At 51.2% G+C, this 68,684-nt stretch overlaps 3 protein-coding genes, 3 long non-coding RNA genes and 1 other non-coding gene across 9 annotated transcripts in view; 5 read left to right on the forward strand and 2 right to left on the reverse strand.

Moving 5' to 3' along the window:
• Positions 1 to 6,079: 6,079 nt before the first annotated feature.
• On the reverse strand, positions 6,080 to 6,551 carry LOC120324738. The gene is made up of 2 exons (XR_005566265.1): positions 6,467 to 6,551; positions 6,080 to 6,255 (listed from the first exon to the last, which is right to left on the reverse strand). It is a non-coding gene; the product is annotated as an uncharacterized LOC120324738 (long non-coding RNA).
• Positions 6,552 to 14,532: 7,981 nt separating this feature from the next.
• On the reverse strand, positions 14,533 to 25,314 carry LOC114001394. Its single transcript, XR_005566266.1, has 3 exons — positions 25,281 to 25,314; positions 15,704 to 21,052; positions 14,533 to 14,573 (listed from the first exon to the last, which is right to left on the reverse strand). It is a non-coding gene; the product is annotated as an uncharacterized LOC114001394 (long non-coding RNA).
• Positions 25,315 to 31,458: 6,144 nt separating this feature from the next.
• LOC114001388 (class I histocompatibility antigen, F10 alpha chain-like) lies at positions 31,459 to 36,881 on the forward strand. Of its 3 annotated transcripts, none has more exons than XM_039388764.1 (7): positions 31,459 to 31,555; positions 34,084 to 34,347; positions 34,535 to 34,810; positions 35,013 to 35,285; positions 35,410 to 35,520; positions 35,619 to 35,657; positions 35,998 to 36,096. In XM_039388764.1, exons 2-7 carry the CDS (start codon positions 34,113 to 34,115, stop codon positions 36,009 to 36,011), a joined length of 948 nt encoding a protein of 315 aa, XP_039244698.1. In that variant the 5' UTR covers positions 31,459 to 31,555; positions 34,084 to 34,112; the 3' UTR covers positions 36,012 to 36,096. The 3 variants fall into 3 exon arrangements, with proteins under 3 accessions (XP_039244698.1, XP_027602301.1, XP_039244697.1); XM_027746500.2 differs by lacking the exon at positions 31,459 to 31,555 and adding an exon at positions 32,130 to 32,360; XM_039388763.1 differs by lacking the exons at positions 31,459 to 31,555; positions 35,998 to 36,096 and adding an exon at positions 36,229 to 36,881 and having other exon boundaries at positions 34,029 to 34,347.
• Positions 36,882 to 48,840: 11,959 nt separating this feature from the next.
• LOC114001391 (early activation antigen CD69-like) lies at positions 48,841 to 51,086 on the forward strand. The gene is made up of 6 exons (XM_027746505.2): positions 48,841 to 49,000; positions 49,532 to 49,597; positions 50,029 to 50,124; positions 50,221 to 50,405; positions 50,613 to 50,713; positions 50,879 to 51,086. Exons 1-6 carry the CDS (start codon positions 48,856 to 48,858, stop codon positions 51,000 to 51,002), a joined length of 717 nt encoding a protein of 238 aa, XP_027602306.1. The 5' UTR covers positions 48,841 to 48,855; the 3' UTR covers positions 51,003 to 51,086.
• Positions 51,087 to 52,820: 1,734 nt separating this feature from the next.
• On the forward strand, positions 52,821 to 52,905 carry LOC114001398. Its single transcript, XR_003545543.1, has one exon. It is a non-coding gene; the product is annotated as a small nucleolar RNA SNORD45 (small nucleolar RNA).
• Positions 52,906 to 53,041: 136 nt separating this feature from the next.
• LOC114001395 lies at positions 53,042 to 56,740 on the forward strand. The gene is made up of 2 exons (XR_005566267.1): positions 53,042 to 53,776; positions 55,530 to 56,740. It is a non-coding gene; the product is annotated as an uncharacterized LOC114001395 (long non-coding RNA).
• A 10,293-nt stretch (positions 56,741 to 67,033) lies between these two features.
• LOC114001387 (hydroperoxide isomerase ALOXE3-like) overlaps positions 67,034 to 68,684 on the forward strand; it is a 4,440-nt gene continuing 2,789 nt past the window's right edge. Inside the window, exons 1-6 of the mRNA XM_027746499.2 lie at positions 67,034 to 67,171; positions 67,564 to 67,762; positions 67,837 to 67,918; positions 68,009 to 68,131; positions 68,230 to 68,333; positions 68,428 to 68,684. The exon at positions 68,428 to 68,684 is cut by the window's right edge and continues 66 nt beyond it. Of these exons, the coding sequence (XP_027602300.2) occupies positions 67,034 to 67,171; positions 67,564 to 67,762; positions 67,837 to 67,918; positions 68,009 to 68,131; positions 68,230 to 68,333; positions 68,428 to 68,684 (903 nt within the window). The remainder of the gene's footprint in view (positions 67,172 to 67,563; positions 67,763 to 67,836; positions 67,919 to 68,008; positions 68,132 to 68,229; positions 68,334 to 68,427) is intronic.

The following is a 68,684-nucleotide window of genomic DNA, read 5'->3' on the forward strand; positions in this document are numbered from 1 at the left end:
GCAGCTACCTACCAAGGGGATCCTCATATAGTAGGTGATCAAGCAGTGTTTAATTATGTGTTATCTTTAAATAAGACTCTCACAGTCCTCAGAGGAGCGCTGCAGTGGAATCGACCTTTGCCCCTGGAGAATCCAGTGCATGACATTTCTCCGGGAGATCATGTCTACGTGAGAAACTGGTCGGTGGAGCCGCTGAAAGAAACATGGGACGGTCCTCGCCAGGTGATAATGAAGACCTACACGGCAGTAAAGGTCGAAGGAGTCGACAGCTGGATCCATTATACTCGGGTCAAGAAGGTTCCAGTCTCATGGTCGGTAGAACCTCTCTCACCCACAAGGATGGTATTTCGAGCCAACCATTGAGGATCATAGTGTTCCTGGGGTTGATAAGTTTAGCAGAAACCACCGTGAGAATTGAGACCCCGGATCCTTTTTTATTTGTACCAGAGCATACTGATGTGAATTTAACCTGTTTATTTTCAGATGACCAGGGAGCTGAATTAAGAGATGTCCATGTCAAGTGGAGATGGAGAGATCAAGACCAAATCATGACAGAAGGAGTGACAACAGTTTGGGATGCTACACAACAAAAAGGTTACACCGTTCTGCAGGTACCCAAAGTGTCCAAAGCTATGGAGGAGACATATATGTGTGTAGTTTGGATTTGGGAAAACTTTGATTATGGACATATAAAAATACAGACAATAAACACGACTCAGAAGACGGTGACCAAAGTGCGAGTTTTACCCACTAGGAAACAATCAGACATGTGAGATGGTCCTCCTTTAAAAATCAATTGTACCTTCCAATTTGATGATTGCCGAAAATCAGTTAAAGTAAAGTGGTGGAAATTGAACATGACAAATCAATCTTGGGAATCACAAAGTCAAGGAGTTAGCTGGTGGTCCAATAGTAGGGGAGGCAAAGGGTGGTTGAATATTTCTAATCCCAGAGTAGGAAAGACAGAAGGTACATTTCTTTGTGTAGTCTTATGTGGAGAAGAGAAAGATCACGGGATAAGGACAGCAGTAGCCGTACCACATCAAGGAATAAGAGTTAAGCCAGAACATAGTGTTTATCCGGCCCAGGAAGGAAGAGATCTGATTCTAAGCTGCAAAATTCCAGAAGGACAGTATTTTGAATATGGGTGGTGGTTTAAAGGACAAAACTTGAAAGTTGGGAAGAGACATCAGATTGGAAAGAGAGCAGACGCAATAGTTTTGAAAATCAAAAAAAAAAATTACAAAGAAGAGAAGATGAGGGCCAATATACTTGCTGGATAAGTAAAGATGACTGGTGGGATACTGGAATTACTGTCGTCCACGTAAGGACTGAAAGAATAACCCGACAAGCAAGTAACCTGCAGATTCTAGATAGAGAAGTAGAACAAGAAAACCTAGTTGTAGGCCTAATTCGTGATTTTGGGAGAGTACAGAATGTCACAAAAATTACTGCATGTCTCCCTATGCCTCACGCTGCAGGAGACCCAATCCCATGGGGAATAATTCCAGTACCAGAAATTCCTAAAGTGTTTAAGAATACTACGTGGAATTGCAGATTTGTGACCAAAACATGGAATGAAATGATAGATGCATGTCTACTCAAGAATGAGATGACTAAGAAACAATGTGAACAAGTGCCTGGATTTTTCCGATGGGTAGTAGTTGGAACATGGGTAACAAGCGAAAACATTGATTGCCGTACCACCACAGTTAAGAGCCCAGGAAATTTAGTGTGGGTCATGGGACATGGTCAGTGGACCACCCACATGCCAATAGATGGTCCAGTTGTACCTGTCACACTAGGGATACCTACTCTCTGTCCATTCTGGAAGCAGGACAAGTTAACATCAGTAGAAATACAACCACGAGGGAAAAGAGAAATTAGTAAAGACATTGATAACCTGGGGTTGGGAGATTGGCATGAACCATCAGCAGGAGTTAAATTTGGATGGGCATTAGAGTCTCTGTTTGCACCAATCTCAACATACCGGAACAGAGAAATGTTGTTTAAATTAATGGGACAAACTGAAAGGTTAGCAGCAGTCACCAAGAAAGGATTTAAAGATCTAAATTTACAATTACAAGCCACCTCTAGAATGACCATACAAAACCGCATGGCATTAGACCTAATATTACTTAAGGAACATGGAGTTTGCGGCTACCTGCATGCTAAAAACGAGTATTGTTGTGTGCACATCCCAAATGTCACTCAGGAAGTAGAAAAAGATATTAGTCAATTAGAACATATAGACGAGAATGTTCATGAACTGCAAAAAGAAGCAGAACACAATTGGATAGGACAATTATTCAGCTCCCTAGGTCTTCATGTGTCAGGATGGATATCTTCTGTTATCCAGTATGGAATATTGATTGTAGTGATTATTGTGATAGCTATAATTGTTTACAAGTGTCTTTTAGGAATGATTGTAAAAGAAAGTCAACATACGAGAAGCATCATGAAAAGCTATAACAAGAAAAGAAGTAATCTCATCACAAGATGGACCACCTCCTGCCTGTCAGGAAACTGCAACCTGAAGATTGCTGTATTTGAGCATCCTTGCAAGCAAAGCCTGAAGAATGCTCAAAAGAGGGGACATGTTGCAAAGCAATTTAAATTTTAGTAGTAGAATGGCTAAGGTTTAGTAGGAGAGTAGGCCTAGAAAAGCAACACTCCAAAGAAGTAAGTTAGCAACCTTGTTTGTGTGCTGAAAAAAGTGGAAACCATAATCAAAGGATCTAGTCAAGCATGTATATAATGATTTGTTACCTAGGATATAGTAATTTTTTACCTAAGATGAAGTAAGGGTCTGTTAAACAGTTTCTAGGAGTAAGACAACTTAAGCAGATTTATGATTAGAGTAGATGATTATTAATTGTTATCAGTATGGAGCATGAGCTTGTTTGTAACTGCACCTGGTTTGCTGTGGAAACTGTAACTGGTTTGCCGTGGAAACTGCACATAAACTTGTTTGTGTATAAAAGCTGAACTGAAAATGAGGGTCTTCGGAATCCTGACTTTGGATGCTAGTCCTCAGGTTCCCAGGGCCCCGAATAAAGCACCGCATAAACCGGCACTCTGTTGGTTTGTGTTTCTTTTGGTTACGGGCAACACTCTGTGCCCCCCCTTTTTCACCCTGTTCTGCGGGAGCTTTGGGGGACATCTGCACCCCAACACGGCATCCAATGCATCCCAAAGTGTGCTGGGACCCCCTTAAACCACCCCACAGCCCGCCAAGGAACTCCCAAACCCACCCAGGACCCCACCTAACCCCTTTTCTGGGGTGACATTTATGAGCACTGGTGTTACTGGGAGCCCCTCCCGCTGAAGGTGAGGAGATCTCGGGTGAGAGGGGTCTTGGGAAGAGGGGGATCAGTGAGTTAGAGGGGATAAAAGGGGTGGTGGGACCTCAAACTGAGTGGGAGGAGAGTGGGACCCCCCAAAAGTGGAGGGGGAGGGGGAATGAGGATTGGGGACTGATGGGAAAGGGGAGGGAGAGGTCAGAAGAGTGGGGAAAAGGGGAAGGTGGGACCCCCAAACTGAGCATGAGGGGGCTGGGGATTGGGGGAATGATGTGTAAGGGGTGGGGGAAGGGGGGGAAAAAGGGAAGGTTGGGACCCCAAAAGTGATCCTGGGTAGGCTGGGAATTGAGGAGAACCATGGAAAAACCATTGTCAGAGAGAAAATTTGGTGACCTGAGTCCTGGATGCTTTTAGGAAAGAGGTCTGAACATTTCTTTACTAATGGAGAGGGATGACTTTTTTATTCTTGACCTTTCCAGTTCTCCATTTGGGGGCAGGATGTCCTCTGGGCCAATGTTTTGTTCCCTTTGCAGTGAGTGCAGCCTCAGAGGGCTGAGCCCTCTCTGGCTGGGCTTGGCCTCTCCTGCAGAGACTCAGGCCTGGCTGGGCTGCCCCAGGCAGACGCTGCAGGAAGAAGAGCTCAGGCCGCCTGGCTCTGGTGTCCCTGGGGCTCAGCCTGTGCCCCATTGCTGGGCAGGGGCTGAGCCCCACCTCTGCCTTGGGGCCTTGGCCAAAGGGCTGGCAAGGAAGAGGCCCAGCAGCCTTGGGGCCTGCCCAGCTTTCCTCCTCCCTGGGGGCTCTCAGTCCTCCCCTGACACCGTGTGGGCCCAAGGCCTTGCTGGCTTTGGGCTCACGGCCCGCCGGCAACATCCCAGCGGCCTGACCCCCCTCCTTCCCCTCTCTCCAGCCTCTCCTGCCTTTTCTGGCAAGGGGCCATCCAAGGAAAACCCCAGTTCTCAGCAATGGCACCTGTGGCACGGCTGCAAGGCTCGAGTGGGCCAGGCAAGAGCAGGAGCACCGAGAGCCTGAGGAGCCAGGAGATGCCCTGGCTGGGCATCGTGCTGCTGCGGGACGAGCTGACACCTCTGCACAGTCTCTGCCCGTCCCTGCCAGCCGACTTCTGCCCAGGCTCTGGGCACGGGGACGCAGCACTGACAGTTTTCAGCCACCGCGCTGTTCCACAGAGGCTGTGATGTCACAAGGCCCTTGCCTGGCAGCCAGGAGATGGGCAAGGCAAGGCAAGGACGGAGCCTCGGAGCCACCAGCATGCTGTCCCCAAAGGCTGGCCTGGCACAGAAGCCCAGAGTCCATGAGGTTGGCAGAGACTTGTGAGATCAACTGGCGTCCAGCCTACGCCCCATCCCCAGCATGTCAAGCAGACCACGGCACTCAGTGCCATGGCCAGTCTTTGCTTAAACACCTCCAGGGACGGTGACTCCACCACCTCCCTGGGCAGCCCATTTCAATACCTAATCCCTGTTTCTCTCCAAAAAGTCCTGCTCCTCTCCCTGACAAACAGCCCCTGACAGGCAGGTCCTCGTGTCCTCTTGTCCTAGCGCCTGTTGCCTCGGAGAAGGGGTTGACCCCCACCTGACTCCAGCCTCCTGTCAGGGAGTTGTGGACAGGGAGAAGGTCAGCCCTGAGCCTCCTCTTCTCCAGGTTGGAGAAGCCCAGCTCCCTCAGCTGCTCCTCACAGGACAGGCACTGCAGACCCTTGCCCAGCTCCATTGCCCTGCTCTCCACCCACTGCAGCCCCTCAAGGTTCTCCCTGAACTGAGGGACCCAGAGCTGGACACAGCACTCCAACTGTGACCTCACCAGTGCCCAGTCCAGCAGAAGAATCACTGCCCTGCCCCTGCTGCCACACTCTTTCTGATCCAGGCCAGCCTGCCCTTGGCCTTCTTGCCCACCCGGGCACCCGCTGGCTCAGGTTCAGCCTCTGTCCACCAGCACCCCAGAGCCTCTCCCACGGGGACCCTTTGCAGCTCCTCTGCCCCTGGCCTGGAGCTGCAGGGGGTTCTTGTGGCCAGAGGCCCCAAAGGCACCAAAGGCACTCTTGAACCTTATGCCCACGGGCTCGGCCCAGAGGTCCAGCCTGTCCAGGTCCCTCTGCACAGCCTTCCTCCCCTCCAGCACATCCACACTGCAAGCCAACTTGGGGTCCTCTGCCAATTTGCTCCTGGAAGACTCAATGCCCTCCTGCAGATCCCCACGAAATATATGCAACAGGACTGGGCCTGTTACCCAAAAAGTTCTAGTGCTTGACAAAGAAACCCACCCAGCAGTGGGGAGAAACTGCTGGCAGGAGATTGAATGGGGGCAATAGACAATGGATGATGGACAAGTTCTGGGCCATGGCCATTTGTTAGAAAAACAAAGTAAAAGTTTAAGGCCTGCCATATATCAGTGGTCAGAGAAATCTATTTTTGAGACCTGGACATCAAGAAGGCAGAATTTCTAAACCACAAAGACCCTTAGAGAAACCAGAGACAAAGACAAAACTAACACAGACAGTTACTGTCACTCTCCCTATCTAGGGAAAAGACAAGAAAAGGACAAAAACTGTAGACTAAGTATCATGCAAAGTGAGAAATCAAGAACCAATAGAAGAGAGAAGAATTCCTGCAGAGAACTGCTAAGCCCAGGGACAGGAATTTCTTTGTTTGCTAAAATGTAAAAAGAGTTAAAAGTTTTGAGAACTGATGTACAGGTGTTAGAGAGCAATTCCTGTGTCCCTTCAGTGCTGAATGAAGTAGGGTCACCTCTGGAACCCAACCAACTGCTCAGAGATTTTATTCCCTGGCTTTCGCTGACAGTTTCTGGGGACCCAGATGAGACAAAGCAGCACCGACAGGGCAGAGCAGAGGAATCGTTGGCCCTGCAGCGTGTACCAAAGGAGTTTTGGGGAGATCTTCCAATTCCTTGGCCTGGAGAGTTCACCACGCCTTCTTTTCTGGGAAAAAAACAGACCATGAATTTTGGGTCCTTGATTTTAAGGTCTCTTGCCTGCACATAAGGCACAGCAATGGGAAAGACGCAGTGTGAGGCTGAGAGGTTTCTGTTATGGTTTGTGGGCTTGGGTGAGATTGGGTCATAATTACAGGACTCCTGTAAAATCTGGGCTTTGGGAAAGGTTGGGGAAGGTGTTCAAAGGGTGGTTTTACCTGAGGTGTTAAACATGGGAGCGGGTCTATCTTCCCAATTCTCAAGAGAAGAGATCCCAGAAAGATCCCCTGCAGTTTGTATTTTAGGGAACAGGAGAAGAGACCGAGGGTAAGGGGTTTCTTTCCTGGAGGGAAGGGCTGTCGTTCACTTGCAGGAGCCCTGCGCTGAAATTGCCAGTCCCAATCCCAAAATTGAATACGGACAAAGATTCCTGCCAGACAAAAGGTGCCAGGACAGAAAACTCTTGCTGCTCATGGAGTGCCCAGGGTGGCCCCCCAACTTCATCTGAAACCTGAAGGTTCCAGGCTTTCTTTCCTGGGGGAAAAGCTTTGACATTAAAAAGAGTCCCATGGCAGACAGGTGGGGTTGCACTGTGGGGGTGTGAGGTGTTGGTTCTTTGGTTTCCAGGGGCTATTCCAGAATGGAGAGGACAGGCTGTGACATCACAAATGGGCCCATGGCACAAAGGTGGGGCTGCATTCTGACCTTGTGGGGTGTTGGTTCTTTGGTTGCCAGGGCCCGTTCTGGAATGGAGAGGATAGGCTGTGACACCACAAAGGAGCCCTTGGCACACGGATGGGGTTGAACTGTCACATGGTGGGGGCTTGGTTCTATGGTTTCCAGAGGCCATTCCAGAATGGAGAGCATAGACCAGAATGGATAGGACAACAAAAGGGCCCAAAGCACATGGGTTGGTCTGCACTATGGTGTGGGGTGTTGGTTCTTTGGTTGCCAGGGCCTATTCTGAAATGGAGAGGACAGGCTGTGACAAGAAGTGCCTGTCAGAACTGCAAAGACGGACGCACAAGAATCTTATGTGGGCATATTCTCTGCTCTGCCCTGCACACCTTTGTGCTGGGGTCAAAACTCAGCCTGTCTGCTTCCTCTCCTAAGGGACTTGTTCTTAGACATCCCTTTCCCCTACACTCCTTTCAAAAGCCCTCCTGGCAATTCCCAAGCCTGTACCTGGCTCTCATCCCCTCTCTGGCTCATGGTCCTCGACTTATCTTTCAGAGAGCTCGGCCTGTCAATCCATCGTCCCTTTGGTTGGTTCAGAGGTTGCTGCAGTCGCTGGGTTATTCTCTTCGTCAGCTCCCAGAAAGAAAACCAAAATCAATGCAGGACTTTAGCAGCACATCGGCCAAACCCCAACCATTCCACCACTCACCATCTCCTAAGTGTTCTGAGGTCCTCCAGTCCCTGGCTCTGGTCAGAGTCGCAGCCTGCAACTCTCACTGCATGGCACGCCTGGAAGAGGGAAAGAAAACATTCTGTGGCATTTCTGAAAGTTCCCTGGGCCCCTGCTCCTCCTCGTTAACTCCCCGACTCACCTGCAACACTCATCTCTTTCCAAAGGCTACCAGGACGGCACGTCCAAAGAGAAGAGGGAAATGCTTCATTGCTGAGCCCTGCAATACCCTGCCCTTGCCCACCAGGCCAGCACAAGAGCACCTGACCTTGTTGCTCGGCTCCTGGGCCTGTGGCTCTGCTCCCCTGGCAATACGCATGGCCACTGCAAAGAAATCACCCAGGGAAGGCACACACTGACGGATCCCCTCAGAGGGCAACATTCTCACCAAAGCTCCCCTCTCAGCTTCCTTTACACTGACCTCTTACTGCAGGGACCTCCTTCCCGTTCTGTTGATGCTTCTCAGGTTGCGAACCACCCAGAAAAAAAAACAAATGCCAAGGAATGTGCTTAGATTCACCAAAGATACAGCCCACCAAAATTAACATCTGATTCAGACTGGCAGGAAAATGCTCACCTTGCTCGTCATTCCTCCGGTGCCAAAGGCCCACCCCACCACTTGCATCCCACCTGGAAAGAACAAGAAGACGCTCACAGAACGACCTTTGAAGAGAAGTGTCTGTCAGAACTGCAAGGAGAGATGCACAACAATCTCACGTGGGGGATATTCTCTGCTCTGCCCTGCAGACCCTTTTGCTGGGGTCAAAACACAGCCTCTCTGCTTCCCTCTCCTGAGGGACTTGTTCTTCGACATCCCTTTCCCCTCCCGGCAATTCCCAAGCCTGTACCCGGCTCTCATCCCCTCTCTGGTTCAGAGCCCTCAACTTCTCTTGCAGAGAGCTGGGTCTGTCAACCCACCTGCCAAAAGCACGGCCCTTCAGCTGCCTCGGATATTCCTGCAGTCGCCCCAGGCCCTGCCCAAGGCCCTCCCATCAGGGGCTGGGCCCTGGGGGCCGGGGGAGAACCCACCCGCGGCTTGGCCCTTCTTGCCCAGCCCTGCTCTGGCCCAGCCTCCTCCCCCTGCACACTCCCCACTGCCACAGCCTGCGCTGGGGCAGCATTTCCTTCCTGGGCCCTTTCCAGCTGCCCCCATGGGGACACTTCCATTTTCTGGGCCAGGCCCCAGAGGCAATCCCAGCCAGTTCTGCCCCTCGTCCCCAGCCCGGCTCACTGACTCCTGGTGGCCCCTGGAAGCCAAGAGCCAAAGGCCGACCCCCCCAGAGTGCAGCCCCCCCATCTGCACTGGGGCCCCAGGGCTTCCCTTTCCCAAGCAGCCCCTGCAAAGCCTTGTCAGAAAGAAAACTGGGTGACCCAATGCTTAAACTGGATGCTTTTAGTAAAGAGCTCTAAACATTTCCTGACTAATGGAGGGGGTGACTTTTTTATTCTTGACATTTCCAGTTCTCCATTTGGGGCAGGGGTACCATGGGGGTCCCTGGGTGTCCCTGGAGCCCTGGAGCAGTTCCCTGGGGCTCTGGGGGGGGTCGAATCCACAGTGGGGGGATCCTCAACTGCAGAGGTGAGCGTGGGGTAGAGCGGGTCCCCTCAGGTCCTGCCCCAGGAATGACCCTGGAACCTCTCAAACCCTCCCTGGGAATTACACCAGACCCCTCAGCCCTCCCTGTTCCTGACCTCGTGGCCTTTTGCCCCCTCCCAGTCCATCCCAGTCCATCTTAGTCTCTCCCAGTGCTCCCCCCACATCTCCACCCCGCTGGTGCCACCAAGCTCCCACCTGGGAGGGCTGAGAGGGGCTTGGGGAGCCATTGAGGCAACTGGGAGGGAGTTTGGGCGAGCCTGGGTGGGAGGGGAGGGAGGCTGGGGGGGCTTGGGATGAGCGGGAGGGGGTTGGAAAGTCGTGGGGAGGCTGGGAAGGAACTGGGAGAGGTTCAGGGGAGTTCTGGGGGTGATGAGAAGGGGGTTGGAGGGTCCTAAAGGGGTCTGGAGGGGCTTGGTGGGATTCCTTAAGGGGCTGGGAAGGGACTGGCAGGAGGTTTCAGGGACACCTGGGTGGGCTGGGAGAGACTAGGATGGGGTTTGTGGGGTCCTGGGTGGTCTCTAGGAGGTTCTGGGGGTGCTGACCCCTCCGGCTCCCCCCAGAGATGCCACCGGACACCGTCCGCAGCAAGATCCTGGTGGGGGTCGGGGGCTTCGTCTTGGGCTTGGTCTTCCTGGCACTGGGGCTCGGCTTCTACCTGCGGGAGAAGGTAAAGGGGGGTCCCCGAGGCTCGTGTCCCTCCCTTGCCCACAGCGTCTGTCTCCCCCCTGTTCCCTCACCATGCTCTCACCCCCTTTTCTCTCCCCACAGAGCTCCTGAGCCGCCGGCGGCCGCAGCCCCTCCCCGTGGCCTCGGGCCCAGCCGGGACCCCCCAGTCCAGCCCCACACTGAGTTTGGGGGGTCGTTTGTCCCCCCTATCCCTGCTTTTATTCTGACCCCAGCCAGTTGCTCCCAGTGTTCCCAGGAAAGCTTCCCAGTTCTCCCCAGTCCCTGTTATTGGGGGCAGTGAGGGCAGGGGGGAGGGGATCCCTGTCATAGCTTTACTTGTTCTGAAAAACCAAGCAGGAATTTTTCCTTCCCCTGCCCCACTGGAAAAGAAAGATGTTGAATGGGGGAGGGGGCTTTGCCTTGGGTGACTCACACCCACAAAAGAACTGGCCCAGCCCACATTGCAGGTTGGGAGCCCTCAGAAGGCTCTGGGGGGGTGGAGTTTTTTGCTTTCTCCTGGGCAAAGGGCAAGGTCCTTCCCTTTGGCCTTAACTCAGGCAAGGGGTGTGTTGGAGAGGCTCCGAGGTCCTTTTGTTCTCGGCCTGCTCATCTGGCTGTTTGCTGGTTCCTGTTTGCCTTCGTTTCCTGCGCCCTGTTCTGCCCCCAGCCCGGACCTGCTCGGACTTCATGGGACAGGTTTGACCCCCCCTAGAGAGGAACCTTTTGGGGAGGAGGTCGCCCTTTCCCTCCTCCGCTCCTGTGTTGGCAGTGACGTGTGTTCATCGGCCAAAAGGGGGAATTCCTGGCCACAGCCAGCCACAGCCGGTGGGAGTTTCGTGGGAAGAACCCCCTTTCCCTCCCTTTCCTCTTTTCCCACTTTTCCCCTTCCCCCCTTTTTCTTTTTCCCTCTTTCTCGTTTTCCCCTTTTTCCCCTTTTCCTCTTTTCCCATTTTTCCCTTTTCCCCCTTTTCCCCCTTTTTCCTTTTTCCCCTTTCCCCCTTTTCCTCTTTCCCTTTTTCCCCTTTCCTCTTTTCCCCCCTTTCGCCTTTTCCCTTTCCCCTTTCCCCCTATTCCTCCTTTTCTCTTTTTCCCCTTTTCCCTTTTCCCTCCTCGCTTTGGGGGAATCTCCAGGTCCTGACCAACAGCGCCCCCTGCTGGACAACACCCACCACGGCAGCCTCTAACACACACAGACACACACAGACACACACAGACACAGATACACACAGACACACACACACACACACACAGATACACACACGCACACAGACACAGACACACACACACACACACACACACAAGTGGAAGTAACTGGGTATGACTGCATAAACTGCTTCCAGGTGTTTCAGGTGACACACTGCAAACCCTTGAATTGAGAGGTGTAGTGTGGGCCTTGAACTTCTGGAAGGAAGAACCTGTTAATGTAGTTTCAGATTCACTTTATGTAGTAGGTACAGTACAGCGAATCGAACGGGCAATGGTCAAAACCCTGAAAAATAAGATCTTAGCAGCACTCATGACACAGTTGCTGCATTTGCTAGATCAGCGCACACAGCCCTATTTTATCACTCACATTAGAAGCCATCAGAAGTTAGATGGTGGTTTAGCAATTGGAAATGATAGAGCAGATAAATTAGTAACACCTGCATGGACTGGTCCTGCAGTAAATAAGTTTCAGCAAGCAGTTCTGTCTCATGAATTTTTTCACCAGTCTGCAGATGTATTAGCCAGGCAGTTTGGGCTCACTTCCTCAGATGCACGAGGGATTGTACAGGCCTGTTCAGCCTGTCACAAGAACGGGCTGGGCATTGGCTTGGGAGTCAATCCTCGGGGGCTACAAGCATTGCAGCTTTGGCAAATGGATGTCACTCATGTTGCTGAGTTCGGGAGGTTGAAATATGTGCATGTATGCATTGATACCTTTTCTCATGCCATGTGGGCCTCTGCCCAGGCTGGGGAAGGTGCCAAATGTGTCATTCATCATATGCATGCATGCATAGCAGCCCTTGGGATCCCCACAGAACTTAAAACTGATAATGGATCTGGTTATACCTCACAACGTTTCCGAAGGTTCTGTATGAATTGGGGTATTTCTCATGTTACTGGTATAGCTCACTCTCCTACAGGTCAAGCTATTATTGAACGAGCTCACGGAGTTCTGAAAACACTTTTGCAAAAACAGAAGGGGGGAGAAGAGCTAGCCAGTCCACATGACCGACTTGCAAAAGTGTTATATGTGCTGAATTTCTTGCGGTTGACGGGTAATAGAACAGACCCTCCCATTGTTATTCATAACACTTCCTTGCAGTCGGGTCTGGTAAGTCAACAAGCAATAATCAAGGTGCAATAGAAGGATCCACAGACAGGGGAATGGAAAGGGCCTGCAGAAGCGAAGATGACTGGAAGAGGCTATGCTTGTCTCTTAACAGATACAGGTGTTCGCTGGCTACCTGCACGATGGGTAAAACCTTGGAAAGAAGCTGGTTCTTCAGAACAGGGTTAATGCTCTTCCTGTAGGTAACAGTAGCACTATCAGAAGCTGTTGTATATAATAGTTTTTCAGTATTACAAGAGCAAAATTTTTGGTATTATGAGCACAATTTTTTATATATTTTTAAGGCACATAAGTTTAAAAAGCACATAATTATAGAGGTTAAGAATTTAAGAGAGTGTTTTGTATGAATTTTGAATTATTCACTGGGTGTTGGTGAAGGAAAGTTTATAAGAAGCTTTAACATTATAAGGTATTAGAGAATTATGGCTTTTTATCCTATAGAACATGGTGAAATGGAACTCAAAAGTATGTTTGTGTGAATGTGTGTTTAATTGGTGGCCACCGAATGAAAGTGAATGGATGAAAATGTATGCATGTATGTGTGTGATATTGAATGGAGCTCCATTTGTAGAAGTGTTCTATATTGAATAAAAGGTTTTAAGAATAAGTTTTATATTTAGAAGCACTGTTAAGTAAAATTTAAGAGCACAAACCTTGAAGTTATTAAGTTGTTAAGTTTGTTAATGTACTATTATTGTTATATGTAATCTTGTTTATTGATATGTTATTGGTACAATAAAGAGTGACACAGAAATGCAAAATAAACTGCTCAAAAACCAAAAAGGGGATTTGTCGTAGGTCAGAAATTGTGTGAACAGTTTCTGTTGCATTTCTGTGATTTCTCCCCTGGCATGGCTGGGTGCAGATAGTAAAAATTACTGCGCCACTAAGATGGCTACTCGAGCTAAAGTTAGAACAAAGGTGGATTCATGTCAGATGCCAAGGAGGAGTTTTTGGCAGGTGAATAAAGTTTTCTCATCTCCTATGACCACCTGTTGTGGTCCAATTAGCAGTGGACAGCAGAGCATATTTTCCTTATGTAACCAATGTAGTGTGAACAAGAAGCTGAGCGTCATTACCACTATATAATCTGTCTTTTTCCTAATAAACCCGACATTTTGCCTGATCACATTGGTCTAAGAGCAGTCTGTCCATACCCTTCCATCAAGAGGAGACCATCCTGACCTTCATGTTATCCGGGAACTGGAGTCTTCTCTTTCTCATCAGATGTGCCAGTCCTTATTCTTCTTCCAGGTTTGAACTCTATTCCAGCACCAGGTCTCTGCTAAACACGGGTCACCAGGAATGTTGGTCACCAGGTCTGTGCCCAACGGGGGTCCCTGTGGATCATCCAACGCGGGTCCTCCGATGGTTGATGGAGTTGGAGCAGTGGCCGAAGCTCTTCCTGCAGTCGGGGCACTCGGGGCCTCCATTACTGGTGGGTCCGTGGGTGGGAGGTCAAGACAGAGCTGTGGGTGAAGCTCTTCCCACACTCTCCAAACTTGTGGGGCCTCTCCCTGGTGTGGATGCGACGGTGGGTGCAGAGAGCAGACCTGCTCCTGAAGCTCTTCCCACATTCCCTACACGTGTAGGGCCGTTCTCCAGTGTGGATGTGCTGGTGGGTGAGGAGAGTGGAGCTGTCCCTGAAGCTCTTCCCACATTCCAAGCATTCGTAGGGCCGTTCTCCAGTGTGGATCATCTGGTGGCGGTGCAGGGTGGAGCGGTCCCTGAAGCTCTTCCCACATTCCCCACACGTGTAGGGCCGTTCCCCACTGTGGATGTGCTGGTGCTTGAGGAGGTTGGTGCTCGTCCTGAAGCTCTTCCCACATTCCAAGCAGCTGAAGGGTTTTTCCCTGCTGGGAGGCTGCTCAGGGACCACCAGCTCGCAGCTCCACATCAAGCTCCGGCCGCCTTCGTGGCACACGCTGGCTCTTTCCTCCTCACAGCCCCCTGGGCTGGCTTTGGAGCCCCTCCTGCGGGGGCATCTCCGGCCCTTTTCCTCCCCGCTGCCTTCCTGCGCCGGGGAGCCCTTCAAAACGGCCTCTCCCACCAGGCTCTGCTGCCGGGATTTGTCCTCCGCGCTCTCCGGCCTCACCTCGGGGCCTGGGGCAGGAAGCAACAAGGACACACAGGGGATTTGCCTCCGGCCCACAGGGAAGCCCAAGGACATCCCCCCAACTCCGGCCCCGGCAGGACGGCCACAAAAGACCGACCCAAAGGGGCACTGACTTCCTCCTCACCTGCCTGGGGGGCCCACGGCATCTTCCTCTTCCTCGTAGCCTCCTCCTCCATCCGCCCAAGCTTTGGGAAGCAGAAATCCTGTTGGGGGGGAAAAAACAAGGGGTGAGCACGTTGCCTTGGGGGTTCCTCCTGCCCAGGTCCAGCTCTAGAACTCACTGGGCATCTTGTGTCCATAAAAACGTCCCAAACACCAACATTCAGCCCAAAAACCCCTCCCAGGAGTTCCCCCTCTCTGCTCTCTGGGGTTAGGGGGGTCCCCCCTGTAATAAATAAGTAGTAGTAGTAAAGTAATTTACTCATTCAATGGTATTGCATGTTATATTTCTATATATATATGTTATTGTAATCAATGTTCTGTTAAGGCTGGAGAACTGCAAGCTGCAGAATGGTTAATTAATCTGTCAGTACTACAGGCTGATAGTTCTGCAGCTGCAGTTCTTAAGCTGACAAGACAAATTATTGTGCCTTACTGAATAAGTATTTTGTATCTTGTTTTTCTAAAAGTATATTGTCTAAAAGTGTACGCCTAAGGTAACGAAGGGAAGGACAAGGATCAAAGGGTCAAGTACGAGGACGATAAAGAGGATCCAAGATGGACATCTGGAGGGACCCACACACTAGGCCTCAAGGATGGAGGATTATGGATAGGGAAGCACCTGGCAATTGAAGCGGGCCTGCAAAAGAACCAACCAGAACCAGACCTGTGAACTCGGATCCAATAGAGGGATAACAAGTGACTATGGGAGGGAATTGACAGGGGTTTAAAGGTTACTGTTTTTGCCAACTGTGCTTGCGGGCCGCGAGTGGAGCAGGGGTCTCCCCTGGTCGTCCAGCGCGCTGTTTTGCTTATTTGCATTTTATATAAATCTTGAATAAATTTTTGCTGCTATATTTCAGCCTAAATTTCATTTACCTATAACAATTTTTGGTGCCGTACTGACTCGGATCAGAGTTTCTGGGCGGTAGGACTCCCCTCTGGGGCGGGCGCCCCGTCCCTTTCTTTGGATGGTCCTGCAGGGAGTCCTGCAGCACAGACTCTGAGATTCCGACCGAAAAGATTTAGAAAAAGCAAATAAGCAAATAAACCACTGCCGTTCCCCATAATCTCCGTGCACGGGTCCAGATAAAGACTTACTCAGGAGTAGTGAGTAAGTGGGGTTGCTTGTCTGGTCGGGGACCATTCAGTAAGGAACTGAACGAAGACTTACCTGAGGAGGGTAAGTATTTGCGGCCCCTTTCGGTTGGGAGGGGATCCCGGAGTGTGAATGGCTGAGACATCCAGTGGGACGAAGCGATTGTGGGCCTCCTAGTAGTGCAGTTCTTGTATTCCTGCGAGGGAGCGAGTCACAAAAGGAGGGAAGCAAGTGGTGTGGGTGTGTGTGAAGGCATTCCGGAAGATGGGATAGAAGAAAAGTGAATCTTCTGCTCCCATGGGTGGCTGTAAAACAGTTCAGGACAGTCTTAAGACTGAAGAGAAACCTAGGGAGGGAGTTGGAATAGGAGATCCTAAAGAAAAGCTACAGGATACCCCGCAGGATAGGAGAAAGTTTGAAAATGAGCTAGTGGCAAGGCTACCGAGCATACCTCCAGATAGTCCTTTGGGAGTTATGATTAGGTATTGGAATGAATATCCCTCCACAGAAGGAAAGTCGAGAGAAAAGATGGTGCATTATTGTATGGAGGTATGGGGGGGGCAGCAAATAAGACAGGATCATTTGTATTGGCCAGTATATGGTTCATTTGAAGACTGGATATGTCGGGCTTTAAATCTGTGTGTAAATAACAAAGAGCCGTTTTGTGCAGAAGAAAGCGAGTATGCTAGATTACGGATCAAATCAGATACTAGAAATTATTTGTTTCCTTTAAAGGAAACAAAAAAGCAGAAAAAGAATAACTGGGATCTGGAGGATTTCCAAAGATACCCTCCACCATATATCCCACCCCCTCCACCACCTGCACCCATTCCAGAACCAATGTTTCAGCCCTCTGCCCCAACAGAATCAGTACCCCCTTCATTAGAGAACCTCTCACCCCCCTCACCGGCTGATAGCAGGAGAGTAATGAGAAGCCAAACCAGGGAAAAACAAAAGATGGAAGGTCAGTTATATCCTTTAAGGGAGATTGCAATGGGAGGACAAGATGCTGGGCTAGGGTTTGTGTCTGTTCCTTTAAGTTCAGAGGATGTGAGGGAGTTTAAAAAGGAGATGGGGAAATTGTTAGAAGACCCTATAGGAGTATCTGAAAGATTTGACCAGTGTCTAGGGCCAAATATATATACCTGGGATGAGATGCAAGCGATTTTAGGAATCTTATTTACAGTAGAAGAACGAGGAATGATTAGAACAGCAGGAATGAGGCACTGGGACCAGACACACCGGCAGGGTCCAGCTGCCGATACTAAATGGCCTCTTCAGAGACCTAACTGGGATAACCAGACAGCGGCTGATAGAGCTCACATGGCTGATTTAAGGACCATCATAGTCCAGGGTATAAGGGAAGCAGTCCCTAGAGGACAGAATATAGATAAAGCCTTTAAAGAATATCAGAAAAAAGATGAATCACCTACGGATTGGCTGGAAAGATTAAGAAAAAGCTTTCAGCTTTATTCTGGCTTGGATCCAATGGATGATGTGATGGGGGGAGCTATGCTTAAGATGCGGTTTGTGCAGGGATCGTGGGAGGATATTCGGAGGAAGTTAGAAAAGAGTGACGATTGGCAGGTTAAGGGTTTGGATGAGTTGCTAAGGGAAGCTCAGAGAGTGTACGTACGTAGAGATGAAGAAAAGGAGGAAGAAAGACAAAGGAAAGAAGAAGAGATGCAGAAAAGACAGGAGGAGAGACAGGAGGAATTACAGAAAAGACAGGAAGAAATGCAAAGGAGGCAGGTGGAAATGCAAAGGAGGCAGACAAAGATTTTGGCGGCGGCTATATGAGAAGGACAGAGGGGAAACAGAGACCAGAGACGAAGGATCCCTCGTGGATCTGATAGATGTGAATTGTCAAAAGGACATGATAGACCAAACCTAAGTGAATTAGAGTCTTACTATTGTGGGCAAAAAGGACATATAAAAAGAAACTGCAGAAAAAGACTGCAGGATGAGCAGATTTTTAAAGAAGACTGAAGGTGTCAGGGGCTCTATCTGCTGGGGACACAAAAGAACACCGAGCCCTTGATAAAACTTAAAATAGGTCCCCAGCAACAAGAACTCGAGTTCCTAGTGGACTCGGGGGCAGAAAGATCTACTGTCCGAAAACTACCTTGGGGTTGTATGACCTCCTCTGACACAGTCCAAGTGGTAGGAGCTAAAGGAGAACCTTTTAAAATACCCCTAATTAAAGATGTGGAAATAGAAGCCCAAAATAAATATGCATTAGGAACATTTTTGCTGGCCCCTGAGGCTGAATATAATTTATTAGGGAGAGATTTGATAATAGAGTTGGGAATAAATTTAGAAGTGAAAGAGCAGAAAATACAAGTTAAAATATATTCCCTTACAGCGGAAGATGAAAAAAGAATAAATCCTGAAGTGTGGTATACCCCTGATTCTGTGGGAAAATTAGATATAAAACCATTTGAAGTCTCTATTCGAAATCCAGGGGAGCCAATAAGGGTAAAGCAATATCCTATCCCTCATGAAGGAAGAGTTGGACTTAAGCCCACTATAGAACGGCTCCTAATGCAGGGATTGCTGGAACCATGGATGTCACCACATAATACACCCATCTTGCCAGTAAAGAAACCTGATGGGTCTTATCGATTGGTGCAAGATCCAAGAGAAGTAAACAAACGGACGATTACTCGGTTCCCAGTAGTGGCCAATCCCTATACTTTATTAAATCAGCTATCCCCTGAACACAAATGGTATAGCGCAATTGATTTGAAGGATGCTTTTTGGGTCTGCCCTCTTAAAGAGGACAGATTATTTTGCTTTTGAATGGGAAGACCCTGACTCTCATAGAAAGCAGCAGCTTAGGTGGACCATCCTGCCTCAGGGATTTACAGAGTCCCCTAACTTATTTGGACAAGCTTTAGAGCAGTTGCTAGAATCTTTTGAACCCCACCACGGTACTGTTCTAATCCAATACATAGATGACTTGTTAGTGACTGGAGAAAAGTCAGAAGCTGTCAGAGACGAAAGCATTCGACTCCTGAATTTTCTAAGTTTAAAAGGCTTGAAAGTGTCAAAGTCTAAGCTGCAATTTACAGAGGAGGAAGTTAAGCATTTAGGACACTGGCTAAGTAGAGGACACAAGAGATTAGACCCCGATCGAGTAAATGGAATTTTGTCATTACCTATGCCCAAAACTAAAAGACAAATTAGGCAACTCTTGGGCTTATTCGGGTAGTGCTGACAATGGATTGAAAATTATAGTAGTAAAGTTAAATTTTTATATGAAAAATTGACAAAAGATGGGTTGGTAAAGTGGAGTGACAAAGACGAGGAACAATTAGAAAAGTTAAAGGAGGATTTGGTGAATGCACCTGTGTGCTGAGTTTGCCAGATAATCAGAAACCTTTCTATCTATTTGTAAATACTGAGAATGGCACGGCCTATGGAGTCTTAACTCAGACGTGGGTCGGACAGAGGAAACCAGTTGGATATTATTCTAAATTATTAGACCCAGTAAGTAGGGGATGGCCAACCTGTCTGCAAGCTATGGCTTTGTTAGTTGAGGAAGCTATAAAAGTAACCTTTGGAGGAGAATTAAAAGTTTTCACCCCTCACAACATAAGGGGAGTGCTGCAGCAGAGAGCTGAGAAATGGCTAACAGATAGTCGGTTGCTAAAGTACGAAAGCATCTTGTTACACTCACCCAAACTGGAGCTAGAAGTGACAAATCTACAAAACCCAGCCCACTGCTTATATGGAGAGCCCAAGGGAGATCTGGTACATGATTGTCTACAAGTAATAAATCTTCAGACAAAAATTAGGGAAGATTTATAGGAAGAGGAGTTGAGTGAAGGAGAGAAATTATACATCGATGGTTTGTTTAGAGTGGTTAATGGAAATCGAAAGTCAGGATACGCAGTAATAGACGGAGTGACTTTTCAAGTCCAGGAGTCCGGACCCTTAGACAAGGCGTGGTCAGCTCAGGCTTGTGAATTATATGCGCTGTTGAGAGCATTACAGCTATTAGACGGAAAGGCAGGCACTATATTTACAGATTCTAAGTATGCATTTGGGATAGTTCATACTTTCGGCAAGATATGGGAGGAAAGAGGACTGATTAATACACAAGGTAAGGGACTTATTCATGAAACTCTAATTCGGGAAATTTTAAAAGCCCTGAGAAAACCAAAGCAGATTGCAATTGTGTATCTTAAGGGACACCAAAAGGGACTGAAAGTTACTGTCAGAGGAAATAATTTAGCAGATGAGGAAGCAAAGAGGGCAGCTTTATTAGTGATGGCCAGTTCAGAACAGGAGGACATAGATGTCCCAAAAAGTTTCAGTGAACAGGAGAAAGAGAAACTGTGACAATCTGGAGCAAAAGAAGAAAACAATAAATGGTTATTACCAGACGGTCGTGAAGTACTTCTGAATGGTCTTGCTCAGAAAATAATGAGGAAACTGCATGAGCAGACACACTGAGGAACACAGGCTTTAGTAGATCAATTTGAGAACAAATTTGCCTGTGTGGGAGCTTATGGAATAGCAAAAAGAATTCTTGAAGGATGTTTAACTTGTCAAAAAGTAAATAAAAGACAATTGAGGGAAAAAGTTCAAGGAGGACGAGAACTAGCTAAAAGACCTTTTGAAAAGATACAGGCAGACTTTACTGAATTACCAAAGGTAGGGAGATATCAATATTTATTAGTTTTAGTCGATCATCTTACTCATTTTGTTGAAGCTTTTCCTGTTGCATGGTGTACGGCTAAAACAGTAATCAAAATTTTACTGGAAGAAATTATCCCAAGATATGGTATTGTGGCAGTAGTGGACTCGGACAGGGGAACACACTTTACCTCCAAAATAATTAAAGAAGTAACAGAACTTTTTGGAACCAAGTGGGAATATCATACCCCCTGGCATCCACAAAGTTCTGGTAGAGTAGAAAAAATGAACGGAGAAATAAAGAAGCATTTGATCAAATTAATGATAGAGACAAGAATGAATTGGGTAAAGTGTTTACCCTTAGCCTTGTTACATATTCGAACCCAGCCACGAACAGATACAGGAATTTCTCCTTTTGAAATGATGTATGGAATGCCTTATGATTTTGGGACTCCAATAGAAAATCCAAAACCAGAAGAAGTCCTTTTAAGAGAATACATTGTTGAATTAATGAAAAGGAGAAAAGAATTGAGAAAGAAGGGGATGGTAGCACAGAGACCCCCTTTAGATATGACAATACATAAGTTTCAGCCTGGTGATTGGGTATTAATTAAAACATGGAAAGAATCCTCATTAACCCCTCGCTGGGAGGGACCTTTTATCATTCTCTTAACCACAGACACAGCAGTCCGGACGGCCGAAAGAGGGTGGACTCACGCCTCACGAGTCAAGGGACCAGTGAATGCTCCTGAGTGGACTGTGACCTCCGCACCCGGAGATCTGCGAATGACAATAAAAAGAATAAGGCCAGTAAAGGAATGATTATGAGAATGATATAAAATCCAGTCTGTATCAATTCTTCCAGATACCCCCTGAACAGAAGTTAAGAAGAACACATTATCCGCCGTGGGGAGACAAGAGGATTCCTAATCAAAGTGGAGGATCTGGGTTGTATAAGATAATTGGGACACCTATTGTATTACCTTTTTGTTGTGAACTAGAAATTGATTTCCCAGAACCTCCTAATCCCCTCGGAATACCTTGTGTTAAACATCCCTATTTCGGGCATTATAGTTGGTTGATTTGTGAATGTATAAAGTGTAATAGACAGTGGCGTTGTGTTTCACTTAAGGGAAATCCACATTGCCCATGTTGTAGAAGGAATAAGACTGAAGACATCGATTGGGGTGGATCTAGCAGAGAACTGTTAGCTAAAGCAGAAGTCCGCAAAATATTTTGTGGGTGGGAATTACTAGTATCTGAGACTTGGGAAATATATGAAGCTGACTGGGAGGCAATATTAGAAAAGCGTCGTTCGAGGTTTTCCTGGAAACTAGGAAAACCAAGCAGGAAGAGATATTTAGAGCTGCAAGGGGTGCTTGACGAGTTTAATAATCATAAGATCTCGTCCTAAATATAAGCAGAGTAAAAATTTAAAAACGAAAGATTAAACACATGGGCAATGTATGCATAAAAATATGGAATAGACTAAGAGACAGTCTGAGACAGTGGAATAGAATAAGAAAAGTGTTAAACATTGAAGTACAATTCACTGACATACTGGAAGTTGCTCAATTAAACGATATTGGTGGAAGCTTAGCCCGATTAGACTTAGAAGCACAAGTTCAGAGACAAGAATTGCTTGATGTAATAGAATATCACATAAGAGAGTTTATAAAGGAGTTAGAGGGGAAAAGTAAAGAGTTAGGATATGACCCTTTAGTAGTAGAAGATTTCCTCAAGTGGACCCCGGTCTGGGAACACGATTCGTGGGAAGGCTGGTATATTACTGATGCCCGAATGGTAAAGTTTGTCCCCACATTTAGCTTCTACCAGACAAGCACTAATTCTCCTAACTCGCACACCAATGCACAGAACCCTTACCCCCAGTTGGACTGGGTTTAGCGAGTAAATAGCATTCTGAATTCCAATCAGTGGTGAAGAAAAAGAATTAAAAACTACATACACACTCCTGAAGAACATCTCTGCTGCCAAGAGGAAGTGATACCCCGTTGCTCCCTGCAAAGGAGTAGACGAAGGGAAGGCAGAGAGGTACTACGGTGGAGTTATTTGCCTATAGCTGATACCACTGATGTGACCACAATTGTGACCTGGTAAAGGCAGTGGATTTTGCTTGTAAAACAAGACAACCTGGAGGGCCTTATAACTTCTGGATCTTACCTTATATTGCTTCCTACTGGTGTCCCAAGTCCAATCCAAGGAAACCCGAGTGCAATTATCCTGGGTATAACTATTGTGGGTACTGGGGCTGTGAAACAATGGCAACAGCATGGAAACCTAAAGTACCTGATGAATATATCACTGTCCAGTGGGGACTCGAAGGTTGTAAAAAGCCTCCCTATGGTTGGGACCTTGAGAATTCAGGAATCTGAATTCCAACTAATTGCAAACACCTGTTGTTAAGCATTAAAAGGCCTGAAGATTCAGGATGGATAACAGGGAGAACCTGGGGAGTAAGATTCTATATAACTGGTAAAGATCCAGGAAGTGAAATAAAAATAATAAAACAATCAATAGCTGTGGCCACTGAATCCCAGAAAATAGGACCCAATATGGAGATGAAAGGAAAATTGAATAAAGGACAATCCTCAATTTCTGCTAAGCCCATAGATCCCAAAAAGCATAATAAGAAAAAGATGTTGTACGAAAAGGAGGACTCCTTATTGCACTTAGCAGAAGCATCCTATAGGGCCCTTAATCAGACAGAACTGAACATGACTGATTCATGCTGGTTATGTTATGATGTACAGCCCCCTTTTTATGAGGGAATAGGATTAAACGCTACCTTTAAATTAAGCAAGGAAAACCTTCCTGCACAATGTAAATGGCATGAAAAAGAAATTGGGCTAACCATGTCCCAGGTAAGTGGACATGGGACATGTATTGGAAATGTACCCCCAGACCAATCTGACATATGCAGCTTCACAATAACAAATTCACATCAATTGAGCCATAAGTGGAGTGTACCAAGTACAGGAGGATGGTGGGCTTGTTCGAAAACTGGGCTAAAGCATTGTGTAGAAATATCAGTGATGAATGAGAATGACGAATTTTGTGTACAAATAACAGTGGTACCTCGAATGTTTTACCATCCTAGACAGTCCTTCCTTGAACACTGGGAAACAGATAAACATAAAATCAAGAAGCGGGAGCCAATTACTCTAACCATAGCTATGCTTTTAGGCTTGGGAGCAACAGGGGCAGCTACAGGAATTACATCTCCGGTAAAGCATGATAAAGGTTTAACAGATCTAAGAGCTGCAGTAGATGAAGATTAAGCAAGAATTGAAAAATCCATCTCATATCTTGAGAAATCCCTTAATTCCCTCTCTGAAGTAGTTTTACAAAACAGGAGGGGATTGGATTTGTTGTATTTACAACAAGGAGGACTCTGTGTGGCATTAGGGGAAGAGTGTTGTTTTTATGCCAATCATTCAGGAATCATTCGAGATTCTATGGCTGAATTACATAATGGACTTGAGCAAAGGAAAAAAGAAAGGGAAATACAACAAAGTTGGTTTGAATCTTGGTATAATCAATTCCCTTGGCTAACAACTTTACTGACTACCCCGGCAGGGACCTTAATAACGCTACTAGCCGCTACTTTGGCCCATGTATTCTTAATAAAGTAACAAAATTCGTCAGAGACAGAGTTGAAAACATACAGCTCATGACTATGAAACAAAATTATGAGAACATTAGTGGCAATACAGAAAAGGAAGGGCAGGTTGATTATGAAAATATGAGCTGTGGCATAAAGGGAGAGAGCAGCCAAAGAAGCTGTAAAGAGATTTGATGAGCAAATTTATGAATAAATAAAAAAGGGGGGGAATTGTATAAATAAATAGTAGTAGTAAAGTAATTTACTCATCAAATTAGTAGTAGTAAAGTAATTTACTCATTCAATGGTATTGCATGTTATATTTCCATATATATGTTATTGTAATCAATGTTCTGTTAAGGCTGGAGAACTGTAAGCTGCAGAATGGTTAATCAATCTGTCAGTACTACAGGCTGATAGTTCTGCAGCTGCAGTTCTTAAGCTGACAAGACAAATTATTGTGCCTTACTGAATAAGTATTTTGTATCTTGTTTTTCTAAAAGTATTTTGTCTAAAAGTGTACGCCTAAGGTAACGAAGGGAAGGACAAGGATCAAAGGGTCAAGTACGAGGATGATAAAGAGGATCCAAGATGGACATCTGGAGGGACCCACACACTAGGCCTCAAGGATGGAGGATTATGGATAGGGAAGTACCTGGCAATTAAAGCGGGCCTGCAAAAGAACCAACCAGAACCAGACCTGTGAACTCGGATCCAATAGAGGGATAACAAGTGACTATGGGAGGGAATTGACAGGGGTATAAAGGTTACTGTTTTTGCCAACTGTGCTTGCGGGCCGCGAGTGGAGCAGGGGTCTCCCCTGGTCGTCCAGCGCGCTGTTTTGCTTATTTGCATTTTATATAAATCTTGAATAAACTTTTGCTGCTATATTTCAGCCTAAATTTCATTTACCTATAACACCCCTGTCTGGCCTGATGGCACTTCTGCCTGCATTTGGGGTCCCCCTTGTCCGGGCTGCCGGGGGTCCCGCGGCTCCGGGGGGTTCCCACTCGCCGGGGTCCCCTTGAGTGTTGCCAGGGGGGTCCCAGGGCTCACTTCTCCCCACTCTGCCTCCCGGGGCCGGCCGGCCCTCCTCTCTCGCCCCCCACCCTCGCAAACCTCTTGGCGCTCTCGGCTCCCACCCCGCCTCAAGGCCCCCCCTCCTCTCCACACTCCAAGGCCTTCCCCCTCTCCGGGACCCCCGCTTAAGGGGCCCGGCGCTCCCTCTCTGCTCCCCCCCCTCCAGCATTCCGGGGGTCCCCCAGCTCCGGGATCGCCCCTCTCCGCTCTCCCCACTCCGCGGCTACCGGGGTTCCCCCCCGGCTCTCACGGGGGGCCCCCAAACCGCTCTCGCCCCCCCCGCCATTGCCGAGCCACCCCCAGGACCTTTGGGCTGCTCTTCTTTGTGCTCCCGCTCGGCTCCTCCCTCGGCTGGGCCGCCGCTTTTGGCGGGTTTCCTCCTCCGGGATCCGCCCCCTGCAGCCCTTCCCCCCCTGGCCCAGCCCCCTTGGGCCCCCCTTGGGCCCCCCTCGGGCCCCCCTCGGGCCCCCCTTGCCCCCCCCTTGCCCCCAAAGCCATGGCCTCCCGCGGCAGGAGCAGGGCTGGAGCTGGGGCAGGTCGGGATGGGGCAGCGCTGGGCTCTTGGCCGCTCCCGCCCGCACTCGGCCCCCGCCGCAGCCGCCACGGCCGGGACAGCGCGGGGGGGCCCGGCCTGGGCGCCCCCCCCTCCCCCCTGCCCAAATTGCCGTCCCGGGGGGCGCTGGGGGCGAGGGGGGGGCGCCGGTGGGCTCGAGGTGGGGAGCGCTGGGCGCTGCGGCTCTGCCTGCACACGGAGGAGTTGCCCCCGCAGCCGGGGGGGCTCCCGGCACCCCCAGTGCCCAGAAAGGTCTCCCCATAGTTGGGCTTTGGGGGCTCTGGGCGGGGTCTGAGCGGGTTGGGGGGTCCTTGTGGGTCTGTGGGGCGGTGTCGGGGGGTCCCGGCCCCTTTTGGGGAGCGCTGGGTGCCGTGTTGGGGTGCAGGTGCCCCCCCAGAGCCCCCGCAGAAGGGGGTGACGCGGGGGAACTCCAGGTGGTCCCCATTCCTGATCCATCCTGGAGCAACCACACTGGGGGCAACTGGGATCATGCTGGGAGTGACCAGGACCACACTGGGACTGACTGGGAGCATAATTGGTGTGACTGGGAGCATGTTGAGATCGACTGGGAGAGACTGGGAGAGACTGGCAGTGACAGGGATCATACTGGGAGGGACTGGAACTGTAGTGGGGTGACTGGGAGCAACTGGGACCATGCAGGGGGTAACTTAGATTCTCCTAGGATAGAGTGGTATTGTACTGGGAATGACTGGGATCATACTGGGAGTTACTGGAACCATAGTAGGGGTGAATGGGAGCAACTGGAACCACACTGGGGGCAACTGGGATCATAGTGGGAGCAGCTGGGCCCGGGCTGGGTTCATACTGGGATCATCCTGGGAGTGACTGCAATAATACTGAGAGTATGTGAGAGGGACTGCAACTATACTGGGAATGACTGGGATCCAACTGGATTCACTGAATCCACTGGAAGTGTCTGGAAGTTCCTGGGATCATACTGGAGGTGACTGGACTCATAGTGGGATCATACTGGGAGCAACTGGGACCATGCAGGGGCAAATGGCATCGTCCAGGCAGTGACTGAAAGTGCCTGGGGCCATACTGGACTCAGAGTGGGAGTCCCTGAGAGGGAAAGGAACCATCCGGGGGGGGCTGGGAGCAACTGGGACCACCTTACGGACAACTGGGATCCAGTTGGGAGTGACTGGGAGTGACTGGGATCACTGTGGGAGTGACTAGGACCATACTGGAACCATCCTGGGAGTGACTGTCAGTGCCCAGGATCATACTGGGAGTGACTGGAACTATTCAGGGGGGAACTGGGAGCCAATGGGGCCATGCTGGAAGTATGGTGGAACTGGGAGTAACTGGGAGTGACAGGGTGCATGCTGAAGGAGACTGGCATAGACTGGGAGTGAGTGGGATCGTCCTGATGGGAACTGGAAGCATCCTGGGGCAAGTGGAAGTAACTGGGTATGACTACGAGCATGCTGAGGGTAACTGGGATATACTGGGAGAGTCTGCAACCATTCTGGAGGTGACTGGGACCACACTGGGAGTGACTTTGACACTGCGGGGAGCAACTGGGAGTGATTGGATGTACAAGGGGGCAACTGGGATTGACTGAGACCATGCTGGGGGAAGACTGGGACCATACTTGGTTTGACTGGATCTGTGCTGGAGGCAACTGGGATCATCTGGGACCATGCTGGGCCCACAGTGAGGGTGGCTGGGGTCATACTGGGAGTGACTGGGAGCATTCTGACGGCAGTTGGGACCATGTTGGCGCAACTGGGATATACTGGGAGCAAGTGGGATCACGCTGGAGGTGACTGGGATCATAGTGGGAGCCACTGGGACCACACTGGGAGTAACTGGGAGTGGCCATGAGCAAGTGGGATCATGCTGGAAGCATGGAAAAGAGATTTCTTCCTTAAAAGACTCCTTTTGGCCCAAGAATCCTCGGTGTTTGAGCATTCCCATCGCAGATGTTTCCTGTGGTGTTTGAGCATTCCCAGGAGCACAAATCCACAGGGATCTGCTGCAAAGTCGCCTCTAGAAAGGCCAAACCAGCCAAGGGGGAGTTTTGTAGCCAAACCCAACCAGGTCTGTGTTTCCTGGTTCACCAGCTCTGCTCTTCTCCCCCCTCTGAGGTGGGATGGGAGCAGCGCTGAGACCCAAAAAGCTGCCAGAAACACCCCAAAAAAGTTGCCGGAACCCCCCCAAAATTAACGAGCCCCCTACAAATTCCAGGCAGATCCCATCCTTCCATCCTTGTGCTTTGCTGCTGGTTAAAAGCAGGTTGGAAATACAATCATATCTATTATTATTGTTACACAAAATACTGATCTAATATGATAATGTTAATTAAACTTTAACATATGTGTGTGGGTGACTCCTTTCAGGGGGTTTGTGCAGGAGGAGGCTCTGGGGTGGCTCCTCCAGCCTCAGCCACTTCCCCCAGGGCAGTGATGGTGAGGAGCAGCCCCGTGACGAGCCCGGTGACCCCCAGGGGCACCTTTTTGTCCTTGACGGGCCTGAGGCTGAAATGTGGGGACAAAACCCATGGAAGGGGCACAAAGAGCACCCCACAGCCCCAGCTCTTGTACCCCCCGGGTCCCTTCCCCACCTCCCAGCACAGCCCCAGGCCCGTGGGGGGCTCCAGGTTCAGTTTGGGGGGGATCCCAGTGCTGTCAGCGGCACCCAAGGATTTTTGGGGCTGCATCCCCCCTGTGCCCCCTTCCAGCACGGGATGGGCACCCCCCCAGCCCCACAGCTTGCCAAGCCCTTTGGCCTTCCTTCCCTGCTCCTCCCCGGCAGGAACTGGCCTGTTGGAGGGGACTTGCAGCCTTTGGGCTGGGCCAGGCTGTGCAAAGGAGCTGCTGCCAGGCCATGGAGGGTCGGGCTGAGGGGAGGAGGCCGGAGCCCCCAGGCTGTGGCACTGGGGAGGCCCTGGGGCGCCTCTCTGGGCTCTGGGGCCTGGAGATTTCTCTGCCCTGGGCCAGGCCATGGCAGAGGCCCCTGGGGGGTGCCCACACCCAGCACTGCCCCGACAAGGCCTCTGAGCAGGGCTGCCCTCCAAGCACCCCCTGCCCAGGCCCCAAAGACTTGGCACAAACCAGCCCCTCCGGGCCCTGCCAAAGTGGCCCCAAACACACCCAGGGGAGGCCCCAGGAAGGGACAGAAACCCCCCCCAGCTTGTTCTGCGGGGTCTCCTCTTCCCCACCACTCCCCGACGCAGCAGGACCCTGGGGACAACAACCAGGCTGGGCAGAGCCCTCGGAGGGGCGACTGCAACTTCTATTCTTTTCTCTCTCTTGCTCTCTTTTCCCTCCTACATTGCCTTGGGGGGCTGGATCACAACCCAAAGGGCTCCACACCTGGTTTCCTTTGCAACCCAACTGCTCTAAAATAAATGCTCTCTCTCTCTGCAAACACTGATCATCCAGGATTGGTTCACTTTAATTCACTCCAAGGGATACAATAATCAAACAAAAGTTCCTCCGGCCTGGCAGGGTGGGCTGTAACACTCCCTTGTGCCTGTTTGAACTGATTTTAGTGCCCACATACACTAAACTCAAGCACAACTTTGAAACAACCTCCCCAAAAGAGGAGCTGGTTTTCCTGGTGCCTTCCTCCACTCTCTGCTGCAGCAGCTCCATCACAGCAGCCCAGTCTGTGCAAACCAAGTGAGTTCCTGCTCAGGTCAGGAATTGGGCAGTGCAAATGCCTGGTTTGGGGCACTTTCCTGCCAGGAACATCAAGCCCCCTTTTCCCTTCAGCGGCTTGAGGTGATTTGAGCCTTCAAAGAACCAGGGCTGGCTTGGTTTTCCCAACTCAACCTTGGCTCCTGCCAGCTCTGTGTGCCCTGGGAAGGTGTTGTCTCAAGAACTTGCACAGCTCCGGGGGGTTTTCAGTCCTAGCCCCCCAGGTCACCCCCAAGGTGCTGGACGGCCCTTCAGACCCACCTGAGCCCACCCCCCATGTGCCCACCCTGTGCAGGGCAGCTCGGGGAGCCCCCGGGACAGGGGATGGTGCCTCTGGACCTGCCTCCCGAGGGGCTTCTACCACCCCTGGGGGGCACAGAGTGGACAGGGGCACCCTCAGCTCCTCCTGCCATGAGCTGAGCTGGGACAACAGCCCGAGCTCCGAGGCCTGGGCAGGTCCTTCTCCGTCCTGGGGCTTTCCCAGGATGCCTCATGGGCCAAATATAAACCCACAAAGAGCTGATAATCCCCCAAACTCCCCCCCCAGGCAGTCACAGCCTTTTTCTAACCCTCTTCCTTTCCCCAGGGCTGGTTTTTGTTCACTCTTTCCTATCCTAGCCTTTGCTTGCTCCTCTTGTCACTGCTCCAACCTCCCATGTCGGGAACATTTTACCATCTGGTTCATGGTTTTTCCTGAATTCTTTCCCTCCTCAGCCTTTCCCTGGCCATGCACTATTCCCCAAGGCAAAGTTCAAAATTCACAGGTTCACCAAAGCAAAACTGACCCCAGCAGAGCCATTTGTGGAATATTTGGAAGGAAAGAACCCAAAGAAACAGGACAAGCATCCACTGGCACAGAATGTGGATGCTGCTGGGGGGGCACTGGCAACTGCAAAGAATTTTCATATTTATTGAAACTTCCCATAGACCCTGACATCAACAAATTCCAATTATTACCAGGAAATGCACCTGGCATTTCCTCCATAGGTAAATATTCTCCAGGTAAGAACCCTCTGCCTGTGTCTGCAAAGAAAGAACTGAAAGGATCATTTTTGCCACCCAAAGACTTCATTTTTCAATAAGCTTTCATTGATGAAGCGTTTTTTTACTGTTCCTAACCCCCAAACTCCTCCTGCCCCAGGCTGCAGTTTAGGGCATTTTGGAGCAAAAAACAGGCGAGGGAGGAAGAGGAGGAGAAAACAGACCTAGGAGGAACAACAGAGGAACTTAGCATGGAAAATACTCCCAAAGACACTGGGTTTGGGGAAATCAGGGATTTTTGTGTCCCAAAGAGCAGTTCAAAACTATTGCAGGCCAATATACTTGTGGCCTTTTTTTTTGCTGCTGCCCAGGGAAGGGCAATGAGTCCCCAAGTGGCCGTGGAAGTGATTCAAAGGGGCTTTTCTGTAGTGACCAAAGGAGAGGGAATCCAATCAGTTGGCAGCAATTTCCACTTTTTGTCTGCAAATCCAAGAGTAATTCAGCCCTGACCTGAGGGGTCCCTGCAAGGAGACACCTGGGGGTCACGGGGACCCCAAAGTGGGACCTCCAGGCTGGGCTGGGCTGGAGGGGGAGGCCCAGGGGAGATGGAGCAGGACAGGCAGGAGAAAGCTGCTTCTTCTTGCTCCTCTTAGTCTCACATCCTCCTTCCCCCTCCCAAATTCCCTCTGGATCTGGCACAGCAATCTTGGGAAGAGAGAACTGAGCTCAAATGCAAACTTGCTTCATCCTGGGCCAGCCCAGCCCCCACAGTACCGATCTGGCTCAACACCCCCATCCCGGTCCATCCCACATCCCCATCCCAGTATATTCCCAGCCCGGTCCATCCCAGTCCGCGTCTTTCAGTCCCAGCCCGGCTCGGCTTGGCAGGGACTCCAAGCCCCTCCCGTGCCAGCCCTGCCCCAGCAGGGCCATGTGGCAGCAGCCGAGGCGGCTGCAAGGCCGGTCCCCCCCGGGCGGGAGCAGTGGCGGGCCCGGGGCAGCCAAAGGGGTCGGAGCGAGAGGAGCCGGGACGAGGCAGCGCTGCTGCGGCAGCGGCTCCTTCCGAGCCCGCCGGGGCTGGGCGGGAAGGAGGAGCCCCGGGCAGCCGCTCCCTGCGCGGGCCCTGGGGAGGGGACGGGGCGGGACGAACCCGTCGGACCCCCCTCCCGGCCCCTCCAACCGCGCCGGGGCCGCGCCCGAGCTCCGCCACCGCCTCCTCGAGTGCCCGCCCGGCTTGGCCCAGAATCCCAGCTCCCTGTGCTGAACCGGCCGCGGTTTACGGGAAACAGCCCTGGCGATGTGCCCGGAGCCGCTGCTTTAGGAGTCCCAGCCCTGGCGATGTGCTCAGGCTGTCGGCAGTCTGTCCCAGTCTGCCTCAGGTTATCCCAGACTGTCCCCGCCTATCCCAGTCCATCCCAGTCCATCCCGGTCCCTTCCCAGCAGCCGCCGCCGTTTCCCGGGTCCTGCCCCCCCGCCCCCCCAGAGCTGCCCCCGGACGCCGCCCCCCCAAGATGCTGACGGGGGTCGGGGCTCCGTCTTTGGCTTCGTCTCCCTGGGCTGGGGCTCGGCCTCCGCCTGCGGGAGGAGCTGAGGGGGGTCCCCGAGGGTCGTGTGTCCCCCCCGGAGCGTGTGAGCCCCCCCGGGACCCCCATCCCGCTGTCCCCCCCTTTTCTCTCCCCACGGAACTCCTGCCCCAGCTCCCGCTCCCCCCTGGCAGGGGCTTTGGGAGCCCCCCTTTGCCTTGACCCCGGGACCCCTGCGGGGGGCAGTGGGGACTGCCCAGGGCGGGCACTGGCCCAGGGAGATCGCCCCCCGCCCCCGCGGCATCCGCTGATCGCGGCGCTTCCCCCGCTTTGGCCCCAAAGCGGCGCCTTTAAGGCCGAGTTTAAGCGCAGGGCCCGCGAGTTCAGCTCGGCCCGGCCCGGGGGTCCCGCCGCTCAGGCCCGTCCAGGGGGCCCGGGGGTGGCGGGGGGACCCGGGGCGGTGCCGGGAGGGGTCCCGAAGGGGATCCCGGGGCATTCCCGGCAATTCCCCCGGGCCCGCCCCCCGCGCTCCCTCGGCCACTTTCGCTTCCGCGTCTCCCGAACTGCGCCCAGCGGGGCCAGCGGAGCAGTGCGATGGCTCCAGCGCTGGGGCTGGGGGCGCTCCTGGCGCTCCTGGGGGTCTCGGGGGGGCAGCCCGAGGGTAAGTGGGACCCCCGGAACGGGCACCTCCTGAACCTTTATTCCCGGGCACCGGCACTTCCCCGAACCTCCATTTCCGGGCACCGGGACCCCCCTGCACCCTCTCCCTCCGCACCGGGACCCCCTGAATCCCGATTGCTGAGCACGGGAACCCTCTGAGCCCCCATTCCCGGAAGGAGACGTCCCTGAACACCTATTCCTGGGCACCGGGACCCTGCTAAACCTCCATTTCCGAGTACTGGGACCCCCTTGCACCCTTTTCCTCTGCACCGGGACCCCTTTAAACCTCCTTATTCGGCACTGGGACCTCCCAGTTTCCAGTTCTGGGCACCGAGATCCCCCTGAATCCCCATTTCCGGGCACGGGAATCCCCCCCACCTCCATTCCCAGACACTTGGACCCACCAGCACCCCCTCCCAGAGCGCTGGGACCCCCTAAACTCCCTTATCTGGTACCGGGACCCCCCCTGAACCCCCATTGTGGGCACAGAGACCCCCCCTGAATCCCCATTCCTGGGAATGGGAAACCCTCTGAACCCCCATTGCAGGCACAGTGATCCTCCTGCACCCCCTTATCTGTCACAGGGACACCCTGGAACCCCCATTCCTGGGCACTGGGACCCCCCCTTGTCCTGCACCAGGACCCCCTGAACCCCCATCCCCAGCTCCAGGACCGCTCTGAACCCCCTTATCCTCAACAAATACCCCCCTGTATCCCTTTGCCTGCCAATCCCGCCTCTCCCAGCCCCCTGATCCTCCCTTTTCCTTGACCCTGGGACCCCCTGGACCCCCATTCCTGCCTTTCCCAGCCCCCAGACCCCACTTTCCTCAGTACCGGGGACCACTGGACCCCCCCTTTCCTGGGCACAGGGACCCCCTGGATCCCCTATCCTGCCTCTCCCAGTCCCAGCCCCCCCTTTCCTTGAACCTTGGGCCCTTCCCAGCTCTCCCAGCTCTCCCAGTTCTGCTTCCTTGACCCTTGGACCTCCCAAACTCTTCAATCTCTGTGACCCCCCCAGTTCTCCACTCCCTGTGCTTCCTGCAGGGGGGTCCCAGGCACTGGGAACGCCCTCGACAGCAATTCCTGGGCACCGGGACCCCCCTGAACTTCCATTCCTGGGCACCGGGACCCTCCTGAACCCCCTTATCCTGCACCAGCATCTTCCTGCACCCCCTTTCCTGGCCATCCTGCCTCTCCCAGACCCCCCTTTTCCCTCACCCTGAGACCCCCTGGACCCCCTTTCCTGCCTTAACCAACCCCTAGACCCCACTTTCCTCAACACTGGGAACTCCTGCCCCCCCCTTTCCTGGGCACAGGGACCCCCTAGACTCCCCATCTCACCTCTCCCAGACCCTGCATCCCCTTTCCTTTACCCTGGGACCCCCTCCATTCCTGGGCATGGGGACCTTTCTGGTCCCCCCTTTATCCAGCACCCAGACTCTCCTGACCCCCCTCTCTGGTTCTGGGACCCCCCTACAACCTCATTCCCGGCAATTCTGGGTCTCCTCACCCCATGACCCCTCTTCCCCCAACACTGGGGCCCTCCCAGGCCCCCCTTTCCTGGGCACAGGGACCCCTGGATGCCCTATCCCACCTCTCCCAGTCCCTACACCCTCCTTTCCTTGGCCCTGGGATCCCCAAACCCCCTTCTCGGCTCTCCCAGCTTTCCCAGTTCCCCCTTCCCATGACCCCCCTGGACCCCCTAAATCTCCGTGTCCCCCCAGTTCTCCACTCCCTGCGTTACGTGGATGTGATGGTGACGGAGCCCAGCCCAGGGATCCCTCAATACCTGTCCGTGGGATATGTGGACGGGATCCCCTTTGAGCGCTACGACAGCGAGCGGGGCCAGACAGAGCCGCAGACGCCGTGGATGGCGGCCGGAGCTGAGCCAGAATATTGGGATAGAGAGACCAAGATCAATGAGAGGAACCAGCTCATTGCTACCACCGACCTGGAGACAGCGCGGGGCCTGTACAACTGGAGTGGGAGTGAGTGGGGGGAGCCGGGGAATGAGGGGATCTGTGGGGCTGGGATGTGGATCCAAGGCGCTCCAAGGGGCTGGGATGAGGCTCTGTGTGTCTCCATCGGACTCTGGGGCTCCATAGGGCTGGAATAGGGCTCCGTGGGGCTGGGACACAATTCCAGGGTCTCCATGGGTCTGATCCCACCCCCCAGGTCTCCACACAGTGCAGCGAGTTTGTGGCTGTGACCTCCTGTCCGATGGGAGCGTCCGTGGATCCTTTCGGCAAGGCTACGACGGGCAGGATTTCATCTCCTTCGAGCTGGGATCCGGGAGCTTCGTGGCGGCCGATGGAGCTGCCCAGATCACCAAGAGGAAATGGGAACACGATGGGATCGTGGCAGAGAGACAGACACATTACCTGAAGAACATCTGTCCAGAATGGCTCAGGAAATATGTTGGATATGGGCGGGAGGCGCTGGAGCGCAAAGGTGAGGGAGACAGAATTCCCATGGGAATGTGGCATTTGGGAATGTGGGATTTGGGAGGATGGAACTGAGGAACACAGGAGCTCCCATGGGAATTCTGTGGATGAATCTGAGTCATCCACATGGGAATTCTGTGAATGGATCTCACTCGAATCCCATTCCCATGGGAATTCCATGGATGGATCTCACTGTTATCCCATTCCAGAGCCCCCCGATGTCCATGTGTCCGGGAAAGAGGAACACGGGATCCTGACGTTGTCCTGCCACACGTACGGATTCTACCCCGGGATGATCGGGATCAACTGGCTGAAGGGGGATGAACTGCGGGATCAGGAGACGGAGTGGGGTGGGATCGTTCCCAACAGCGACGGCACCTTCCACAGCTGGGCCAGGATCGAGGCGCTGCCGGGGGAGCGGGAGCAGTACCGGTGCCGGGTGGAGCACACCGGAATGCCGGAGCCCGGGATCTTCGCCTGGGGTGAGGCTGGGAACGGGCAATGTGGGAACCGGGCATTTGGGAAGGAGGAATTTGGGAGTGTGGGACAGCGGGATGGGGGTAACCCTCCTCCTGTTCCCCCTCCTGCCCCTCCTGCCCTTCCCAGAACCGGAATCCGTCTGGAATTCCAGCCCGGTGTTGGTGGCTGTGTCCGTCATCGCTGCCATCATCATCATCATCGGCCTCCTGGGAGTCGGTGTCTGGAAGCTCCGATCCGGTAACTCCCGGGATGGGGGTCGGGAAGGGGCACGGATCCGCCCGGCAGCATTACGGGGATCCTGTGCCACGGGTGCTGATCCCGCTTTCTTTCCATAGGGAAGAGGGAGGGAAATGGATACGACCCCGCGCCCACCAGTGAGTCCCAGCAGTGTGTGTGGATCCAGATCCTCTATGCAGGGATCCCAGGATGGATGCCGGGATTCCAGAGGGGAATCGGGGCCTAATGGCTGGAGCTGGGTTGGAAGGGGATTCCAACTCAGGGCAGGATTCCAGAGTGGGATCAGGTGGAATTGTGGACTGGGATCAGGGCTGGATTCTGGAGTGGGATTGTGGTGGGATTGGGGTGGGATGGACAGAGCAGGATCAGGAGGGAATCCAGAGCAGTTCCTACTCTCCATGGGCTCCACAACCAGCTCCATCCCCTGGGATGGGAACAGGGACATGGTGACTCCTTTCCCTGCTCTCATCCCGGCAGGAATCATGGCCTGAACAGTCTTGGAGCTGGATCCACCCCTTCCCTCTCCCTGCAGAAAGGCAGGAGCTGCTGGCAGAGCTCATCCCACTGCTCCCACCCACCCCGACCCCCCTGCAGCTCTTCCCGATGGATCAACTTCCTGCTTTTTTCCTGTGTGAAACTGTCAGAGACTAAAACGGTCAATGATTTCTGCATTCTGGGATTGCCAGGAGATTTTGCCGGCTTTTGCAGGACTTTGACATTATCCCTCTGATGGGCAGCTGGGCCCATCTTCCCCTCCAGTGCTGCTGAAGGTGTCAAGCCCTGAAAAGGAGAGAAGAGCCGAGTTTTCCAGGCCCCTCACAGGAACTCTGCGCTGGGCTGTCCGAGGTGTTGGGGGTTCATGGCATGGCCCATCAAAGCCCATCCTCCCCTGCCAATCTTGGAAGGTGGGAAAAAGCCTTTTCCCTGCCCCTCACGGGAACTCTGGACAGGCCTGGGAGACGTTGGGGGTTCGTGGCATGGCCCGGGACACTGTCCATGGATATAATAACTCATAACTTCCCTGAGTGTGGGGGCTTCCCTCCCTCACCCCCAACGGATCAAGGCCACCACTTCAACTGACAGACATGGGAGCTGCAACTACCAAGTTCCATCGCTGGACCCCATGGGCAGTGACTATAGACATCTTTCCACTCTCAGCTCTTCTTTCCCTTCCTCTCCCTTACCCTTCTCCTGTCTTTCCTTTCTCTCCCTTATGCATTTTCCCCAAAGGTTATCTTTATGCCATATTGCTGTAGATGAGAGATACAGATGATAACACCCAAAATGGCAATGTACCTGTTTACCTTTGAAACAAAATTGTTCTAAAATAAACCCTACATATGTAAGTTTTTAAACACTGATTATTCAGTGTCTTCTCTGTTTAATCCACCCCAAGGGATTTATTAATAAGAACCTGGGTTACCCTCCCCCTTTTCTGGGGTGGGTCGTAATATTTTTGGTGTCAGGGACAAGGACCCTTTGGATGTGGTGGAGTAATCGGTGTAGTCCAAAACTGACACCAAGGGTGAGTCAAATGGTGACCGTCCCCATGTTGTGAAATTATAGTGAGAATTTTTCTCCTCTTGATGTGACCCAGGCACATCAGACCTGTTGAAAGGCTTTCTGGTGTAGCCTGGACCTATTGAAAGGTTTTCCAGGAGAGAGTCAAGCCAACCCTCAGAGGGTTAAGGGGGAGAAAGACATTAACCTGAGCTGGGTTAATGACTGAGTCAAAAGGAATGACACCCCAGGGTGAGTTAGGTGGGGATTATTCTCTCTTGATGTCTGTCCTTGGATTAGGACTACTTCTTGTAGGTGCTGCTTTAGGTGCTGTCCTTAGAACAATTCAAAAAGAGAGATGGGCTATTCAGAAATCTCAAGTGAAGTGATAAGATTTTTACAAGAGTCAAGGAAGGCTCAGGATCAACTAGAAAAAGAATGCTTGCAGTTAACTACTGAGGAGGGGAAAGGGAAATTAATCTGTTGCTTTGATCAGCCCTCCAAGATGAGGAGGAGCAAAATGAAAGGCTTAAAAAGGCACTAGAAATGAAAAATTGTGAACTACGGGACATCAATTTAAAATACCCCAGACCAGTGGATGTTAAGAAATCCCTGTACCCCTCTGGGGAATTGGAAGAGCTTAAGCAAAGTTATCCAGAGGATGAAGTAATACATCTGCATCCCCTCATTAAAACTGAAACCACTGGCCAAGGGGCAGCTCAGTAAACTACCACACGGACACCCCATACACGGGGGGAGCCCTGGCCAAACCTCAGGAGAAATACAGCTGTGAGGGTAATGAATCGGAGACTGAACATGTGTGGAGGGTGTCCCTGACCGGGGGAGATCAAATGTTGTTGAGTGAGGATGAGGCCCGAGGATTTTGGGGCCCAGGGATCTTCCTGACCACAAATGATAACTGAGCACTGAGGTCTCTGACCCAGAGAGCTGCTTATTGGGCAGTGTGAGAAAAATCTCATTTATTAAATTTAGAAAAAAGGCAAAAGTTTGCAAAACAAAAGGAATAAAACGAAAAGGAAAAATTACAACACGTGTTGGGTGTCCTAGGCATGTAGGGTTCCCAGGAACACCCCTTCCAATTCAAAAGTCCCGCTTTTTAAACATTCTTAAGGTTCAACCCTGTTTAGGTCATAGAAGAGGCGTTCCCCTCTCCCTGATTGGGTGTGTCGTGCTGGGAGGTGGAGTGTCCAGCAGCATGGAGGCTCCCAGGGCCAGCCATGTGGTCATAAGGGTTTCCTTACCAATATTCATTTTACAGTTCCCTATTCCTGTCCACATGTTTCCCTGACACCGGTTCCAGGCTGAATCTGGCGTCTTAAACTCCGCGATACGCCTTATATTTGCTTGTAATAAAACCGATTCTTTATTTCTCACAGCAGGAGAGAAATATAGAAAGGGGAGACCCTCACACAATTAAAACCCTCACAATTGGCCACATTGGTAAAAGTGTACAAAAAAACCCGCATATCTCCAATTAATGCACACGAAATTATTGGAACCACAATGAAATTCCCCCATGGAACTCGAGGCGGATCCACAGAGATTTCCTGTCTTGATCTGAGGCCTACCTGAGGCACTAAAAGTTTGTGCTAAACACTTACAAGAGTGCACAAAGGCAACCCCTAGGCCTAGAAGAAGAGGTGCCCCACCAGGAATAACCTGGTTGGAGGTAGCCCAAGAATTAATAGCTACCAGTCAGCAGTTTGGAGCTCTCTGATACAAGTGACCAGAGAACACACAGCAGGAGAGCAGGGAAGGTCCAAAAACCTGCCTCACCAGGTATTTGTCAACAAAATGTGTTATTTAGTGGGCGAAAGGGTACAGTTTATGGGTGGAGAGTGCTGCTAAAGGAATTCCTCAAGAAGTAATGGACACATTACCTACCACTAATCTGGAATGCTTGATTAAGCACTGGGACAAGATCAAAGAACACGAGGCACATCCTAGGAGCAACCCCCCTCAAGTAAAATCCAATCAAATCCAAGGAAAGTAAAATTAAGCTAATTAAATTCCTCAGTAGCTTGCAGGAAAACCAGACTCACCCCTTCCGGGTGGGATTGGAGCCACTGCTGCGATCCAGATCAGAGCTCCTGCCACGAGATAAAACAGAGGTCAAATATCGGGTCAAAAACAGCAGCAAAAGCCTTTTCAAGTACCTCCCAGCTCATATTTTGGAGAAGAAACACCAAATATCACCTCTCTCCTGCTCACCTGCCTGCGATCATGCAGCTCCAGCCCCTGACATGCTTCAACCTCACTCAAGAACCTCAATTAAAGGCTTTTTGAATTAATTTAATGAATTTCTATCTGTTTTCCTTCTGTTTGGCCCAACCATTGATCAGGGAAATCATTTATGCTGATCTAAGGCATTTTGGGAATGGGCTTTCTCCTTCTAGTAGTGTCCTGGTGAGTGTATTTTGGGGGAAAAGCATTTATTTCAGGTTCTGGGAAGACCTTTGGGTCTGTTACCTTTGGGGTCTGTTTGCTTCTCCATCCCCATGTTGAGGTTTCCAAGGTCATGGAGAACATTGGGTGGATTTGGTGGCCTCTAATGTGGGATCTGGCCTTGAAAAGAGCAGGGAAGGGACAGGGGAGGCTGAGAAACCTCCGGAATTGGAACAGTTTTGCCTCAGAGATCCTTCCCTTGGTGGCTAAAGTGGAGCCTAAGAAGCTCCAGGGGAGCCATCACATCTGGGAGGGGAGGGGAAGGAAGGGAAAGGCCTGAGCCCTGCTGGGACCCTGGAGGAACAAAGGACTGGAGGCACCCACAGCCGCCAACTCCCAGTCCTGCCAAGGGCTGGAAACTGAGCCCATCTGGGGAGGTTCCAGGTCTTCCAGTCCAGGAGGTCACTGACCTCTCCACAGGCTGTTGCTCCCAGTTTTTCAGAGCTCTCCACAGCTGAACAATCCCAACAATGAGATTGTTCCTGAGGGCAGGAACCAACTGGAGCAATGCATCTTCCCATCCCTGGTGTGGTACTTCTGCAAGCCCCAGGGGCAGAGACCCCCAGGTGACCCCCTTCCAACCTGGTTCTGCTGGGAGAGGCTCAGGTGGGACCTTGGGGGCTTCTCCTGCAAGTAGACCCTGGGGGCTGCGATGGTACCAAGGGTTCTTTGGCCAAAAGGAGCATTTTAAGGAAGAATTCTCGAGTCCCACCTCCCTGGAGGAGCAGAGTCAAGCCAAGGGAGGATGTTCTTCACCACCCTTCCTCTACCTCAACCACCCACTGTGCCCTTGCAGCCACCCAACCTCATCGTCCTCTCCCTCCTCCTTCTTCTTCTCCTCTCTTTTTCCTCCTCCTCCATGGTGAAGGAGCAAGAGAAACCACAATGGTGGGACAAACTCAGAGACTTGACTCCTCGGTGCCCTTTATCTGGGGACTGGGGAAGACCTTGACCACCCTTTGGGGTGTCTCATGGCTTTTTCTGTGCTGCTGGATGCAAGCTGTGTCCCCAGGACTGGCAGCTCCATGGGGAGAGATGATACTGGCTCTCCAAGGAATCGGGAAACTGGGCAAGGAAATCTGTGAAGATCAGGACTCCGAGCTGGTGGTGCTCCAGGACAAGAAAGAAAAGGTCAATAGAGAGTAGAAGGCTTGAAAAGGACCCAAAAGTCCTGGGCTTTTAGGTGGGCAGGGGAGCAAAAGGCACCCAGCAGCAGGAGGGTTTGGGGGGGTGTTCAGGGCACAGGGACACTTGTGTCCTGTGGATTTGGGAGTCAGGTTTGGTCTGTAGCTTTGCACCCCATGAAACTTTCCAGAGAGAGAATTTTGAGGCAACTGGTGTTACACTCCAGATTTTAAGCCATAAACTGTCCAGAGCAGTTACATTTTATTTAAGACTTTTTAAAAGCCTTTTGGTTCATTATAACCTTAAATTTGCATCCAGAGAAAGAATCACACACTCTTCTCTAAGAGAAACTCTTTTAATTTAGTGAGAAAAATAAGATGTTTTGGCAAAAGGTTTTACAGGTGTAAAATACAACCAAGAAAAAGCATTTCACTAAAACACTCAGCACAAAGACCCATTCCACAGAATTAATATACCAGCTTTAGTAAAACACAGTTCATTGGTTTTAAGTTACCCACAAGAGAAGGAAAAGAGTAAAAGAAGAAAACAGTTTAAAAGGGTAAAGAAAGAGAGAAGAAACAGAGAAGGAGAAAGAGGAAAGGAAAAATGGTTACTGACAAGATGCGATGATTCACATGGTGCAGGCACCAAGAAAAGAGAGAGAGAGATCACATGGAGTCTCATGTATTTATAGAGTTCAGTTCTCTCTCCCAGGCAGGATATTGGGTCGGTATCTTCCAGGCAAGAGTGAGTTGTGCTGTAGCCAGTCACAGGCTCCAGGGGTGTTGTGTGGGCAGCTCTGCCTTGACTGACAGCCCAGCTACATGGCGTTGAGCTCTGCCCAGTTCTGCATCAGCTCAGCCACGTTGGCTGCAGACCTTCCTGCTCTGCCGCATGCTCTCAGGGACCTGACTTCTCAGATGCAACCATGTGCTCTCAGCAGGCCTTTTGTGAGAAGGCAGGTGTCGCCATGTACCTGCAGGTCTAGGCCCAGCCCTTCCCCCCTCACACACACACACACACACACTCACAGTGAGTTGGTTCCGACCCATATCAATAATTCTGTGAGATTCAGATCCCATATCTCTCAACTGGTCAACTCCATTTCTGAGAGAGCACCAAGTCTGTTACAGGCAGGAGTTGGCAGTCGATGTGGATTGGATTGAGGTCACAGCAGGAGTGGAGATAGGTGAACAACACACCCTACACACCCCACGTGTGAGTATCCAAGGTCTGTTGAGGTAAAAAGCAGTTTTGCTCCATTTCAGACCCATTTTGTGCTCTGATCCCTCTCCCTGAGTTTTGTGGGGTCTGTGCAACAGTCTCGTGTTCCTCTGGCAATGCTCTGCAGACCAAGAGTTGGGGTCATGGGGCATCTTGGGGTTGGTTATGGGGCACGTCGTGTTGGTTATGGAGCTCATTGGGGTCACAGGGTACAGTGGGATAATAATTAATCAACAATCTAATAGTCATTAATTTAATAATTAATTTAATTAACAATAGATTTAGGAAGTGTTTGCTAACTAAAATAATTCTAGATTTAATTAATAACAATAAAAAACCAGTAACAAGATTAAAATATAATTAAATAATTAGAATTAAACTCTTTACAATATTTTAATGTTTGACATGATTTAATATTATATCAATATTTTAAATAATTATGAAAATAATATATAATATATATATCCATAATACCTATATTAGTCCATGGCAGTGGCAGCGAGGACAAGAAGGAGGAGGAGGAAGAGGAGGTGGGCGATGTCCCTTAAGGAGCTCTTTTAAGCACCTCCCTCTCTCGCCTTAGCCACTTCACACCTCCTCAGAGCAGCTTTGCCATGGGAATTGGCTCTTTGTGACTCCCATGACCTCGGTCACACATCCACAGCTACTCAAATCCCGGAGGGACATGAGCCCACCCTCCCTGCTGGGCTCTGCTCCTGCTCCAGAGGGAACAAACCCCCCTTTATCCGGGATCCCAATGTCCCAGGGGCAGGGACAGGCCGAGGCACCAACCACCATCTGTGCCAGCCCCCCTCTGTCCCAGAGAGGCCCCGGGGAGTGACATCCCTCAGCCTCTCTGTCCCAGCCCAGGGGGGCTCTGCTTTGGGCGGAATGGGCTTTGGAGGGGCCAATGTCCCTGATGGGGTTGGATCCCTTCCCTGTGGGAAACCATGAGAGAGGAAGGACCTTCTGTGCGTTTTCCTGAGTTACTGGTGGCCAAAATCCAACTTTGCTCTTGAGCATCTTCACTGTCCGTCCCTAGCTGGGGGCAGAATGTTGGCATGAGAAGGTTTTGTTCTTATCACCCCATTTTCTTGTGAAGAATGCAAAATAGAACCAGTCCCCACAGACACCATGTAGGGATTCACCTACTTGGCTCTTTGCAGCTCAGTGGGGCTGAGGAGCCCTGCAGCCACCTCTCCCCTCACTCCAAACATTCCCAGGGCTTTGCTTGGGGCCTTCCCGTGCCCAGGATACCTCTGGGTGCAGCTCAGGGGAGGAGAGGGAGGAACTGAGTTCCAAGGCTCTGCAGGTTTGCTGGGACAAGTGAACAAAGACGCACTTGAGCAGAGTGATGTGGGGGTACCTGCAGCTGAGGCAGAGCATTAAAAGTAGGACAGAGAGCACAGAAGAGCTGCTTCCTCCCTTGCTTCCAGGACAGTCATGTTGCAGGTCCTTGATGGTGCTGGGCTTGGCTAGGAGCTGAAGGGGTCGGGACCCTGGTCCTGGTGGGTGTCATGAGATGGCTGCTGCAGGGACAAGGTGAGTCATCCAAAATGGGGAAATCCCCCCTGAATCCATCACAGCTCAGCTCCAGGCAGGAGCTGGAGCAGATTCCTCCTGTATTTCTAGCAGAGAGCAACTCCTGGACAGTGTCAATACCTGATGGGCAGGAGGAGAAAGCTACCAGCAGGGGCTGATTGATGTGATTTTGGAGTCTGATCTGCTGCAGGTCCCTCTCTTCACCCTGATGGTTGCAAAGACTCCACTGGTCCCCTCATAGATGTTCCCAGGGAGCCCCTCACTCCATCCCTGAGTGCTGACCCAATATGGCAGAGCAACAACTTCAGGTGAAACCTACCCTCATTTCAGGAATAAAGGGTGAAAATCCACCTGTGTTCCAGGAGGAAAGGATCAAACCCGCTCTCATTTTAGGTGGAGACAGCCCCATGCTGAGCCAGGACATGGAGCATGTGCTCCTGGGGAACCTGCCTGACCAACTCCAGCTGACAGAACATTCTGGAGTTCAGCTGCTCCCTGGATTGCTTCCAGCAGTGACTGAGGAAGCAGCTGTGTGAGGAAGGGAGTCACCATTTACCAGGTGCCACAGTCCAGCATCACCCTCATTTTTGGGGCTGTGGATGGACACCCCACCTCATTAGGGATGTTGCAGTGTTGTTGTCTCTTTTTGTGCTGGTTTAAGAGTTAACCAGCAGGGGAAATGAACTCAATTCAAAGGAGAGACTACAAAGTCAGAATAACAATTTATTAAAATAATACAATAAGTACAATTATACAAACAAACAATTGGTTTTAACCCACAAAACCCAAACGTATAACCCAGCACCCTGGGGCATGAACAAAGTGGTGTTCCCTGGGCCCCCCCTTGAGTCCACAGCAAAGGGAGAGGGGAAAAACCTGCTGGTGGGAGAGCTGTTGCAGTCTGGTCAAAAGTGGTGATTGCAGTCCAGTTGAAGATGGTGGTCTCAGGCTGGTTGAGAGCGGTGAGCTGCAGTCCTCCTCTGGATCCCACGAGTGGTGGAAACGTTCTGAAACTCCAGGTTTATATATTCTCCAGTTCAGGCAGGAATGGTCAGTCGTTCCCTCAGAGCGGGGAATTCCATAAAAGGATGCTCAGTTCGTTCCCTCAGAGCAGGGAATTCCATAAAAGGGTATGAGGATGCTCAGAGCGGGGAATTCCATAAAAGGGTATGAGGATGCTCAGAGCGGGGAATTCCATAAAAGGGTATGAGGACAGGAACACCCCCCCCACCTTGCAGCCCCCCCCACCCCCCCCCCAACAACAGTTTCTGGGAAAATGGCATGGAGGGCCATAGAATACACAGTTTTGGGCTACACCCATCCAGTGATGAATCAGTCCCAGCTGTTCTAACTAGGACACTTTTCCACATAGAAGAGAGACAAGTCCAGGAACATTTTGGAAAGCACCCTGAGCTCCCCTTGTGGTCCCAGTTGTTATCCCCATGCCCTGCATGTGACCATAATAAACTCAGTATCAAAAATCTCCTCCCAGTCTCCATAAGCACATATTTAAGCAGCACCAGGAAGCTGATCCCAGTCTCCGTGAGCTCCACTGTGAGGGTGAGTACTGAAAAGCACCTTCTGGGCTGTAAAACTCCGGAGTGATGGAGTCGGCACCGGTCGGAGCGATGCCAGGGCTGGGACAGGGCTGAGCACCCAGGTCATGGTCTTGTCTTTGGGGGGGCTGAAGTAACCACATGATTAATTAAATGTGGCACATTGAAGGGAAGGAGGAATAAAACCCCAAAATCATGACTTTACAGCTGGTTTTAGTGAGGCTTTTGCCACCACAGGGTTGGTTTGAGTGTCTGGAGGTGGGGTTTTGATGGTTTGTAATTTGTTTTGCCTTGCAAGCACTTTTCAGTGATTTTGTTGGGTTTTTTTCAGCCCCATGTAGCTGATGGGTTTGTTCACCATGAAAGGAATTGAGGAAATCATGATGAAAAGAGGCAAATAACGATAAAATAAAAAGGAATTAGATTTATTTCAGTGCAGTGGAATTAGTGATTTGGGGGAGCTAGAGCAAACCAGCTGGAAACCACAGTAGGCTTCGGAGGGATTAAACTTGGGCAGGAGCTCGGGCTGCCCCAAGTGGGCTCTTACAACGTGAACCTTCGTGCAGTCTTTTCAAGGGATTTTTTTGCATTTTTACATTCATCGCTATGAAGCAGAGACGAATGTGGGACTGAAATTTTGACTTGAAATGAGGCAACTGAACATGTGCACTGGGACTTCTTTAGTCTCAAGCATGATGCTTTAGTTTTGAAAATATTAAAGCCTTCTCCCTCTCCCAGCCCACTGGTTTCTGGCTCAGATCCAGCTCAGAGTTTGGACAGTTCTGGGCTTTGTCCTGTTGAACTTTGGGACCTTCCCAGGATGAGGAAGCAATCCTCTTCCCAGCCCATCCTGTTTTTGTTTTCTCTATTGTAAAGTTCAACAACGGAAATGCTGTATGCAAGCATGTCCTCCATATTGCCTCCTGTAAGTTCCCTGAGGGAACTTCCTTGCGATTATTCCACGTCTATTTGTGGACAAAGGAACTGTCCACCTATGTGGCTTTTAGACCTTATTAGTGTAATGAAATATCATTGCAATTATGCATTATGCAATAATACATAATCATACTAGTAATAATACAATGCACAATGTGTTGCATTATGCAATGAAATATCATTGTTTTATCAGAGAATGTTTGGTAAGTTTTTATTAGTGTGTTTTATGCTGCTAAATTACACAAGACCCAGGAGGGAACAAAAGCTGCTGCCCCTGTTGGTTCGGGGTACAGGGAACTAAATTGTGCTCATGGGTAGTTGGGCACTGGAGGAACCAGATCAGGGATTCCTGTGGGCAAAACAAACTTGCAATGAGCTACAAATGGGAAGCTTCAACTGAACAGTTATTCCATACTCAGCTGCTTTCCCTCCTGCAGGTTTTTGGAAAAGGGGCTCAAAGCACAAACCCTGCTTTGATCCATCAGTGTGTTTCCTCCCTCTCAGCAGCAGCAGCTCCTGACTCCTTACCAGGATCCTGTCCCCTCTCAAACCTTTCAACTCCCTTTGTTGTTGCCTAAAATCAGCACTTAAAAGAAACTTCTAAGATATATTTTTTGAGTTTTAGCAGGCAGACATTTATCACAATGCGCTGGAATGATTCCAGCGCTCCGTGTGCCCTGAGAATCAGTTCCCAAAGTACACACAAAAGTATCTCCACTGCAGCTTCTCTGTCAGCATTACGTTGTCATGACGAGGGAAGAAAGAGACCTCAATATAAGAATCAGCAAACTTTGTTTATTGATCATTGCTAACAGCTTAATATATGCTTTATAATTAGCTCATACATATTGCAAAAGTTAAGCTCATTCTTGGCTCTGGCTTAAATGTTGATTCCGCCTCTTACTCCCTTCTTTTGTTGACACAGGTGGCTCTCAGTTGCTTTTGTCTTGCTAATCACAATGACCTATTTACCAGCCAACTAGCACCTACAAAGACACTGTAGCCTTGCTATCTCAGATTTTCCCACTGGCTTAGGCAAACCGTGTTTCTATATTCTAACAGCTTGTCCATAGCTTTAGCTATATCCATATGCCCTTGTCCTGCTAGCTAATTCTCCACATTACGTGATTATTCATTTTTCGTTCCCGCATTCCTGTTACATATTCATGACATTTCCCAACACTTGTTAGCATATATGCATATCCTTATAAGGGCTCTGAGGGGCTTCATTGGGAGTCTCTGGTGGTCACCTGTGTCTGGAGCCCCCAAAGTTCTGAGTCACTGCCTTATGAATTCGTTTAAGACAATACCTCTGGTTATTCATCAACCTGGCATTGCCTGCTCAGCTATTTTCAGTTCCCTTCTTCGCTGTTTCCTCACTTTACTTGACTGGTTTCTTTAAATTGAGGGACAGTAATTTTCTATGGTACATTCTGCTGCAAAAACCATTAGTTCTTGTTACATCTCTGAACCCCAGCATCACTGTGAGCAGTCAAACACATGTGTATTTATTTAATATTTAAACTCTCTTTAAGCTTGTCTTATTCTGTTTTCTCCTTTGTTTTGGTCTTTTCCCCTGTCTTTATCTTTTTTAATCTTTCTCCTTCCCCTCTCTTTCCCTCCCATCTCTTTTCATGTCCCCTCCCTCTGTCCTGTCTGCTGCCTCCTCCCCCGTTATACCTCTTTAGCTCAGAACAAACCGTGCCCTGTCAGGGCTTCCCATAGTGCCTCTTGCCCCTGACACCTCAGGGGGTTGCAGAGGCCAAAATAGCTCTGGATGGGTAGATGGGATTTGGCAAACATGGTGAGAGTTCAGGGGGATTTGAGCACAATTCAGGGGTATCTGGGGATAATCCAGAATTATTTGGGGAAAGTTCAGAGGTATTTGAGGAGTGTTCAGGGTATTAGAGAATAAGTCATAGTATTTGGGGAGACTTAATGTATTTTCAGAGGATTCAGAGATGTTTGTGGAGAGTTCAGGGTATCTGGGGAGAATTCAGAAGGGTTTGGGAGCGTTCAAATGTATTTGGGGAGAGTTTGGGGGTATTTTAGAATAATTCAGAAGTATTTGGGAAAATTCAGGTATTTTGGAGGATTCAGAGGTATTTGGGGGGGAATCAAAGGTATTGTGGAGGAAGCAAAAGTGTTTGAGGAAGTTCCAGTTATTTTGGGAGAATTCAGAGATCTTAGAGGAAGGATCAGAGTTACTTTGGGAGGAATTCAGGCATATTTTGGGCTAATTGAGCTATTTTGGGATAGTCAGGCACACATGGGTCTCTGTCTACCCTTCCCTCCCAGCTCAGATCTGCCCCATGGGACCCCAACCCTTCTGTTCTACCCCAAACATGCCACCAGCATTTCCCCTGCCCATCCCTCGGAGCAGCTCTTTTAATGACATGGTGCAGTTCCATAAACCCCTACTGGCCCCGGCTGCGGCTCTTTGGGTGACATGGGGTGGCAGAGACCCCCTTGTGTGGGTCTTTCAGTCATAGCGCAGCTGCCAAGGAGGGTCTGGATACTCCCTTATCCTGGGGGCCATGGGATCAGAGGCCCAGGCAAAGCATCTTACAGGGCTTTAGCAGAAAGGCTGCAGCCGGGGGAAGGATGGAGTAAGGCACAGCAGGGAGGACCTGATACACACCATTCATTTATTTGTTTTTGCCACTTGTTTGACACCTCCTTGTCCCTTTCAGCCCCATCGGTCAAGAGACATCCAGCACCTCAGCACCTACTCTGCACTCACCCCCCAAAGCCCGGGGGGGGACACAGCCCCATTCTGGGGGGGCAGAGCTGCTGCTGGGGCACCGGGGGGAGGGGCCGGGGGATCCTTTATCCCCCTCGTTCAGCTCCAAGCGCCCGAAGCCAAAGTTCTGGTTTCTGGGGCTGTCCCCCCAGTTGGTTTGAGGCCTGCGGGGCCTCGCCCGATCCTGGCGGGGACATGGCCTTGAGGGAACGTCCGCGGTAACCAGGAACCCCCGCCCGGCACATGCGCTTCCCCGGTCGGTCACTGTGCAGCGCTGCAGATCCCACGGCTGGACTTCGGCTCAGTTCCCGGGATGAAGAGTCGGCCGAGGTGGCACCGCACGGACACGGGGTCTGCGTTCCACTCCCATCGGTTGATTTCCCCCTTGGTCAGAGCGGTGTGGGCGAACACCTCAGCTGCTATAAAAGTGGTGGAGGCGACCAGAGCCTCTTTGCGGCTGCGGTGCTGAGAAGGGTCCGGCGGGCTTGTCCTGCCCCATCTCCCCTCCCCAGGGGCCACTGAGGGAGCGGCTGCCCATGGTCGTCTTCTTCCCAATGACCCCTCAGCATGCTCGGAAGGAGCTGATGCCGCAGCAGCACTGGCTCGTCCCGGTTCTTCTCGGTTAGACTGATTTGGCTGCCCCATCACCAACAGCGTTACTGGCCAGGTGGGACCAGACCTGGAGTGACCTGGGCTGGTGGGAGGTTTATCTGCCTGGAGCAGGGGTGGAACGGCATGAGCTTCCAAGTCCCATTCAACCCGAACTATTCTGGGACTGAAAAACAGACACAGTCAGTGGAGACAGGAAGAGTTGCCAGGGCATTCCTGGGAATCATGCAACCCCATTTCCACATTTCTCCAACAAAACCAAGGAATTCACTCTGTGTCCCTGGTCTCCCAACTGCCTTTCCCTTCTTAGACGCCACTTCTAACTCTGCGGCGAGTCAAAATATGGAGAATGGAAACAATGCGAGAGGAGGTCTGGGTGAGTATGGAGAGGTGGGGAGGTCTGTAGGGAGGGGAAGTGTCACCCCAGCAGGACGGGGCTGGTAAGTGTGAGGATCCTCCAGGTGTCTGGAAGAGGCCTTGTGCTCTGCTTGGCCCCGTCAATGGCCAGTACCAACACCCCCAGCTGCCCCCAGCTCTGGGTAGTTCTGTTGCCACAGGCTGTGCCCTCACCTGTGTCCCTGCTGTCCCCTCACATGTCCTGTGTCCCTGGCTGTGTTCCTGACTGTCCACTCACCTGTGTCCCCTCACCTGTGTCCCTGGTCCTTGGCTCTCTCATTGCCAGGTGAGTGAGGGGCACACGGGCTGGGGGTCCCTCCCACTCCCATGGGTGTTGGGTGCGGGCATGTGAGGGCTGGGACTGCTCAGGACAGCCCTGTCCTCATGGCCAGTAGCTTTTTCCTGCTCCAGGTAATAGGTTCGTATCCCATCCAAGGCTCACCCATGAAAAGGTTCTGTTCCTGCTCCTGACCCTGCCTTTGGCAGTGGCCGTGGTTGTGCTGGGAGGTAAGGGAGGAGCCTCAGCCCAGCCCTTCTGCACAGCGTGGAGTCCCTGCTCCCTGTGGAGGGGAATCCTCAGACCTTCTCCCTTTCTCTCTCCAGTAAGATGCAGTGGAGAGGTTCCAGTTGTGCCTGCAGCTTCACAGTTGCTGTCCTGTCCCTGGGATTGGGTCGGGTACCGCGGGGTCTGCTCCTGCCTGTCGACAGATATGGGGACCTGGGAGCAGGGCCAGGATTGGTGCTCCAAGCTCGGGGCCTCCCTGGCCGTGCTCAAGAATGAGGAAATGGTGAGTGAGGGGCTGTGAGGGGTGCGGGGCAACGGAGGGGAGGCTAGGGGGGTTCCTGAGTCGGGTAGAGCCCCGCAGCCCCCGGGGTCGGTGCTTGCAGGGCCAGGGGTGCAGTCCCGCTCTGGGGCCTTGCAGGGAAGAAGCCCCGGGAGGGTGCGCTCAAGGGGCTGGGGCAGCTCCCACTGCCGGCTCCACTCTTCCGTCCAGGGCCTCCTCTTCCTCCTCAGGGGTGACGTCAATTACTGGCTCGGGCTGCGGAGACGGGGTGAGCAGCTGCAGTGGGGGGACGGCAGCAGCTACAACTCCTCGTGAGTCCCGGGGAGCCAGGCAGGGGCTGGGGGGATGGGCAGGCCCTGGGGGGACAAGGCTACTGGTACAGTCCCTCATGGGCAGTGCTTGTCTCCTGCTGCTGCTGCAGGGGACAGTGGGGACAACCTGTCCTGTGCCAGCTCTATCTCTGCTCCTTGTTGCAGGGTCCCTGTCCTTGGCAATGGAGAGTGTGTGTACCTAGGTGATGGTAAACTCAGGAGTGGGAACTGCTCAAATCAGCAGCCATATCTCTGCAGCAAACCCCAAACTCACCTGGCACAGAGGTGATGGAGAAAGAACCTTCTCCATGCTGGGCACTCACAGCTTTTCTTCTTCCCCCAATGAAGAGGAAAATAACGTTTATTCTCCACTTCCCATCAGCAGTGATGTCCGGCCACATCCTGGGAAGCAGGGCTTCAGCAGTGTATAATGGTTTCTTAGCAAGCAGCCATTGGAAACAACAAATGCCCCTCTTCCTGTTCCTTTCCTTACCTTTTATATCGGAGCTGATGTCATATAATCTAGAATATCCTTTTGGTCAGTTTGGGTCAGCTGGCCTGGTTGTGTCCCCTCCCAGAATCTTGCTCTCGACTGACAAAGGAATGTTACAGTGCTGATGCTGTGCCAGCCCTGCTCATCAGTAGCCAAAACACTGCTGTATTATTAACACCGTTCTAGCTACCATGCAAAGCAAAACACTGTGAGGGCTGCTATGGTGAAGCGAACAAGGCCTGAGCCAGGGTTGACCTTTAGATGAACCTTCCAACCTAATGTTATATTTAGCCATGTATCTCCTTATTAGCCAAAATTATGTATAATCATTAATAAAATACGTACTATGATAAGAGTACACCTGTGTAAACATGTATGGTTGTTAGTACAATATATTTCTATCTGCTTATTAGTGAACATTTGTATCTGTCCATTAATGAAATATGAATGTATTTATCTTTCTGTATTTAGAGACCGGTCAAGGCCTTGGAAGTAGATATCTGGCCTTGTTTGGCAGTAGAGGGTCAAAACTAACTACCTTGATTTTCCTCTGAGTCCTGGCCAGGCTTTGGGTGAAACCCAAGGAGATAAGTAAGCCAGATGTTTTTCTGCACTAAGTAGTGATGTAAGCTTGTTTGTTTAACAATATAAAAGCTGGACCCTTTCACAGCAAAGACAGAGACCTCACCTACGAGTGGACACACTGAGTAGGTTTTCCCAGTTCCTGGGAGTGGTTCTCCAGCCCTTTGCTGGGATCGGGGCCTCCCCAGCTGACATTACAGGTAATGTATTAAAGGGGCAACTAATGATGTATCTCTCTCTTAATCACTACAGAATTTCTTTGTAGTAATGATTAGATTACTGAGCTTATCCTTTTGTAATTCCTTGCTTCTTTTGTAATTCTTTGTTGTTTTGCATAATAGTAAATTTGCACACTTGTTCTTTAAAGTTGATGTCTGTCTGCCTTGTGCTGACACTGTTCCCTGGCAAAACAAATTGGCATCATTGGCTCGGATCTGAACAAAATGTTGCTTTTTAAATTTAAATGTGAGGGATCAGTCCCATCCCACATTTTCCTCTGGGATGATATTCCCTATAGTTTGTTGGCTCTTGAGTGGGCTAAGGGTCTCAGCCTCCTTCACAACTGTCCCAGGCAGGGCTTGGGGAAGGGCCCGTGTCCCGTGGGTGCTGGAGGAGGTGGTGGGTGGCGGGACCCCTGGGCACAGACCCCCCTGGTCAGAGAGCCCCTCCGCCACCACCACACCCACTCTTGGGCCAGGGTTGTTGGAAGGTGATGCTGCACAAGGACGCGATGACAAAGCTTCTGCCCCAAGCCCTGGCACTGCTGGGGAACTGTGTGGCCCCGAATTGTGGGTCTGGGCCCGGGAAAGGCAACGGCTGAGGACCATCAACCCCATCCCAGCCCAGTTGAGCTGTTCCTGCAGAACAGCCCTCATGGCCCTGTGGCAGCTCCGAGTCAGTTTTCTCTTCCCAGCAGTGTAGATGGCTCCAACCCCATGCCAAGGGCTGTTCTCCAGGCTCACAGTTCAAGGCAGAAGGTGCTGCTTTGGGGACAGAGTGTGTTGGCTGGGCAGGCTGGAGGAGGCAGGAGGAGGCTGGGCATGATTGCTCGCATATATTAGCTGAGTTTGAGCTGATGTCTGTCACCACGTTAGCTCTAGAATTACTCTGAAGCCCAGGAAGACTCAGGTCCCTTGGGAAGTGAGCATGGAACTTTTCCACACTGTTGGATCAAGTTCCCGTCCCAAACTCCGAACCAGCGTGAGGTGGAGGGGGGCACAGGTTGGGTTTTGCCCCATTCCCAGGTTGCGCAGGAGCAGTGCTGATTCCAAGCCGCCGTCGCAGCACGAGCTGCACCCCGTTGTGCCGTACCGGCCCCGCGCCTCGCCACGACCCCGCGGCGCGACCGGCCTCACCTCCCCGTCCCCGCAAGCGCCGGTTACGCAGTGCTGCCGCTGCAGCATCGGTTTCGCCTCCGGAGCACTCCGAGGAGGACCCAGAATTTACAGATAAGCAAAAGACTCCTGACTTTCAGAACACGTGGTCGCGAGTGCGGGGGCGAAGGGCGCGCGGTAAACGTGGTAGCTTTGGAGGTTTTTCCGGGTCTGTTTTCGTCTGACCGGGATCTGCGCGGGGGGAACGCAGCCGCCGCCGGACTCGGGGGAGCTTCTGTGCCGGAGGTGACCTGATGGAGGAGAAGAAAAAGGAGGACACAGCTCTCCGGGAGCCCTAGTCGGGCTGCGGCAGCTCAGACTTGGCAGGATGGGACGACTGACAGAGGGACGGGAGGTTTTAGATTCTTCAGCGGGGGGTGGGGGGACGCGGTTGGCATGGTTGCCGCTACTATTCCAATGCGAAGACGAGAAAGTCTGGAGAGCGCAGGGGACGCGAGCCGAGACTGCTAGCGAGGTCAGGATTATCGGTGCTGGGAAGGGCATATATTAACTGCACTATCGACGCTGGCAGCGCTCTGTTTCGTGCTGCGGGAGTTCCGACTGGGAAATTGCGAACAGCTCACCAGCACAGTCAGCACGGCTAGCAACACAGAGGTAACGCTGCGAGAAACAGCGACCACGCAGCTATGGGCCGCTACATGTAGCCCTTTGAGTCACAAAAAAAGCAGCTTTGCTAATCGGCAGGTCATCTGTTATTTTAAAAAGTGCTTTTTTGTTGCCAGGGGGAATGGATGCAGATTGGGGGGGGGGGGGGGGGGGGGGGTCGAGTCAGATGTTTGCCCCTCACGATTTCAAAACACTATTTCGTTTAATAATGACCGATATGCAGTACACAATGTGGGGATCGAGGCAGAATCAATTAGCAAAGAAACAAGCGATTGCAAATTCGGCTGCAGAAACACGTAACGCTTTGCAAACCGTTACTGCGGATGCTTTGATGAGGCAAGGTAAACAAGTCTCTGACACGGTGCAAGCCCGGAGGACGTGCCGCGCTGGGCTGCAGCAAATAACAGATAGCAGTGCACACCTCCAATTCTATTCCGGACACAAACACGCAGAGAATGCCCTTTACCCATATTAAACGGCAAAAATGGGAGGCAAAAACAAACATATCAAACATTTTTAACAGCAGAACAGACGTCTCTTCCTCACAATGACCCTTAAAAAACACTCAAACCTGTTTAGTAAGTATTCCTAAACTGACGTCTCCGAAGCAGAGATATCATAGCCATCAACAGCCCAGGCATTAACTCTGTTTCCATTAGTCCCACCGAAATCACTCATTCTGTAGAGCAGAGACTGCTTCAGTCAGGGGGAGAATCAGTTAACAGAAGATTTTTCATAAAGCTACTCTTTTGGCAGCTAAATCCACAGGTAACCCAAGAAACAAATAGCCCTATATGGATGAAACAATGGCTACTGCATTTACAGCCATTAGTGGAGGAACAACTAAATACAGCCTCTCTTGTTAGCAGAAAGCCCTTCACAAAACTATCCATCTCTCGAGTCTGGGGGAAAATGGATTTTCGTGTTTTTTACCCCTGTCTCAGAGTGGGGGAAGAGTAAAACTTTCAAAAACCAGAATTTTACAATTTTCTAGTGTGATATATAAATAATTGTGATTCGTGAAACAAATGGGTGATTATATCAAAATAAAACAAACAGATTGTAAAACTTAATTACACCCCCATAAAGAAATAAAACCGACCCTCACAAGGTCAAGAGGTCTAAAACCTCCCTACTATCCTAAGAATAAAATATAGTAGAACTTTAAATCTTTAGGCGCCTGTTCGTCCAAGGATGCGTGAATTATGACTGGTTGTAGAGATAACCCTTTTAGCTTTAGCTGTAAGAAAACCCATATATTAAATACTTAGCAAAAACCTGTAGAATGTATATGTATATGATATAATTAATATGCATGAAGTAGCTAAGATAAATACTAAATGTACCCTGTAGTAGGGGTGTGCAGATTTGGGAAACTGGTCCCATTTCTGTCACCCAGCCGGCTGCTTGCTTTTACCATATAACAAGCTATTATTCGAAACTTATAGAAACTCGAGACTTTGTTTATCACACTAGGTTAAAGAAAAAGGTAAAAAAACCCCTCTTGCAAAACCTCTGCCTTTGCAAGAGAAGAGATAAGATATTACTCCTTACGTAATAGCAGTCATTTGTTGCTTGGCAACTGGATGGAGACAGATCCTATCCCGAGGTAGAAAAAAGAAAAACTTTCCTACTTACTTTTTGGTTAAGTTTTCCTGCCTACAGGATGTGGGGGAGGGAAATTTTCTTTGTTATCTAAAACCCTTAAAGTTGCTTTTTGAGTTTACCTCCGCAAGACCAGAACACTGGGCGCCTGCCTGAGCAAGCAATGACAAGCTCCTTTCAGTGAAAATGAAGAAAATTGTTTTCTGATTCCTGTGATATCCACGAATGAGAACTCTCAAAACAAAGGACCGTGCTGAACAGTGAGGTCGGGTGAAGCAACAACGAGACTGGAGACTGTGGAACGGGAAAAAAATAGACCTTGCAGAGAACGGAACACCTCATTACAGAAGTGAGTTCATAGCACCGAAAACTGCCGTCTCCCTAGGTGACAGTTAGCAGCCAATCGGATGCTGCGGTCACACTTTTTACCTTATAAGGAATTGTGTTTGGCTATAAAATGGCTACGACCCCCAGTAAACTTGTCTCAGTTTCTCCCCACGCTAGGTCCGTGTCCTTAATGTCTTGCAGGTTCCCAGCTGTATTCGTTGTTCCTGCAGAAACTCCTGGACTTTTTGCAAATGTTTTTTAGATTGTGACCTTTTGATTTGCTGGGATTGTGCTCGGGTTTGGACCCACTCTGCTGCTTAGACCTGTCTGTTCCTGCAGTTGCCCAGAACCAGCTACTGTAATCCGACAACAGTTTTGCTTCTGAGCAGTTCTGGCCTTTGTATTTGTTTTGGAAGAACAATTCCAGAAGGAGCGGAGGATGCCAGAGCAGGAGATGCATCTCTGGGGTGTTCAGGCTTCCCTGGAGTCAGATACCATTCATCCAGAAGCTGAGCTGTCACCCCATGTGCTCCCCTGCTGAGGGAGCATTCCCCTCTCTGGATGCCCCTGTCCATCCCAGGACAGTCTGTCTGGCTGTCCCTGAAGTGTCCTGAGTTGGGAATTGCTATTTTTTTATGGACTTGTTCCTGGGGCTGGGAGAGCTCCCTGCCAGCCTCCTCTGGGAGCCGTATCCCAGAGAGAGAGGGTGGCTGTACCCTTCCTCAGCTGCACCACAAGAGCCTGGCTTGCACTGTTCCTGTATTCTGTGAGATGGGTTTTAATTCCTGTTGTGAAGCAACAACTTTTCTCTGGGCTTTGCTAAGCAAGGTCTCTGCTGACAGGAGGAACAGCTTGAGTTCCCTCTGCTCGTGGTTTTGTCAGAGATGGATGGAGGTGGGTCATGGTCACACTGCTTTTGATGTTGAAGAATGCTGAGCCCAGTCTGACACGCCAATCCCAAAACCCAACATCCCAGTCCAATTATCAATTGAAATAAATTATTTATTTTCCCTATACTAATTGGTTTGATTTGCCAAAATTAATTCTGTGGGACAGAGTCGCATAAAGGCTCAATTCCAGCTCCACAATCCTTCAGACATGAATGCCTGACCTCGTCTGGGGCTGGGATTGGATCCAGCTGCTCCCAGGATCCTCTGGGTAGTTTGAAAAGCCTGTCAGTCCTGCCTGCACCCCGTGATCCAACAGGAGGGGCTCTCTGATAACCCTTGTCCAAAGCTCCTGTTCTCCTCATGACACTTGGTCACTTTGTACGTTGTATGGAACAGGCGTATTCCGATGGGCCGAGTGTCCCTCGGGGTGTGTCACAGAGGTGGTAACTTTTCCCACCTGCAGCTGATGTTCAGGTCAGCAGGAGTGTGGGTGCCTCAATTTTTCTGTTTCTCGGAGACCAACCATGTTAACCATAATCTGTCTTTACAGAAACAGGTTTTGGGGATGGATCCTACCGAGGGTTTCAAAAGAACATGGGAGATGCTCACAGGCTGCTCCTCACCCAGGGTGGGTGACGGGTGCTGAGGGAGCTGGGGTGCTCGGGGGGTGAGGGAATGGGAGTACCAGGGACGCTGGGAATGCACAGGGTGGATCCGAGGTCCTGGGGTGCTGGGGAATGCACAGCATGGGGTGCCACCTGGGGTGCTGCTCCCAAGTGCTACCGGCTGAGTCCTCAGGATAAAACTGGGGACAGCTCCTCCTCTGGAAACAAGCTGTGAAATGGCTCCCATCCCACTGATCCTGTGGGCTCTTGGGTCCACCTCACATCCCTGGGAAGTTTTTGCTTGCAGGCAGCCCCACTTTTCATTTTGACTTTCTGCTTTCTGTGCACTGCACCCACACACTGGGGTGCCCTGGGGTGTGCTGGGAGGCAGGGAAAGTAGTGGGGTCCTTAAAAAAGATGCCCCTGGGGAGAAATGGGGTAGAGGAGCTTGTACAGTTGTGCCAAGGAAGCAGGGAAGGTCCTGGGAAAGGAGTGGTGGCATAAAGACAAGAGATCTGTGGGGGTCCTTGCAGGGAGGAAATGGGTCTGACCATTGTATGGGGAACCCAGGCTCTGGCCCCAGAAGTTCAGGTTCAAGCAGGGAGCGGGTGGAGCTGCTCTTTTGTGGGTCACATCCACGAGGTTCTGCCAACCTCTCTCCTGCAGGCTCAGCACTGTGGGACAGAGTGGCCGGGGGGGGTGGGCAGCAGGCCCCGCAGTGTCACAATGGTCCCTTGGCTCCAGGAGGCCCCAGATGCATCATCTGCCCTGTCCTGGACACTGTCTCACGTCTGCCCAGGGGATGGCAGAAATCTGCCCCTGCTGAGCTGTTCCCGTGGGCCAGTCAGGGGAGCAAAGCAGCACCACCAGACTGCCAAGGCTCCAAAAGCTCCTTGAGCTCCACAAATGAAAACCCCCAGGAACTGCTCCCACCGCAAATGTGCCAGCACAGAAAGCTGGTGCTGGTCTTGACTTGCCCTGGGCAACCTCTCATCTGCACCTGAAACACTGGAGTTGGTGCTTTCCTTCCCAACTAAAGTTACCAAAACACATTTTCACTCAGGAAAGAGCCCAGCTTCAAAACTGAAACCCTCCAGTGACTGTTCCCACACAAAAGATGTCAGGACAGAAAGCTAGTGCTGTCCTTCATATTCCCCTCACTCTTTCTCAACAGTACCACCAACTGAGGCTCCCTGAATCTGAGTTCCCAGTTCACAAAATTTACCACAACAGCAGTTAAAACAGCTGCTTGCAGTGTGGCTGTTGGGTTGGCAATGTTGGATACTGCAGCTGTTAGTGGGACCAAATCAGTTGGAACTTTAGAAATTCCATTTTGTGCTGCAGCAGAAATTGAGTATTGTGGTACATTAGTGGTGTTTGAGTCAGGGAGTGCGGGTTCTGCACAGAGTAAATGCGCCATAGTGTCCTGATTTCCTTTAGGGTTGGGGTTGATATCTGAACTGAAGGACTGCATACTGCTATCCAGCATATGCCACCTTTGACCTTTCAGAACATAGAAACACAGAATGTTTTTTGCTGGGATCTCTAACTTCACTGTGAGTACTGGCATCTGCTTCTTGCCTGGAAGCCAGGACTGAACCTTGGTGGTTCAGCACATGGCACTGTCGTAGGGTACCTGTCGGAGGCCTTGGTCTGTGGGGGAAGAAAGACACATGACGACACACTCGGATGATGAGCCAGAGAGATGTCTGCCTGCTCAGCCCAGCAAGCAGCCTTTTATTAAGTTCTCTAAATTCTACTTTCACACACATACAACATAAACATATTCCTACAGAAACACCCAGGAATGTAGCACCTGCACTTAGCCAAACAGTTTTAACCTTGTACTCTTTATAACTCAAGGTTATGTCCATAGGAACTATCTAATTAGCTCCACTGCTCTCATGGAAAATGGCCCAACACTTTGTAATATTCCAAACCCCTCAAGCTTCAGTTGTGGGTCTGTGACTTCACCCCACATGGCACTTACTGCAGGGATTCCCATAGAATCACAGAATATCCTGAGGTGGAAGGGACCCTCAACGGTCATCGAGTCCAAATCCTGGCTCTGCACAGGACACCCCAACAATCCCACCCTGTGTCTGAGAGCATTGTCCAAATGATCCTTGAGCTCAGACAGGCCTGGTGCTGTGGCCACTGCCCTGGGGAGCCTGTTCTAGTGCTCAACTACCCTCTGGAGGAAAAGCCTTTTCCTGATATCCAACCTCCCCTGACTCAGCTCCAGCTGTTCTCTCAAGTCCTGTCACTGGTCTGGAGAGCAAAGAGATCAATACCTGCCCCTTCAGATGGATGTTGAAGACCCCAATGAGGTCTGAACTCAGTCTCCTCTTCTCCAGCTGAATCCACCAAGTGCTCTCAGCCACTCCTCATAAGGCTTCCCCTGCAGACCCTTCCCCATCCTCATGGCCTTCTTTGGATGCTTTGTAATGACTTCATATCTTTTTTATTTTGTGGTGCCCCAAAATGCCCCCAGGACTCAAGGTGAGGCTGCTCCAGGTCAGAGCAGAGCAGGACAATCCCCTCCCTGGCTTGACCGGTGATGCTGGGCCTGATGCCCCCCAGGACATGGTTGGCCCTCCTGGCTACCAGGGCACTGCTGACTCATGGCCAAGTGGCCACCCACCAGGACCCCCAGGGCCCTTCCTACAGCTGCTCTCCAGCCTCTTTTTCCCAGTCTATACTCACAGCCAGGGTTGTCTGGAAGAGGAGGAAGAGAAAGAGGAGGAGATGGAGAAGGAGAAGAAGGAGGAGGAGGGAGAAAGGAGGAGCAGGAAGAGAAGGGATGCAGCAGAAGGAAGAGGAGTGGGAGGAAAGAGAAGGGGGAGCAGGAAGAGGAGAAAGGTCAGAGTTCTACCACTTGCCGTATCTGAAGCCCCCCTGCCCATTGGAGCATCACACCCCTCTCATCCCGCAGGTGACCAGGGAGGTGGAGTTCACCCCAAATATCTTGGGGGATCCCTGGGATTTTTTTTGGGCGGGGTGTAGTGGGTTTTTGTGGCCAGGTTTTGGTAGTGGGGAGGGCTATAGGGGTGTCTTCTGTTAGAAGCTGCCAGAAGCTTCCTCTCTCTGGTGGAGCCAATGCCAGCTGACTCCAAGATGCACTTCCTGCCGCTGGCCAAGGCCGAGCTAATTAGGAGTAATACTAATGCCTCTGTGATAACATATTTAAGAACAGAAGGTTGTTGTGCAGTGAAAATTCCAGCCAGGTGAGAACTGAGTGGGAACATGTGAACAACAATGCAGACACCAAGGTCAGTGCAGAAGGAGGGGCAGGAGGAGATCCAGGTGCCGGAGCTGAGGCCCTGCAGCCCGTGGTGCAGACCATGGCGGGATAGCTGTGCCCCTGCAGCCTCTGGAGGAGCATCAGGGTGCAGAGACCCACCTGCAACCCATGGAGGAGCCCATGCTGGAGCAGGTGGATGCATGTGACCCTGTGGGAGGCCCAAGATGAAGCAGGGTCCTGCCAGGGACCTGCAGCCCATGGAGAGAGTAATCCACACTAGAGTAGGATTTTCCTGAGTGGGACTTTTGGCCCCTGTGGGGGACCCATGCCGGTACAGCTCCTTGGTGAAAGGCTGCACCCCATGGCAAAGTGACCCATGGGACAGGAGTTTGTGAAGAACTACGATGGACTTACACTGGAGAGGTTCATCAAGGACTGTCTCCCGTGGGAGAGACCCCACAGAAAGCAGGGGAATGACTTGTCTCCCTCAGCAGTGGCAGAAACATCATCTCACTATAACCCCCATTCCCCATCCCCCTGCACCACTGGGGGGAGGGAGAGAGAACATGGAAGGAAGGAGAGGTGGGGGGAAGGTGGTTTTAAGATTATTTTACTTCTCACTCTTTTACTCTGATCCTGATAGTAATATATTTAAGTAATATACCCACTTTGAGATTGTGTTGCCCATGAAGGTGATCAGTAAGTAACCTCTCCCAGCTCTTAATTCATGAATCCTTAGCTGTTTTTCTCTCCTCTCTCCAGTTGCAGAGGGGAGTGAGAGAATGGTTTTAGTGGGTACCTGGCATCAGACCAGGGTCAACCCACTACAGGGGGAATATCTGGAGCTTGGAGAACTCTAAAGCTGAGTTCCAAATGCCCTTTGGGATGACCCTGGGGGGTCCCCAAGAGGTGGTTTTTTTTGTGGGGGTTCTGGTGGTGGCTGCCGGCAGAACTCTGGTGGTGGGGGACAGGATATGGGGCCAGAGATGGGAGACTCACCAACAGCCTGGAGAACACAGTAGCTTGGAGAAGAGGGAGTGACAGCAGAAAGGCACAAAATGAGTTAACAGCAGCTAAGTTGTACACCTTGCTCTGCTGAGCCAGGAGAAGGTAATTACCTAAAAGATTGTTCTGCCTGCTTTGCTAGAAGAACATTGTGGGAGCACTAGTTAATGTCTTGTTCTGTTCCATTCACTTGACCAAAGTTTCATTATAGAAAGAATGCTAGGGAATCATATAAAATAGACCACAAGATAATAAATCAGGTAAACTAGATGTTTGAATTAGATATAGGGGCCCAGAGCCAGGATTTTGCAAGCTGGAAGAACTTAGGTCACCTAACAAAGAAAGTTGAAAAGTTCATGCTTGATGAAGACAAGCGTGGTGACCACCAGGGGATGAAGGCTCAAGGTGTCAACCACCACAGTAGAAGATTGCGCATGATCAAAGAAAATTCTGGAAAGTCTCCGCCCAGAGACCAGCCTACTGCATGTTAGAAGGTGTAACCATATATCCAAAGTGTATAAAATGGCTTGGTTTTGCGCTTTCCGAGTCTAGCAAGTCTGTGCAGTGCAAACTGCCTTGCTCTCAATTGTTGCAATAAACAAACACCTTGCTGCTTAAAGATGCAAAGTCTCTGAGCAGTTCTTTTATTCCAAGGTTTTTCAGCATCAGGAGCCTGGAGGAGCAGGGAACCTGGAGAGGAGAGACCCCTGGGACCCTGAAGTGGGGAGCCCAGGACCCCCAGCAGCCTGGAGAGGGGGACTCCAGAAAGGGTGACCCTCTGGAACCCAGCACACTGAACCAGAGAGTCAGGGGAGAAGGGCCCCCTGGGATGCCCCAAACCCCTGGCATCTCTAAGAGAGGAGGGACCCCCAGGACCCATGGGATCCCCAGCAATCCAGAGAAGGGGGGACCCCCAGAACACTGGTTATAAATCCAAGAGTGGAATTTTTCTTCCCCCTGCCCCCACTGTAGGAAAGACGGAGTTTGGATGGAAGGGGGAAGGGAGTCAATTAGTTTCACAAAAGATCTAGCCGATTCTTAGCTAATGGCCCATCGAAGGCTGGAGGGGGGGGAGGAGGAGTTTGGAATTTTTTTGTGAAGCTGGCCAGAAGGGGAGAGGTCAGACTGCTGAGTTCTCTCTCTGGGACAGAGAGGGGGGTCTGTGTGCATACATTTGGAGAGAAGGCCTGGAGGCCTGTCTTTCTGGCTTCTCGTCCTGGTCAGCCCTGACTGCTGGTCTCAACCTGCCTGCGAGCTGTCTTTTGTCTCCAGCCCGGATCTGCTGTGTTTTCATCAGAGAGGTCTGTGCTCGCTGGGAGAGAAGGGAGGAGCCTTGAAACACGGTGAGTCCCGTGGGGGTGGACTGCTTTCCCTTCTGCCCTTCTTCCACTGGGGGAAGGGTCTCCATTTTCTTTTCGGCTTCTCCCGCGGTCCGAGACCACCCCCAGACCCCCTCCCCGTGCGGTGACCGCCAGAGCCCAACTGCGTCCCCTGCAGGTCAGCACGGAGAACTGCAGGCTCTGCACCTCCAGTGACCCAACAGCGCCCCTGCCGACCGTGTAGAACTGCACTGAAGGACAGAGAAGTATTCAGACCTTTTCTTTTGTTTGAAGGGGACTTTCTGGGTACAGGACTATTGTCTAGTTTATTTGTGTGTTCCGTTTTTGTTCTTGCCAACATACATATATCTTTTAATAAAGGGTTGTTATTTCTTCTGGTTTTTTCCACACTTCCTCAATTAAAACCCCTTAATTTTGAATTTACAATTGCTAAGAGAGAAGAGTTTGGTTTGTCTCATAACTCATCCTCTTTAGCAAACATTCCAGTCTCTTCAAACTGAGACAACATCAAAATGGAGAGACCAGAGAGGGGGACTTTTAGGAGGGTTTTTGGACTGAATCTTAATCATTTAGAGATTTGGAGAATTCAGTCTTGGTGTTTCTGAGTTTTTGGGGGGCTGAATCTTGATGTTTTGGAGGTTTTTATGGACACAAGATGATCGGTAACTTCTAGAAATGGACTTGGGCAGGAGGAACCCCCAAGCCAACGCACTCATACCTTGTTTTTCCCCCCAAACCAGGATTTCTTCTCCCTAAACCTTGGCCAGATGGAGGAGGAGGCTGTGAGGAAGCAGCAGGAAAAGCCCCCTGATATGCCCCAGGAGGAGGGGCTCCAAACCCATCCCAGGGTGCTCCGAGCAGGAAAGACCCACCCTGTGCCGGGAAGGTGGCCGGAGCTTGAGCCAGGGCTCTGAACTAGTGGTCCCTGAGCAGCTTCAGATCAGGGAGAAGCCTTACAAGTCCTTGGAATGTGAGAAGAGCTTCAGCCAGAGCTTCCACCTGATCTGCCACCAGAAGATACACCGCCAGCTCCCTCATCACCCTTGGGTGGATCCCATCTGGTCCCATAGACTTGCCCCCGGTGTGGTTCCAGACACTCCTGGCATAAACCCAGTTGCTTCCAGTCACTTCTAGTAGAATACCAACTGCCCCCATCTTGGTCCAATTTGCTGGCAGTCACCCCTGGTATGGTTCCACTCTCTTGTAGTCACTCACAGTATGTTTCCAGTCACTCACAGTATGTTCCCAGTCATGTCCAGTTTGATCCCAATTGTCCCCAGCCTGCTCCCAGTCACTCCCAGTCACTCTCAGTGGTCCTAGTTGCTCCCAGTATGATCCAAGTTATCTCCATCATGATCTGCTTCTCTATCCCAATTGTACTTAACATCATCCCAGTTGACCTCAGCATGCTCCCAGTCACTCCTACTATGATCCTTGTATGAACCCAGTCACTGTCAGTCACTCCCAGTATGATCCCAGTGATCCCTAGCATGGTCCTAGTTCCTCCAAGTTACCCCCAGTATGGTTCCAGTTCCTTCCAGTATGATTCCAGTACGGTCTAGGCACTCCCAGTATGATTCCAGTCAATCCCACTGTGGTCCATTCAGTTCCAGTGTCCCCTAGTACAATCCCAATATGATGCCTGTCACTCCTAGTCATTCCCCTTATAATCTCAGATGCCCCCAGTGTGGTTCCAGTCACTCTCAGTATGAACCAGGTTGCTTCCCGTCACTCCCAGTAGAAGCCCAGTCAATTCCAGTCACTCCCAGTATGATTCCAGTCAGTATGATCTCAGTATGATTCCAGTATGATCCCACTCACTCTCAGTCATTATCAGTATGATCTCAGTTGCCCCCAGCATGGTACGAGTTGCTCACAGTTTGATCCTACTCTCTCCCGGTCACTCCCAGTATGATCCCAGTCGCCCCCAGCATAGTCCTACTTGCTTCCAGTCACCCCCAATATAATCTCAGGTGTCACCCTCTAGAGTCACATTCAGTTTCAATCACTACCCATATGACCCCAGTATGTTCTCCGTCACTCCTAGAATAATCCCAGTATGATTCCAGTCACTCCCAGTCACTCCCACTCACTCCCAAATCAGATCACAGTTGCCCCCTGTGTGGTCCTAATTGCTCCCAGTCACTCCCAGTATGGTTTTAATAATCTCCAGTATGATTCCAGTCACTTCCATTATGGTCCCAGTCAGTTGCAGTCACTCCCATTATGATCCCAGTCACCTGTAATATGATGCCATTTGCCCCCAGTGTGGTCCCAATATGAACCCAGTTGCTTCCAGTCACTAGTAGGATCCCAATTGCCCCCAGCTTAGTCCAAGTTGCTCCAAGTCACCCCCAGTGAGGTTAGGTATTTTTCCAGTCACTTCCAGTATGATCCCAGTCACTTCCAGCTACTCCCAGTAGAATCATAATCACTCCTGGTTACTCTCAGTATTATGGCAATCACCCCCAGCTTGGTCGAAGTTGCTTCATTTATCCCAATCAGTCACCCCCAGTATTATCCCAGTCAATTCCTGTCACTCCCAGAGTGATTCCATTATGATCCCAGCCACTCCTTCTATGGTCTTAGGCAGTTCCAGTCACTCCCATTATCATTGATTCCACTGTCCTGTTACTGACAAAGATATCAAACAACACCGATCCCATCCCCCTCCCTGGAGGATGCCCCTTGTCACCAGCCTCCACTCTGCCATTGAGCTGTTGGCTGCGACCTTTTGAGTGTGACCATCCAGCCAATTCCTTATCCACTGAGTGGTCCATCCCTCATATCCATATCTCTCCAGTTTGGAAACCAGGGTGTTGTGCAGGACAGTGTCAAATGCTTCGCACAAATCCAAGTGGGTGATATCAGTTGCTCTTCCCCATCCACCACTGCTGTAACCCTGTCATGAAAGACACCAAAATTGTCAGGATTGATTTGCCCTCAGTGAAGCCATGTTGGCTGTCACCAACCACCTCCTTATTTTCCATGTACCTTAGCATGAATTCCAGGAGGATCTGCTCCATGATCTTGCCCAGCACAGAAGTGAGACTGACCAGCCTTGTCCATGATTAAACATGAAAGGATCCAGCTTGGTTTCATGTTGCTCCCAAAACAGGTGGGGTGGACACCAGGGACAATGTCACAGATGCAATCAGATCTTCTCCAGGGCCACCGTGGGGCTCTGGGTGCCTCCAGAGCAGTGGAGGAGCTGGAGACCAAGGGCTTGAAAGACCACAACTGCCCCCCACTGCTCCCAGGATACCTCAATGCCCTCAAGAATTTGATCTGCATGTTGATCTCCTTCTGTCCATCTTCCTGGAGAAGGAGATACATGCCTAAACCTCCATCCTCTCCACACCCTCTCTACAGGTATTTATGGAATTCATGAGGCCCCACAGTGTCTTTCCATTCCAGCACCCTCAGCCTTCTCCAGTCCCAGTCATCATATTGGTGGCCCTTCCCCATGTCTGGTTTAAAGCTCCCTGAGGCGTCTGACCACCTTACTGGTGATGACCCAGTTGTTCCAGGTGGTCAGGTGAATCCCACCACCTCCCAACAGGCCTTCTCAAAAGTGAATCCATAGTCATGGAAGCCCAAACCTTGAGTACGGCACCAACCAAGTGCTCCAGTCCCTTCATAACCATCCATGGACTCTCTCCAGTATGGCCATGTCTCCCCAGGACAGGGAAATGCTGTTCCTGGATCACACAGGTGAAGAGACCCTGGGGGGCAGGTTGAGCTTCTGGCCCATGGTTAATATCCCTCCCTTGGCCCAAGGTCATCCCTGGAGTCATCGCTTGGGTAATGCCCCCATGGCCAGCCCTGGGGCCGTTGCTTGAATAATGTCCCCACAGCCACCCCCAGGGCCATCACTTGGGTAATGTCCCCACAGTCATCCCCAGGACTGTCACTTGGGTAATGTCCTGAAGGCCACCCTCAGGACTGTCACTTGAGTAACATCCCCACAACCACCCCCAGGGCCATCACTTGGGTAATGTCCCCACGGCCACAACTGTTGAGATCAGATGTACTGTTGAGATCAGATGTACCGGATGCTGGCTGTTAGCAGTGATCTGATAACACTCCCCTGAGGAAGAAGGATCTGTCACCCACTTGCGCAACAACCACAGGAGTTGAGACACCCAAAACACACAAAAGAGCAGTTTGCACCCCAGAGCCCCTCACTCCTCTCTGAAGGCATCTCCTGGACACCACCTCAGCTTACCATGGCCAGGTACAAGGTGACAGTGGCCACAGGTGATGTGGCAGAAGCTGGCACCAACAACTCCATCTCCATCACCTTGGTGGGCAGCCGAGGCGAGAGCCGCAGGACCACTGTCTCCCTCTTGTTCCTGCCGGGACAGGTGGGGATGAGGACACAACGCGTGGCAGAGCTGTCCCAGGGACATGAGGGGTGGCATAAGCTGCCCTGGGGACATGAGGGGCTGCACAGACTCTTCTGGGAATACAAGGAGATGGTGGAAAGGGATTTGGGGGAGGATGCTGGGAAAGGGGTCTTGTGGGGATGGGTGGGAAGAAGTCTTGGGAGATGGTGGGAAGGGATCTTTTGAGGGGGGGAATGGCGGAAAGGGGTTCCAGGGGTGTAGAGGAAAAGGATTTGGGGGGGGATGGTGGAAGATAAGTATCCTGGAGGGTTGGAAGCAAGGGGATGCTCTGAACCTCTTCTCTGCTGGTGTCCCCTGGTGCCACCCTGGGGCATCTGCCCACTCTTCAGAAGCCATTCCCTCCTCTTCAGGAGAAGAGCTTGTCTGTGGACTGTGGGCAGGACCTGGGTCCTATTGTCCTCATCCGCCTGCACAAGTGGCGGCTCTTCTTGGAGGATGCCTGGTTCTGCAAGGATGTCCGGGTGTCAGCCCCTGATGGCACCCTTTACCGCTTCCCCTGCTACCAGTGGCTGGAGGGGGTCACCACGGTGGAGGTGCGGGAGGGCTCAGGTAAGACACGCCTAACCCCCAATCCTCCTCTGACGGCTGGAGGTCCAACCTTGACACCATCTCCTCCTTTCCAGGGAAGAAGCTGGCAGATGATGAGCTGCAGATCCTAAAGGAACATCGACATCGGGAACTGGTGGCACGGCAGGAGGCTTTCCGGTGACAGTGGGGACATGGGGACAAGGCCCACCTTGGCCAGGTGGGCTGGTCAGCAGTGATGCTGATGTCTGCCCCCATGTACTACATCAGGTGGAAGAACTTCGCCCAGGGCTGGCCCCGTTGCCTCAATGTGGGCTCCATCCTCGAGCTGGACTCCGATATCCAGTTTTCCTGTGTCAGAGCCACTGACTTCACTGGTTTCCTCATCTTACAGTAAGCACTGCCCTGAGACTGGGTAGGACCTGGATGGTGGTGGGAAGAGGGACCAGAGAAGAGAGGAGGTTGTGCTGAGATCCCCCTCTGCCCTGTAGAGGGGCCTCTCATTTTCTGTCAGGGTTCCTGCTGAGAAGCACCTCCTGGGACAGTCTGGATGAGATGCGCACCATCTTCTCCCGGACACAGGGAAGAGATATTGGTGGGTGCCTTGTGTGTTCCCCTCCCCACCACTCAGGGCTTCCCTTTCCCTGGAGGATGGGTAAGTGGGTGCTGATATCCGACCACCCTGCTAGTCCCTGAGTACGTGGCCAAGCACTGGCAAGAAGATGAGTTCTTCGGTTACCAGTTCCTCAATGGTAACAACCCCATCATCATTCGGTGCTGCACTGCTTTGCCGCTCAAATTCCCGGTGACACCAGAGATGGTGGCTGGCTCACTGGGGAGTGGCACTGACCTGGGCAAGGAGCTGCAAGAAGGTCGGATTTTCATCGTGGACTATGAGGTGTTAGACGACATCCCAGCTGACACCATCAATGGGCGCCAGCAATAC

This window comes from Pipra filicauda, unplaced genomic scaffold (assembly GCF_003945595.2).
Source record: "Pipra filicauda isolate LSUMZ 115617 unplaced genomic scaffold, ASM394559v2 scaffold682_size158433_pilon, whole genome shotgun sequence".
NCBI lineage: Eukaryota > Metazoa > Chordata > Aves > Passeriformes > Pipridae > Pipra > Pipra filicauda.

Excerpts from the sequence above, each read along its gene's own strand:
- LOC114001388 (XM_027746500.2), top strand. The coding sequence starts at position 32,294 with ATGGCTCCAGCGCTGGGGCTGGGGGCGCTCCTGGCGCTCCTGGGGGTC. Across the intron at positions 34,811-35,012 it reads GGAGGCGCTGGAGCGCAAAG|AGCCCCCCGATGTCCATGTG; the intron begins GTGAGGGAGACA and ends ATCCCATTCCAG. Across the intron at positions 35,286-35,409 it reads GCCCGGGATCTTCGCCTGGG|AACCGGAATCCGTCTGGAAT; the intron begins GTGAGGCTGGGA and ends TGCCCTTCCCAG.
- LOC114001391 (XM_027746505.2), top strand. The coding sequence starts at position 48,856 with ATGCGCTTCCCCGGTCGGTCACTGTGCAGCGCTGCAGATCCCACGGCT. Across the intron at positions 49,001-49,531 it reads ATCGGTTGATTTCCCCCTTG|ACGCCACTTCTAACTCTGCG; the intron begins GTCAGAGCGGTG and ends TTCCCTTCTTAG. Across the intron at positions 50,406-50,612 it reads TGCTCAAGAATGAGGAAATG|GGCCTCCTCTTCCTCCTCAG; the intron begins GTGAGTGAGGGG and ends TCTTCCGTCCAG.